The 70,646-nt window shown below is 43.6% G+C and overlaps 5 protein-coding genes and 2 long non-coding RNA genes across 17 annotated transcripts; 3 read left to right on the top strand and 4 right to left on the bottom strand.

Moving 5' to 3' along the window:
* Positions 1–12,818: 12,818 nt before the first annotated feature.
* LOC127326144 (uncharacterized) lies at positions 12,819–13,746 on the top strand. The gene is made up of 2 exons (XR_007867651.2): positions 12,819–13,316; positions 13,424–13,746. It is a non-coding gene; the product is annotated as an uncharacterized lncRNA (long non-coding RNA).
* Positions 13,747–19,556: 5,810 nt separating this feature from the next.
* Positions 19,557–23,465, top strand: LOC127326106 (uncharacterized). Of its 11 annotated transcripts, none has more exons than XM_051352966.2 (7): positions 19,570–20,380; positions 20,737–20,944; positions 21,051–21,136; positions 21,304–21,364; positions 21,471–21,720; positions 23,024–23,112; positions 23,228–23,465. In XM_051352966.2, the coding sequence occupies exons 2-7, from the start codon at positions 20,812–20,814 to the stop codon at positions 23,344–23,346; spliced, it is 738 nt and encodes a 245-aa protein (XP_051208926.1). In that variant the 5' UTR covers positions 19,570–20,380; positions 20,737–20,811; the 3' UTR covers positions 23,347–23,465. The 11 variants fall into 11 exon arrangements, 6 of the variants coding, with proteins under 6 accessions (XP_051208927.1, XP_071675194.1, XP_051208928.1 ...); XM_051352965.2 differs by having other exon boundaries at positions 19,570–20,405; XM_051352967.2 differs by having other exon boundaries at positions 19,561–20,944; positions 23,234–23,465.
* A 336-nt stretch (positions 23,466–23,801) lies between these two features.
* On the bottom strand, positions 23,802–24,734 carry LOC127326108 (uncharacterized). The gene is made up of 2 exons (XR_007867615.2): positions 24,315–24,734; positions 23,802–24,094 (listed from the first exon to the last, which is right to left on the bottom strand). It is a non-coding gene; the product is annotated as an uncharacterized lncRNA (long non-coding RNA).
* Positions 24,735–35,397: 10,663 nt separating this feature from the next.
* Positions 35,398–38,536, bottom strand: LOC127326101 (protein FATTY ACID EXPORT 5). Its single transcript, XM_051352959.1, has 3 exons — positions 38,198–38,536; positions 35,843–35,930; positions 35,398–35,678 (listed from the first exon to the last, which is right to left on the bottom strand). Exons 1-3 carry the CDS (start codon positions 38,394–38,396, stop codon positions 35,606–35,608), a joined length of 360 nt encoding a protein of 119 aa, XP_051208919.1. The 5' UTR covers positions 38,397–38,536; the 3' UTR covers positions 35,398–35,605.
* A 5,318-nt stretch (positions 38,537–43,854) lies between these two features.
* LOC127326118 (uncharacterized) lies at positions 43,855–45,560 on the top strand. Its single transcript, XM_051352981.2, has one exon. The coding sequence runs from the start codon at positions 43,908–43,910 to the stop codon at positions 45,312–45,314; it is 1,407 nt and encodes a 468-aa protein (XP_051208941.1). The 5' UTR covers positions 43,855–43,907; the 3' UTR covers positions 45,315–45,560.
* A 629-nt stretch (positions 45,561–46,189) lies between these two features.
* On the bottom strand, positions 46,190–49,386 carry LOC127326165 (purple acid phosphatase 18). Its single transcript, XM_051353029.2, has 5 exons — positions 49,060–49,386; positions 47,474–48,142; positions 46,977–47,165; positions 46,771–46,859; positions 46,190–46,681 (listed from the first exon to the last, which is right to left on the bottom strand). The coding sequence occupies exons 1-5, from the start codon at positions 49,318–49,320 to the stop codon at positions 46,462–46,464; spliced, it is 1,428 nt and encodes a 475-aa protein (XP_051208989.1). The 5' UTR covers positions 49,321–49,386; the 3' UTR covers positions 46,190–46,461.
* A 2,821-nt stretch (positions 49,387–52,207) lies between these two features.
* Positions 52,208–60,197, bottom strand: LOC127326105 (uncharacterized). Its single transcript, XM_051352962.2, has 6 exons — positions 60,016–60,197; positions 59,400–59,448; positions 56,270–56,555; positions 52,729–55,669; positions 52,557–52,639; positions 52,208–52,469 (listed from the first exon to the last, which is right to left on the bottom strand). The coding sequence occupies exons 3-5, from the start codon at positions 56,428–56,430 to the stop codon at positions 52,577–52,579; spliced, it is 3,165 nt and encodes a 1,054-aa protein (XP_051208922.1). The 5' UTR covers positions 56,431–56,555; positions 59,400–59,448; positions 60,016–60,197; the 3' UTR covers positions 52,208–52,469; positions 52,557–52,576.
* Positions 60,198–70,646: the final 10,449 nt, after the last annotated feature.

Here is a 70,646-nt window from a genome sequence, read left to right as displayed (position 1 = left end):
ATTATGAGTATCATCTTGTGTTGCAGAACTAGGGGGTTATGTCGGGAGCGTTAGGAGAGGAGACCGAAGCGCAGCGCATGGAGCGCGAAGCAAAACAAAAGGAAGAGGCTGAGGGAGCAGCCAGAGATCAGTTTCCACCACCACCACCACCACCCATGACGCAGCAGAATTTCATACAGTACATGCAGCTGGTGGAGGAAAGACAACGTGTTACGTTGGAGCAGCAGAACAAATTCTTTCAAGAGCTGCTGCAACAGAACCGGGTGGAGAGACCCGAGAATCCGGGAGTCACCTTAGCAGACTTCCAGAACACCAAGCCTATATCTTTCGCATACGCGCCCGAGCCAATGGACGCGGAAGATTGGCTTATGGATACTGAGCGAAAGCTCAATACCGTTGGATGTAACGACCAAGAGAAGGTTCGTTATGCTACTCATCTGCTGTGTGGACCTGCCGCATCATGGTGGGACAATATCGTAGCCGTGTATCCGGCTGGAAAGGTATTTACCTGGGAGGAGTTCACGAGGAAGTTCAGGGAATCCAATGTCCCTGAAAGTATTGTGGAGCTGAAGCGTCGAGAATTTGAAAGTCTCGAGCAGAAGGACAAGGCAATCCTGACTTACGTTAGGGAATTCTCCAAGCTGTCCCGGTACGCCGTTGAGGAAGTCAACACCGAGGACAAGAAAAAGAAGAGGTTTCTGAGGGGGTTAAGTCCCCAGTTCAAGGTACAGCTCCGTATGATGAGAGCAACGGAGTTTCAAGAGTTGGTGGATGCTGCCATCACTCTGGAAGATGATTTCAAACAATTGCAGGAGGAGAAAAGGAAAAAGGCCAAGTTTGAGCCTAAGAGGTTTGTTAGTAACAAGCCTAATACCAGCTTGAGTTTCAAGCCCAGATACAACAACAACAACAACAACAACAACAACAACAACAACAGCAACTACTACGGTAGTAGGAAGAACCAAGCATTCCAAACTGCAAATCAAATAGTTTGCAGAAGCTGTGGAGGTACGGGGCATTTCTCCAAGGACTGTAAGAAGCCCAGGATCATTTGCTTCGGGTGCCGTGAGGAAGGACACATGCTTAGGGATTGCCCTAAGAATAAGAACAAAGGAGGTCAGTCTGGAGGAGGTGGAAGCCGAGGAGAAAACACCGGAGGGAACTGGAAGAATAAGAAGCCCTTCGGCAAGCTGAACTGCACCAGTCTGGAGGAGGTGGTCAACTCCGATCAGGCGGTGATAGGTACGCTCCAGATACTCACTCATCCTGGCAAAGTACTTTTTGATACTGGTGCAACTACATCATTCATTTCTCAACAATTCATCATCAAACATGGGATTAGTTGCACTAAGTTAGACACACCCATAACCATACTTTCCGCGGGGGGAACGATAGTAGTAACCCATACCAAACAAAAACAAGTCATCATGATCAATAAGTGCGCGTTTGACGCGGACCTGTTCATTCTACCGATGAAGGACATTGATGTCATTCTTGGTATGAACTGGTTAGAAGCTAATGGAGCATTGATCGACTGTGTGAATAAGACAGTATCTTTGAAAAGCCCCGATGGAAGTAGAATGATTTATCAAGGCGACAAACATACACCGATTGAAGTGGAGCTACAGCTGAACAGCATGAAGGAGGTGAAATTAGAGGATATACCTGTAGTGAATGAATTCCAGGATGTATTTCCTGCGGAATTACCTGGAATGCCACCAGATAGGGAGATAGAATTCACTATCGACCTAATTCCAGGAACAGCTCCGATTGCTAAGGCACCATATAAGATGGGGCCCAAGGAGTTGAAAGAACTTAAGGAGCAACTGGATGACTTGGAACAAAAAGGATTTATTCAAGAAAGTGTTTCACCATGGGGATCACCTGTGATCTTCGTGGATAAAAGAGATGGAGGAAGAAGGATGTGCGGAGACTACAGGAATTTGAACAACGTGACCATCAAGAACAAGTATCCACTTCCAAGAATACAAGATCTATTTGATCAAGTTAGAGGCGCGGGAGTCTTTTCCAAGATTGATCTAAGATCCGGTCATCACCAGATAAAGATCAAGAAGGAAGACGTTAGAAAAGCGCCTTTGTCTCAAGGTATGGACATCATGAATACCTTGTAGTGCCTTTTGGATTAACCAATGCCCCAGCAATATTCATGAATCTCATGAATAAGATCTTCATGCCATATCTAGACAAGTTTGTCATCGTATTCATCGATGATATCTTGATATATTCCAAGAACAAGGCCGAACATGCTGAACATTTGAGGTTAGTGTTGCAAACACTAAGGGAACATCAACTCTATGCCAAATTTAGCAAGTGTGAATTTTGGCTAGATCAAGTGGAATTCCTTGGTCATGTTATTAGTAAAGATGGAATAGCTGTTAACCCGAGTAAGGTAGCAGCAGTTCTAGAATGGGAAGCACCCAAGACTGTCAAGGAAATCCGAGGATTCCTAGGAATGGCAGGATATTATCGGAGATTTATTGAAGGATTCTCTAAGATAGCAGGACCAATGACAAAGCTGTTAAGGAAGAACACACCATTCATGTGGTCAGAGGAGTGTGAGAAGAGTTTTCAAACTCTAAAGGAGAAACTCACCACGGCACCGGTGTTAGCAGTTCCGGAAGTTGGCAAGGATTACACCGTGTACTGTGACGCATCCAAACATGGATTGGGTTGCGTACTCATGCAAGATCGGAAAGTGATATCTTATGGATCGAGGCAACTCAGACCTCATGAAGTGAATTATCCAACACATGACTTGGAATTAGCAGCAGTCGTATTCGCACTCAAAACTTGGTGACGTTTTCTTTATGGAGCCAAGTGTGAGCTCTATACCGATCATAAGAGTCTCAAATATTTCTTCACCCAGAAGGAACTCAACATGAGGCAGAAAAGATGGCTTGAACTAATCAAGGATTATGATCTGACAATCAATTACACTCCAGGGAAGGCCAATGTTGTAGCAGATGCCTTGAGCAGGAAGAGTACCGGCGGAGTGGAACAAGAAATCTCACCGGAGTTGAGGAAGGAAATAAGTCAAGCCCAAATACAACTTTGGGAAAAGGAAGCTCATGAAGGATTATCGGCATTGCAAGTAGCCGATGAGTTAAATGTCAACCTGAAGAATGAGATAATGATGGGTCAGCTGGACGATCCATTTATCGTTGAGGAGATGAGAAGAATAGATGAAGGAAGACCATCAGAATTTCACCGCGGAGAATCTGGATCATTATGGTTCCAGAAGAGAATTTGCGTTCCGGATATTGCTGAAATTAAGGAAGTAATACTCCGGGAAGCTCATCAAACACCATACTCCATTCATCCGGGAAGTACAAAAATGTACATGGATCTAAAGGAACTATTCTGGTGGAATAACATGAAGAGAGAGATAGCACAATATGTGGCGGAATGCCATACCTGCCAGAGAGTGAAGGCTGAACACCAGAGTCCGGCAGGAAAGTTACAACCTTTACCTATTCCAGAGTGGAAATGGGAGGAAATAGGGATGGATTTCATCACCGGACTACCCATGACTAATAAAAAGAAGGACATGATATGGGTAATCGTGGACCGGTTGATGAAAAGTGCACACTTCTTAGCGGTAAACCAGCAGGATAAAGGAGAGAAACTCATCGATCTTTACATCAAAGAGATCGTGAGTAAACATGGAGTGCCCAAGAAGATCGTGTCGGATCGAGGGTCCGTGTTCACATCAGCATTCTGGAGGCAACTACACGAAGCTTTAGGATCCAAGTTGGACTATAGTACCGCTTACCATCCCCAGACAGGTGGACAAACCGAGAGAACCAACCAGATCTTAGAGGATATGCTTAGGGCTTGTGCCCTAGACTTCGGAGGATCATGGGAGGAGCACTTACCACTAGCAGAGTTTTCATATAACAATAGTTACCAAAGCAGCATCAAGATGGCACCATTTGAAGCTCTGTATGGAAGGAAGTGTAGATCACCGATATGTTGGTATGAAGCTGGAGCAAGCAAGGAGTTTAATCCTGATTATGTCAAGGAAAAACAACAAATCATTGACATTATCAGGGATAGGCTCAAGATAGCCCAAAGTCGGCAAAAGAGTTATGCCGATCAGAAGAGGAGAACATGGGAGCCACGAGTTGGAGACATGGTATATCTTAAGGTAAGCCCGATGAAAGGACTCCAGAGGTTTGGAGTAAAAGGAAAGCTCAGTCCTAGATACATAGGACCTTTCAAGATTTTGAGTCAAAACCGAGGATTAGCCTTTGAATTGGAATTACCGGGAAGGTTATCTCTGGTTCACAATGTATTCCATGTGTCGCAACTCCGAAAGTGTCTGAAAACCCCTGATGAACCAGTATCACATGAAGAGCTCGAGTTACAACCAGACTTGACTTACATCGAGAAGCCAGCCAAGATTCTCGAGGAGAGCTGGAAACAACTCAGAAATAAAGCTATCAAGTACTGCAAGATACAATAGAAGCATCACCCCGAGAGGGAAGCCACCTGGGAAAAAGAAGAAGACCTGAGGAAAACATACCCCGAGCTGTTCAGGTATTACAACCACAACTTCGGGACGAAGTTTTCTTTAAGGGGGAAAGGCTGTAATGTCCCAGGTTTAGAGATGATCGAGGGGTAGATTTTAGAAAGGGATGTGCATTGCATGGTAAATTCTGGGGAAATTTCGCGCTTTTAAACAAAAACTGCATCAGAGGGGGACAAGTTTCTCTCTCGACACCTTACAGGGTTAGGGTTTCGAGAGTGCGACAAACTTGTTTCTCATCTAACTAAACTAGGGTTTTGAGAAGAGAGGGGAGAGTTTGCATCACAACTTAAGTTGCATGATTGAATTCAAACCTAAGTTGAATTTGAATTTCAAATTCAAACATCAAATAAATATCTCATAAATTCAATTGTGAGGAAATTCATTAAGTAAATTATAAATAATAAACAATATGAACAATTAAAATAAAGTAAAGCTCATTAGAGAAAACTTTGAGCTTTATTGATCATCACACAATTTACATTGTCATTACAATATTCATAAAGAAAATAAATGAATAATACAACACATTACAAGAATTGCTTAAATAGAAAAAGAAAAAGAAGATTACAATCAATGACCTATCCTAAACTACAAGTCTAGTTTCATAAGATGCTTGAGCCTGATGATCTTCATCTTCACTTGATTATCCTCTTGATTCCCTGCACACAACAAAGCAAAGCAACAATTATGCCAAGTGGCATTGCCACTTGGCAGGTTAGAAAGAAAATGGCAACAGAGAGGATATGCTCACAGCTCTGCCGAGCTGATCTACTCACAGTCAAGTACCAAGCCAGGTACCAAGCACTTGGTACTCACACACACAAATCGCTCACTGTGCGGTGTGCATGCTCAATAGCACACACGGGCCGTTGAGTCACCACAAGCCGAGGCCTTGTTGTCGACCAGAGAGGAAGGAGAAGGCCACATAAAAGCCTCCACAATAAACCCTAAGCCATATCCATCGATAGGCTACACTGGGTAAGTCCACCAGAAACCAAGAACTCAAGAACAGGAAGAACAGCACTGCTGTTCAACCTGCTCACACCATCACAACATCAATTCAAGCACCACAGGCTTGCAAGGAGGAGCAGGGCAAGCATAAGCTCAACACTGAAGAAATCCTCTACACCAACAAACAATCTAGGAGCTGGAGTGAGGTATAAACCAAATCAACACGAGCAAAACCAAGTTTTGCTCATAAATAAGCATACAATGCATCACAGAGCACGAAGGGTAGAATACCCTGTTTGTGTCATCATTTGGCTGCAAAGCCATTTGGTGCAAGCAAATATGGGTAAAGACCATTAGGCAATCATCCTATGGGAACAGCAGTTATGCAAATCAATGCATAACTGAAGAAATCCAGCAAAAGATGAAGTCACAGCTAGCCTAGCCCACACACTTAGCACCTACAACTATTTATGCCATCAGACTATAGACAATTACTTGTCTATATACTTTGTCAACATCAAAAGGTCACTGGAAGTCCAATATTGGATCAAGCCAGTGAACAGCTATTCCATTCCAGCCAGCAATCACAAACCATGGCAAATCACAGAGAGGGGAGCAACCAGGACAGCATCACAAGTCTTGCCAGTGGCCACCTCAACCCCGAGCCAAAGACAAGAACCTACACATCATTATCCATTTGGATTCAGTAGAGGGCTAGGGTACACAACTGAGTGTTGGCATCCATCCAGCCCTGTCACATTTAATAGGATGATCACAACTGCAAAGCAGCTCACATCACTTATCCACTTCAGTAAAATTCAGGCAATACAGATAAGTGAACAAAACAAATAAATCAAAGCACCAGGGCTTTGCTGATGATCCAATGGATCATTGCAAGCAACAGCTACTGCTTTAGTAAGCACCAACACACACCAGGACCAGCCTGTGTGATACACATACATCATAGATTGAACAGAATTGAAGCACTGAAGAAACACAATAGCTTTTACAAGCAACTGATGATCTTATGATCATCAGAAGCTTGCTAGAGCATGCCAGGGCATGCTAGGGCATCACTGGCATCAACACATGAATCATATAAGTTAAACAGCCACAGCTAAGCAATAATTGAATCACAGATAATGATATAAACCATTTTTATGATTGTATCCAGAAGCATATCATCAAGGAATTGATGTATATGGACCACAATTAAGCAAGGCTGAGCCTACCATGAGCTTACAATCATTGGTCATCACCCAAGCAGCACTGGTACTTGCTAAAACAGCAAGAATCACTCACAGTAGTGAGCCAGGGAAGCATAATAACATGAACAAAAGCACAGAGCAAGAATCTAGCAAGAATGGCAAGCACTGGCATGGCCAGGGCAACAATGGCCAAGGCCAGTAGAGCCAAGAATCGAACAAAGACAAAGAACAGATGCACATCAGTAGGGCTAGCACAACAGCTAGCACAAGAAAGACAAGTAGCATAGCAAGAAGACAACAAAGATAGCAAAGACTAAATAGAACAAGAAGAAAGATCACCAAGATGGCCGCACCTCTACGAGGAAGGGCAAGCCAGTGATCAAGCTAGACGGAGACAAGGAGGAGAATGAGTAGAACAGGCACAGGAGAGAGAGAGCAAGAGGAGGCGCACATACCGGGGCAAGCAGACGAGCAGATGCGGCCATGGCGGCCACGGCGGCGCGCGCCGAGTGCTCGGTAGCACCGGCCGAGCCAGGCCATGCGCCGACAAGCGCCGTAGCGCCCCACACCACCGTGGCGAGGCCCACGGCGGCGCCACCGCGCCCGGAGCCCGGTGAGCGGCGGGATCACCACGATCCCGTAACCCTAGCCGCCGCGAGGGAGGTCGAAGACGAGCTGGAGCAGCACCCGCTCCAGATCGACGCGGATGAAGATGACCGCCGTCGTGAGGCGCGTCGATTGCGCATCATGGCGGGGGCCAGTTCCGGCGGAGCTCGCCGGAATCGAGCGGCGATGGCGGAGGCGACGCGAATCGCCAGAGAGGGATTAGGGTTAGGGTTCGGTCGCACGTGAGAGGAAGAGAGGGGAATGGGGCTGGTCGAGCCGGACTGTGCAGTCGGTTCGACCTAACCCACTGGGTTGCACCGACAGGTGGGCCCAGGGGCATTTTTGCCATTTCACAATTCAATTAAAATGCATAAACTTTGGAAAGGCACAATAAATACTTAATAGCTCTAAAAAAATAATTAAAAATATGAAAATAGATCAGCATAAAATTCTCTATCATAATAAAATACAAAGGGGAATTTTTGAAGACAATTAAGAATAAGTCTTCATTTGATGATTTAAATAATCATTTAAATCACACATATAATTTTCAATAATAAAAATAAGTCCATTAATGCATTTGGACTTTAAAAACACCTTGACAACATTTCAAGGTTGTATATTACTTTAAATCAAGTATTCCCAAATTATTCTTAGTAACAACCTCCTACATGAAATAATAACGACATCGGAAGGGGGGGACAAACCCTAAAACTGGAACCATGCATAATTGCTTCTTTAACCATTGCCCTTATCGGACAATGATGCTATTTTTCAGAACCAGAGGACAAAGGTCAGTCCACACCATCCAACTGCAAAACTTTGCAGTGTTCAGGCAAGTTCATCACTTGCTCATGTCATTCGAGTATTTCTATCAAATTACTTGCAAAGTATTATGGTTATCACTATTGCATAAAAATCAAAACCACTACTTTCATAACTATGAATATGAATATGTGGTGGGCAATGGAACCATGGATTGTGTTGATATGGTGGAGGTTCCATTGCAAGGGTTATATCCATCTAGGATTAAACAACAAATGTCGCCAGTGATTCTTGTGCCGTAATACCCTGTTAACCATAAGATCCGGAGTGGGACGGAGTAGTCAAAAGTGTTTCCACCTCTCGTTCATCAACGGATGCTCATTACCGGGTGCTCATGATCTTGCGAGACTTGATGCAGGGGTGGGAACCCGTAGAAGTCCCAACGGTAATGAGGTCTATGATGGGTTGCATCTACGCGTAGGAATGTATGGTAGAGCCCCGCATTGACGTCGTGGTCGGAGTCCACCCCGAAATCTATGGGAATAATGGGGCCGGCGTGGACCCGTGGTCGGAGTATGCAACAAAGGGTGGGTGTTCGAGGTAGCGGAGGAACATGATTGGCTAGACCTTATACGGGCCTCACACCGAAGGAAGTGTGGACGGGAAAGCTGCCCGGTTGGCACCAAGGTTAAGATCTCTTATGGGTAAAGCAACACACCTCTGCAGAGTGTAAAGAACTGTGACCTGTCACTCCCTGTTCTGGGATAAGGAACTGCGAACGCGGCCGGAAAGGAGCTCCATGAAGTTCTAGTAAACCGGTGAAGGCTGACGGACATAGCTCTTTCGAATAAAAGCAATCTCTTGAAGAAATGTTTATCAAAACTTGCATTGGTATTAGACTTTCTGGTCTAATATTGTAGCTAGAGCATTAAACACCTCTTATCTATAATGAACTTGTTGAGTACGCTCGTACTCATACCACTCTTAAATCCCATGCTTAGATTGTCTGAATCGTCTGGAGGAGGACTACGACAACAATGAAGGGGCCGAGATCATCGGCTATGAAGAACCAGACCTCTCTGGAGGTATAGAAGGCGTAGACTACCTCATCGTCTACGGATCCGGGGAGGCTTCCGGAGGAGATCAAGCCTAGAGACATCCAGTAGTAGTAGTAACCGAGCAGCCCGAACTCTTAGTATTTAGCTGCTCGAGGAAATAAATGTATAACTTAATGCGACTCTTATATTGTAAGCTAAGTTGGGTTCGCCTCAAACCCAGGAGTATTCCTCTTAGGACCCAAGAGGAGCTCCGAGACGACATGTGTATGATATTTGTAATAATAAATGAATAAGTTATGGACCTGCTATGTTCTGTTGTACTACTCTGAGGGATGTAATATTTGCGGAATGGTACTTCGTGAATGTTATATCAACGACTGGCATACTACAACATGCAGTGGTATGCAGGGTCACCACAACAGCCACAGGAGGAAGGCTAATCCGGCCAAATACGCAGGGAAGGTGACGCCGGTCGGCAGCACTGCTGCTTCTGCCGGCTTACACTCGCCACTTCCCCGATCCCATCCTCTTCTCCACCTCGATACTCCTCCAGCTAGGTATGATTTCAGCATCAGATGTGTGAATCAGTTGCAGATCATGTGTACGTCCTCTTCGATTTAATAGCAGACGTTCTCTGATATTCTTAGCAGTTTATGTACCATGTGTGCATTTAGTATTATTGTTTTCTGAATTTTCGTGTGTTCAGATCAGTGCAGAAACACCAGATTATATACTTATGTGGAATACTAAAGTCCCTCTCCTCCTATCTTTGTTTCTATATTCATTCTAAACTGTACAAGGGCAGGGAACTTCTTTGTATCCAAACACCAATTTAGAAATGTAAGGTAAAACTGTTGTCTATAGTCGTTTTATTGGTGCTTTAACATACAAGAGTATTTGATTAACAGGGAGAATTTTACAATGCTCCCAAACATACCTTAATACGGCACCCATACACTCAATCACACCGTCCTCTGCTGTAGCTTTCTCTGATGCACAACATTGTGCATAATGTGGATTGTTAAGAATATGCTGTCAAATTTCGGATGCCATTTTTCGGTGAGGACAGTGTCAAAATGAAGGATACATATTTATCGATTCTCTGCAATATGCTCTGCCAACCAGGGTATATCCATTATTTTTATCTGTTCTTGATGAATTGCTATATTTGATCGATATATACATGAGTACGAGTATCAGTTCTTGATCAATTGTTTGGTTCAGTGCTCAGTCAGTTGTTTGGTCAAAGTTTGGGTGTAAACTTATTTTCGGTTGGATTATTTGTATTTGAGAGGCCTACCACATGTGCCGGTGGCTTCAGCGGTCTAAGCACCGGCCAGGCCATGATCAGCAGTGGCTGCTCAACTGAATCAGTTTCGGTGTGGCGTAAGGATTATCTTCATCGTCACACTTGTACCAATAGGATTTTCTTAGGATTATCTAATTATCTTGCTCTTTCTTCTTAGCACAATTCTGTTAGAGCCATAAGAAAAAGAGGATCAGCAAGTGGGCTTTATCCCATGCTCACGAGTTATCGAGTGAATGTGAAAGCAGACTGAAGGCGAAAATATATGTGCTTCAGTGATTCAGTCAAAACATTCAATCGAGCAGTTCAGAATTTGCAGTGCTGCAATTGAAGGGCATCTCACAAGTAAGCTAAATCTTATGCTCCTTTTCCTTCACGTGAGATGCATATTGTTCATATTTTATCTAGCCTTAATCTCTTACTATGAATTTGTTTTATCAAAAGTACCCGGAAAATGTGATTACTGTAGCATATGTTTTTCATGTTCCCATGCACCGTGAAAACTTCCTCTGAAGAAATACAAATAACATTCAAGCAGTTCACTCAAATATGTAATTACCTAGGGACATTGAACGAACTCGAATATCTGAAGTGGTGTGTTAACACCATACTGATTAGTGAAACAATAATTTCATTTGTTTCATGATCATAAAATTATGTATTGCTTTGCGTCCTGATTCTAACAAAAAAAAATTGTGTTTACTATTTCTGGGGCCTTCAAGGAATAAATATGAGTGCTTATTTCTTCTTCCATTCAACCATATATTTCATCAGCATCTACTCCATTGAACATCACTGTATTTAGTGCCCTTGGTGAGTTTATTATTTCCCGTACTGAGTAAATTTGAGTTCTTAATTCCTTCCACTTGATCATATATTTTCATTTGGGTAATAATGCTTTGTGCGATTGACCGGGCTGAGGAAGCCCACCGTTGCCTAGAACATATAATTGGATGTCCACCAACTGGGGTGAAAATTTCCCTCACGAAGCTAAGTTTCTTAATCGTACACTTTTTCTGCAACTAATTTTGTTACTTAGATAGACAGTCAAATGGGAGAGGCGAGATAATATTACAAGCTCTGAACTCTGAGCATGTGCTAATATGTATTTATTCCCAATGTTTTCATGTGTGTGTTCGGTTCAAAGTACTCAAAATGACCAGGAGTAACAAGTTAATAATCTGCTTGGACAAAATAATTTATTGATCAGTTTCTGCAGATATATTAGCCCAGGCAATACATCTGTATACATTGTAAAACATATGTACTACCTCCCAGAAAGGGCTAACTCTTTTGCCGGAGGTAAATGTCTGTAAAATTTCCTATATTAGGTCAACACTTGTTGAATTATAGGCTGGTACTAATGACCACTGATGTTGGAAATAAATATATATGATGTGTTCCATACTTGGAATTTTATACAATATTTGTTATACATTTCCATGAGCAGATTTTTTGTAATTAAATGTCTCTATTTATAGATAGACACATCACTTTTTTGTTTGGAAGAACTACCTAGCCACATATTTTGTATGTTCATTTATAGTACACCAGCAAGTCGACTAGGTTGACTTTACGACTGTGGGTTAGCGACCATATTCAGAAACCGGCCTGGTTTTAGTGATGATTATTTTATCCATGACAGGGTTGTGTGGTTGCAGTTTGAACTTAGAAGATGTCTTAAAAGTCACAGCTTTATACTCTACAGCATAACACTCTAATTTGTAGCTACTGTGTTGTAAATATATAGTTTGCAACTTAGTTATAATGTAGTTGTTTCTTTGGTAGATTTATGCTTCTAGGTGGCCATATGATGTGATAGAAATTGGGCTTGAGTAATGGTTTGCTGAACATGACAATGAGGAGGGAATGCAAGTGTGGGAGTTAGGGTGGCATCGATCAGGATGAGAGGGAAGAGAGTTGGAAGATGACAAACATGATGAGGAACATGTACATAGTGGCTGGTGTAATAGTCTTTTTTGTACTAATGAATAACAAGTGTGGTCAGATGTTAATATATCCGGGATGCCAAACTGAGTATATGAATAACTACTATACTAAACGTGAACAACTTCAATTTTTCTCCTAATTTTGAATTTTCTTTCAGGTTAACATCCTGGTGACAAGTTACTCCTTTTACTGGTTTGCTTTCCATCGGCATTTTTATGTGTGTAACTTTGGTGTTCTTTGCTATTTTCCAGAGGGTGGGAATTGGTGGGCTGGCTGACACCTTTCAATTGTTTTTCTTTCCTGAGGCTTCCCTGGTGTTTGTGGGCTGTGTGGCTGTACTTAATTATGGTGGGCCCATGTACTACCGCTTTGACCACCGTTCTGGTCCTCTAGAAAAATCTTGGCCCCGCTGGAGCCTCCTCCACTCTTTCTTCCTGATGTGCAGAACGCATAGCACCACGTCCCCGTCCTCCGCCCATGGCTTGCAGCAGGTGGTTGTAGTCGTCGAGGGTGCGCGCCGGAGAGGAGGCGGGCCTAGCTGGAGAGGGGGTGGGCGGCGGCGAGAGGCTGCTGCCTGAGCCGTTTGTCGATTTCGACCCGTCTGATCTCATCTTCATGGCCGTGGCGAGGCTGGAGGTTGCGCCATTCCCTCTCGCCACCTCCCTCGCCCGTGGCTCGCCGGCGCGGCTAGCCTTCGGCCCGTCCTGCGCATGGCGTCCGACGACAGGGCCAACGCCGCGGAGGTGGACAAGACAGACGAGCCGACGGTGGCGGCACGGATGACTACGACGGTGGGCAAGGCGAGGAAGGAGTCCGAGCGGCGGACGTACCTGGTGGTCGTGGTGATGTCCAGCCTCGGGATCACCTCCATGGCCACCGCCCCCGTCTACTACTCATTTGCCTGGTAGTGGCAAATGGAGGTATGCCTGTCTCTCTCCATCCCGGTAATTCCCCAGGTTGTTTTTCCTTGAAAATTTCAGTTCATCTAATTTTTGTCGATTTGTTCCTATTGCTTTGCCTTTGCCAGGGAGGTAAGATTCCGGCGATGGAAATCCCACGGTGAGCACACCTGAGACACGCACCAGCCGAATCGATGTGCATTTTTGGTTAATATTTGCTAATTTGTGGGGATGGCTCGCACAGGCTAGGATGGAGTAAATAAATGTGCGGGAGGCTGAAGCTCCGCCCCTGTTAAGATTGGATATGTTTTTAGGTTATTAGGAATGACTTGGCCAAAAACATGTAGATTTTTGTACCTTTGCCCTCTTTATTCTTGCTGTATTTGGACTGTTCATAGTCTAGATAGATTTTGCAGAGTCGCAGTACTAGCTGGCTCTGCTCGGTGTGTAAGTCGTGCTTGGTTCCTGGCCTGCTCCTTCTACTTCCCTTTGAGCCCCTGGGGCGTCACTGCTGATGCTGAAGATGACTCAGTGGTATAGCCATGGTTGATCTCCTTCTTTATTTTCATCTTTCTGTTCAGCACTTGTTTCTACGCTTTGCTGCTGCAGAAAAATGCTTTTTAGGCTTCAGGTATTTCAGTAACAAGGGATTGATAATATTAATCTTGAGATTCTGGGATGCTCCTAATGGAGTTTCTTTTTTTGCGGGGAATGGAGTTCAAAGTTTAGTTGATGTGATTATTAGAAAATTTAGTCAATTCGTTGTTTGATCTATGTTTGATCATCTGGTCTACAAGCCTTACCTGTACATATTGTTTTGATTGCTAAACTCAAAGTGCTTCTTTGTACTTACCTAGAAGACCCTTTTGGCAGCAAATGAAAATCCAAATATGCAAGATTCCATGGATACATTTAACTGCATATGTGTTATCCTTTTCAACTAAGATACACTTCAGAGTTTCTCCATGTAGTGGGATGCCAGAGTAGTTCATCAAGTGATCTTTCCATGTCAAGACATGTGTTACTCTAGAGATAATGCATATATATGCTGAAGATAAACTTTTTGACAGTTAAGGATGCACGAGATTGTACTTGCACTAAAATTCAGTTTATAAGATTCTCTAGACAGTTAATGAAGCATGCTTAATTTGCATGTGGTGTCAGAAACTAATGCGTGCTGAAACTAATGTGGGATGGTAATGTATCTTCCATAGTTTTTCCTGTTAAGGTCGTGAAAACAGGTGTGAGAGCATCTGCAGGTGACAAATCATCTCTTTGCATCATTCATTTCTGTTATACATGCAATAGGATATTGTCCTGGGTAATGAAGTTTTGCCCCCATCTTAGGACATATGATTTTTAAGTAGTGTAGCTTGAAAGTATGTATTATCGCTACTAAATTTAACATGTATAAATCAATTTTGGTTTGCTAAATGCCTTCATATTGTCATTACTAAATTTAACATATATAAATCAATTTTGATTTCCTAAATACCTTCACAGATAATCATTCAGAGCAATCTCAGCGTTAGACCTATATTTATTTGCCGGTTACAAAGGATTTGGTTGGATCAGTTTTAGCTCTGCCACGATCAGTTCAAATAAATCATGAAAGATCCTTGGTTTTTCCTTTTTCATGCATGTTTATTAGGATTATATATTAGGTTAGCTGTACGCATGTTAGGTTCTTGGTTTTAGTTGTCCCCTGCTGCACTGGTATGTTTACGCTTCATATTATTGTAGCTTTCTACAGATCATGGATACGTGCTGTCAAAACATTGCTCTGCTCCTAACTGCATTGCTCAGTATCTTATTTCTTATTTTTGGCTTTGAGATCAGATGTAATTGTCGCCTGTTATATTGATGCACTACAGTGATCTTAGCAAACGATTTATTAGGCGTTTTTTTGTTAAACTGGAATTGATCTAGGGTGAAAAGAGATATTTAAAACAATGATTATGCACATCCTTTTGACCTGTGATGCCCATTATCTACATGGAAGAGCAGAACTGGAGCTACAATCATGCTAGAATTATATTTCTGCACGACACCTGACAGAACTCTACATTATCCATGATGTGCTCTTTACAATCAATTTCTTGGATCGGTTATTTGCTATGCTTCCATTGGATTCTGATTTGATGCGCACATCAAAATTACGTGGGTAAGTTGGCATAAAATACATAGCCTCTCCAAAAATACTTCTATTTCTAGGTGCGGCATATCATTACAGCTTCAAATTAAGAAGTCATTTGAATAAAGAGATGTATCTCTAACATATTGCCCTGTTGGTGGGTCTCAAAAAATACGTGGGGTACACTCGATGTTCTTTCATTTATATATGGTTTTTGTTCTACATTTTTTGGGTGAAATTCTTAGTGTACACACTTCGTCATTGCCTTATCGTCTTACATTTTTCTACTGTGCCTATTTCTGTATAAACAAAAATCTAGGTTGCATTGTAAGCGGATGAAGTGTTTTTTTTTTGATACACCGAATCTGGGACTTGCGGCTTACCATGACAAGTGTAACAACCTTTTCTCATTTCTTTTCTATATCTCCAAATATTTTCATCTCTACATGATAGTTGTTTCTTCATGGAATGCCTCCTAAACTAGCAGACTATCCTTATGAGTTCAATGGAATACCATATGAACAACCAGTAGAAGCATGTTTCTATGAAGTACATTTAATTTTGTGAGTTTTCCTTCTTTTTCCTATTTAAGTGTTATGCAAAAGTTTTGGCCAACATATTGCTAAGACCTTAGTTATATAGGACATGTGGTTCTAATTTTCCTTCACCTGACTTAGCTTAGTGCTTGGATGTTAATGTCATTTTGTAATAACAGATTGGAAAAGCAATGTGTGATTCATAAACATATGGAACCCAACTATACTTGAATCTACTCTGATGTTGATGAATGGAAATATATTTTGGGCAGTAACTATTCTTCCATAAAATATTATAAGTATCAGTTCGGAAATACTGACCCATCTGCACTTTGGTACATGAAGTTTCTTCATGTCACATTCTAAAAAGCGCCGCCATATATGTCCATTCTACAAATTTCTATTTTCTGATTTACTATTTTTTTATCCAAGATGAACTCAACCATTCGGATCTCAGCTTACAGGTTGCTCTGTTTCAAGGAATCCATGTTTTCAAATGAATTCAAATTATTCACAACTGAACCTACTACAAGGTTGCTCTGGTCAAAGGAATGTGTGCATATAGAGGACATGGGCATACATTGTCGACTAAGATGATGGATCCTAAACTTTTGACTACTTGATCATTTTTTTTTGCTGGTCTAAGTTGTGCTCTGAAGCAAGAAGTAAGGTTTGAAACGGTAATTAGTCTCTTGAACCAACATATAAGTAATAAGCAGGAGTAACATCACAAGGGAGTAACCTAATTTTCCTATTAGTGAAGAATATAAATGTGATCATGTATACACTTTATGAAACACAGTGTTAAAGAATAGATAGTTCAACTCAGTGGGCCTTCAATAGACATCTCTAGGCACGGTGTCATGTATGGGCTAAATTATCATTTTCGGAAAACTAACCGAACTGCAGTAGTAGCAACCGTTAGAACATTTTGATACTGCTATTTTTCTTGGGTTTCATTTTGGAGAACATGGTAACATGCAAGATGAGTATTGTGATGCCCATTTATGTTTTGATAGGTAGCTGAAAAATTCACCGAAGCGGAGAATGGAAAGGGTAATTGTTGAGGGTATTACTATTTGGCCATGATAGTACTACTGTGGAGAATTGGGGAGAAGAGGGTAATTGAAGATCCACTTTGTGATCTTACTGGTACAAAATGATGCTGATCGCGTGTTATTTGTGTTGTTCACGTCAAATGTTTGAGTGGCTGTTCCCAGTATTAAAAAGCATTCTCTTCTATTATCGATGTTTCAAGTTCTGTATAGAAGGGTTCTTATATGAGGATGATAGATTTTTTTTTTTTTTTTTTTGAACAAAGAAAGGCCCCGAAGGACCAGAGCTGCATTAATACTGAGCGGTGGCATTACAGATTACACAAGGACACTCTAAAAAAGAAGAAATACAATCATCTCCTTGCATCTTACAGAAAGGACCCTGGACAGGATATGAAAAAAGCGATCGAGTCCACCACCACCGCCTGGAATCGCCGACGAGAAGCTTCCGGACGCAGCCAGTAGCACCGCCACCGGGGACAGGACCACTTGGGACGGCGCTACCACAAGACGCTGCGCTGAAGCTGGAACTGCCTCCCTTTCGGCAAGGTTGCCGGGAGGAATAACTGAGCCGACACCGGGATATCGGAAGTTGAACAACAACTGCCGGCGCCTGAACTCCATATGGTCGCCATTCGACCAGAGAAGTCAGCAGAGCGGAGGAGCAGCACGGCTCCATCGAAGACTCAACTGATGATGCGCTCAAGAAAGACCTGGTACACCTCCAGATCTCGAGCCGGTGCAGCAGAACCGGCCACTCGACGAGCTTATTGAAAGAGCTCTGTCTGGATTCCACCTCGATGCCTTGCAAGAAACCACCAAGAGAGGGAGGAGACGACCTCGAAACGCCGCCCGCAGACGTTGGAGAAGAGCTCGATGAAGCAACATCCGGCCAACCTGCGATGCCTTCCACCTCTTCCCTTCCACCTCCATGGCGGCGGGGGGAAAAGGGAACGGCAACCGAGCTGACCCGATCTGTTCCAGCAGCAAGCTTATTTGAGGAGACTCCTCCAGATCCCGCCTCCATCTTCGTCGGCCACCATGGACGAACACGTAGAGGAGGAGCTGGACACCATGATACGCAGCTTGCAAGTGCCATGGCAAAGCTCCAAACTGGCATAAAGCCAAAATCCACAAGGGTAAACAGCCTAATACTACATGTATATACAAAAGGGGACCGGCCTCCTCTCCCCCATCCACTCCGGCCGGCGAGGCCGCCGGAGGAGAGGGGGAGAAGAGCCGGGGCGACACGGGAGACTCTCAACTGACGGGAGGAGAGAGAAAGGAAAAAAGCAAATGAGAGCCCCCCATATGAGGATGATAGATTGTTCTCTTTTAAGGAGTTAGCCCATAGATCTTTTCACCACATATTCTGTCTAAGATTAAAGTTTAAGGCTGCTTATGTAAATGTCAAATTTTAGATAGATTATAAGTTTTTAGATTAGTTATGTTTCCCCAATACTGTCTCTGGTTGATCTGAATGCCACTCTTCTTTTACCATCAATAGTAGTACCACTATTCAAAGAAAATGCGGCCACATTTTTTTTGTAGTTGAAAGCAGATATTTGTTATAATCCTCTAAGTATTGTGAATATATTCTTCGCATTTGTTTGCAACAGTCAATTTGTTATCACTTAGTCTGTCGTAGACACTTATTTGCAGTTGCCGTTACCATCCATGAAATTTGAGTTTAACCATTCTTGACTCTGGTGTGCCAATTGTGCGGCGTTCTGGTTACAGCGGTGGTGGTGTGCTGCATGGCGGGCTATTCAAAGGGTTTGCTGGCCGGAGCCGCCCAACCGCCCCGCGCTCTGTCGCTTGCAGTGATGGTTGCCTTTACTGTTATGTAGTACCATGAATCTGTCAATTTAGTTATCGCTGAATCTGCCGTAGATACTTATTTGCATTGTGGTTATCATCCACCAAGGGAAGTTGAGTTTTACCATTCTTGACACTCCCGCATCTGTATCGTCTGTTCACTATCGTGCCACCCCATCACCGTCAATATTGTAGTCATGATTTAACATAACTTTCATTCTATAACTCTTAGCTTGGTGCGGCGTGCCGCCGCGCCTGTCCTTGCTAGTACATTAAATGACATTTTAAAAAATATATTATGAGAAAATTTATAGTTTCTAAGTAATTTTTAGGGAATTTTATAATTATTTATTGATTGTAATATGTATTTGTTGAGACGTGCGTGCACGTGCATACTTACTAGTATAGACACCATGCTTCGTATCTCTTTCTCTCTCTAAACACCATGCTTTTAACTTTTTTAAGGCTTATTAAAGAGGCTGCATCCTCACGCGAACCTACTTTAGACCATCCAAACCCAGCTAAACTTGTGAGGCAGTACTCCTAAAGCAGTGCGTTGGCCAGAGAATGTTTTGGGGAAAAAATGCACTTCTCCAATAGCCTCTCTAATACTGGTTCCCATGAGAAACTAATATGCTTATCTTCATCTCCCGATTGTGCAATACACTATAAATTAATATGATATTATCACACGAAAATTCCAACATTATAACCTATATAAAGTTCAAACATATTCACGCATCCATATTGACTCGGGCACTGTTCATGGGTCATTTTTCTCCTACAGTGGGGTGACACGTATCTGTTTATTGCATATGATTATTTTTTCTTTGCGTTTGGCAGTAACTTTCCACCAGTTTTTCCTGAGAGTTCGGTAACCGGCTACCGGCAAACAGATTTGTAGCGCGTTTGTTCACCAGTCTCCTCCCGGTTTCCTTTCCTTGATGTGTTTAATTTGGTCAAAGCGGTGCTGGACCCACCACCGAGCAATTTTGCGGTTTTGGATTGGGACGTGGGATCTACACGTGCGTCCCTAATCTTCTCTCTGGACGTTTCTCCACTATCTCCACCTCCATCCGCCTCCCATCAGGTCTTCTCTCTGAATTGGGTGAGATGACCGAGCTCTTTCTTCCCTAATCGCCGCCGTTCCCTAATACTAGCATTCCCTCCGGCCCTGGCCGTTTTCCACGCTCGCCCAAACTGCTCGCTCGCGCCGCGCTCCACCGGCTGGCACGGGCTGCCGCGCGATGGCCAGCCGCCGCCCCTGCGTGTGCCTCGCGCCGCCTGCGCCGCGGGGCCGACAACGGTGGCGGGAGGCATGAAGAAGGCCGCCACGGGGCTGCCAGCAGGGTCAGCGGCCTCCTCTACGGTGAAGACGGCAGGGCATGCTGCTGCGGCGTCATCTCTTATCTCCGGCAAAGGCGGTGACAATGGAGGCGACCGGAAGGCTGCTGCTGCTTTACCCATAGCAGTCGCTTCGGGGGATCCCGCCGCGGTGAATGCGTGGTGGATGGGCAAGCTGTTTCCGTTGGTTCATCGAAGGTAGGCGCGCTGCGATCCCGCACAGGTGAGGGGTGCGGCCGGGCGGAAGTCTTTTTTTCTCACCTTCCTGATCTATTTCCTTATCATTACCCTCTAAATTGTTCTCAGATATGTCCTTTTTTGCGGGTAATTTTCCTCAGATATGCCCGTTTTGATTATTACCTTTACCTCTCTGTGTGATATTGTTCGTCTGATTATTTTGTTTCAACGATGGTATACATCATCATTTCCAGGCTATTAGATGTGATGCCTGAGAGAAGAGGCTCTTAGGAATAGCAAAGCTGGAGATGGTTAATTCGTTTTTGTGTTTTAGATAATCCTATTTGACATAAATTTACCATAATTTTGACTCAAAGGATGAGAAGAGGAGGAAGGTAGCAGTGTGAGTACCGGCAGAGGAGGTGGCAGGAAAGAGTGCCGCTGATGATGGCATGCTGAGGGGCGACGAGATGGCGGCAGCCTTCGGCATGGCAGCACATCAAGATGCGACGCCCAGTCATATCCGTTTGTTGTTCTGTCCGCTGAGATGCTCACATGCGGGAGATCTGTCCTGCAAAGAACCCGGTAGGGCTAGGCTGCTCTGATGGTACTGGTCTCCTCTTTACCCTTTGCATTGCCTGCTGTTACTGATTCAGCTATCCTACTTTCATTTATCTCTGTGACAAATCAGGCTGGAAATTGTGTGGGTGGGCATTCAGTAACTTCCCCAGCTATTCAGAACTAAATTCTTGGATGTTAACCCATGGTTTTTCTCTGGTATGTTTACCACCTACATGGCAATTTATACCACCTATACAAACATAATCAAATTTAGTAAGAATATGGTGCCCACAAACCGATGGTTATACTGTGGGTTTGCAGGTTATTTACGCCCATGATAGAATCAGTACCAGCCAGCCTTACATCTATATCCTTTTTTTCAGCCAGAGCCCCTTGCCCTGTCTTTCCACTGGAGCATTATCAAATCCACATTTACAGCTAATGGTAATCATTTCAACTGGAAAATGACCACATTATTCTTATTGTAAAAAATCTGTGTGTTTTTATGTATAAGTGATCACATTATTCTTACTGTATGAAACCTGTGCAGGTAAGGTTCTACATACCGAAGTAACTATACCATCTACTGGATCAAGCTGGATCAAGCCAAGACAGAATTCATTAGAGATAATGTTATGGTTAAGAATCCGATCATCTTTCTTCCCAAGGTTCTCCACTACTATGCAAAGGCAAAACGATGTTGAACTACAGTTGCCTCATCTGATTGACATGGTATGCAAGAGCATGCCTGATGCCCAACAAAAAGAAATGAGGAAACATCTCTGGAGGACGATAGATAGGTGTGTTGAATGGTTGCCATAAAACTTTTCGTTCATCCTTCTCCTTATCTCTTCACAGATCTTTCGTCTAGAAGTGAATATAAACAACACCGGAGGCTTCTCATATGAATCTTTTATAGAGTTCATAGATGGCTGAAGCTTTTTATATCTATTCAATCATGTCTCTATATGTTTTTCGGTCTTCACCACAGATCTTTCGTCTAGAAGTGAATATAAACAACACCGGAGGCTTCTCATATGAATCTTTTATAGAGTTCATAGATGGCTGAAGCTTTTTATATCTATTCAATCATGTCTCTATATGTTTTTCGGTCTTCACTACGAATTGTTTCCCTGTATGGGAAGTATCATTTTTTCTAGGTATGTATGTCGTCTTCTACCCTTTATCTGGAGATTTTGTGTGACATGCATGTGAACAACTCCTATCTAGATATGCCCCTTGCAGTAATTTACTTGGCCAAGACAACTGACTTTAGATGATCCAGGACTTTACTCAAGGGCTATTTCATAATCATTTTTTTTCTGTAATTGCACATGTTGCATTAGCACATAGATGGGAATAACATCCACAAAGATAAATACCGACAATTTAGAGGCACCTCTTAAATTAAAAGGGCATAAAGGGATTAGTGACCAAGATTCAGAGCCTAAATTCTTCTAATTGCCCTGCCGACTCTATTTTCTTGATGGTTCAAACTCAAGATATTATTTAGGCTCTGTGAGAAGAATAGGTACTGTTTATTCACAACTTTAATTGTTCATAACAACCTATTCCTATGATCCTGAATCTTTGATTGTTCCAAGTATTTTTTACCATACATAGTTAGATGAATAAAATTATTCTTAGGTTGTCTTCTATGTTTCTTTTGAGCACTCTGCGTTATTGCCAACAGGGTGTGTATGGATAAATCTACTCGCGTCCTTTAGCTATCTCCACTTATTGATGTAATTTTGTAGGAAGATGGTACACTATTGTAAAGAATGCAATTTGCACTTAGTTGTGTGTCATCTGCTCTTTGTTAGCTTGACTTGAGAAGTGCATATCTCAGATGAGCAAGGCAAAACTATTAAATTTGTAGTGATTTAGATAAGGTCCGAAGCTATAGTTCCTACAGAAGCTCATGTATATCGTAGTTGTTTTCATAAATTGTATTCTTCTTTCACTACACATATGACATAGCTATCTTGAGATCTTATTTTTGCCTGATAAATATACTAAACTGTACAATTAATAACATACATGATGTGTCTATTTGCCAAAACCTACCTTTTCTCATGGGCAGCTTTATGGTGTCATCTCAAGGATAATTTCTAGGAGAGGGATGAATACCCTTGCGCACGATGAAAATGGAGAACCAACTTTACAGACAAGAAACATGAGTGTACAAAGAGGTGCTCGATTATCTCTGGACAATATATGTCAATATATGTACATCTTCATTGCTTAGTTTGGAAAATTCCACTACTATGTACAGAGCATAAGCTAACTACTCAGTATTAATTGTAGAATCAGAACTATGTTCAAGGGCTCGACCCGAAGCTGGTGCAACTGATGGTTACAGATTTTCGGTGCTCAAACGACCAATGAGAAATAGATCCCTTGCAAATATAATGGACTTAGGCTAGACAGAGGTACCATATACACAGTGTTCTCTTTTCTGTACTTTTTTAGCTACTCTCTGTATTCTGTGTTGTTGTACATGGCTGTAAAAAACAAGTATATCAGGAGTCTCCCTTTTTATTTTTTTCTCTTATGTTGCTTATTATTGTTCCAGAAAAGTTGCTTTATAGTGATCTGATGTGTCTTAAGATTTGCTCTGTTTACAACTCTTCGGTTTTGTTTACCAAGCAGGCTAACAAAGGAAAACTTGAGTTGAACGAACAGTCCTAGATTATATTCCAGAGTTAGAGTATGATTCAGAATGGCATGGCTGCTCTTTTCCTACTTTTGCTCCTTGATTTACAGTATGATTCAGAGTGGCATGGCTATTCTTTTCCTACTTTTACTCCTTGATTTACTTAGTGCGACAAATTTAGTTAAAATCTACCTAGGACGGCCCAGCTTCTACCACAACAAAATAGAAACACAATGCATATGGTATCATATACCTACAAGTGAAAATTCAAACATATAATAACATACCAGTTTCTATTATTTTAATCTGCGCTTGCTCAAGTTGTTCAATCGGTCGCTAGGGCACGCATCCAGGCTCCAAAATCTCATTCCCTCCCTTCATCCGCCATTCATATAGCGAGTGAGCCCTCTTCCACACCATAATCATGCTACTGAAGCAGAAGGAACAACACCACCACGGGAGAAGCAGAAAGGGTTCGAAAATCTCAACACCTCCCTTCATCTGCCTACTGAGCGGAGCTACAAAAAAAAACCTTGGGTGAGCCAACCTAAAGAAAGCACGAAGAAAACTCCGAACCATATACAGTACTTTGCTTTCCCATGGTGTCTAAATTGCAATCTGTAAACAACAATGGATTAAATTGTTGGTGATACCAAATTATTAACAGCCAATTTTATTTGCTATATAGCCAATAGAGAAATTGATACTGACACTAAGCGATTTGGGATAATGAATTACCTCATTTGTGCGTTTGTACCGTAGAGAAGAGATGTGGACTGTGACAGCAGATGGCCACCGCTACTAGCTCCTAACTCGCCTTCGCTTACTTGGGAGTTGGGAGTGGGGATGGACTGGGGCCGGTGGCCGCTGAGCGCTGCTGGACGAGGTCGCCGCTCGCCAAATCGGGTGTCTCCAGCTGCTATCTCCGTCCGTCCGCCGCTCAGTCACCGGCGGCAGGTCGGCAGCTGCCCCACTTGCCACTGCCCTAAGCTAGCTGTGTAGCACCATTGATACGCCCAGAACGAGCCGCGGAGCACAGGAGCAGGGGCAACAAAGCGACAGCGACGACCGACCCCAATTCCTTTCTCCGCCTATTGAGGGACCGAACGTCTGCGCCAGGCCTGGCCCATTACTCCTCGCACAACAGCTAGGCCTGGCCCAATAATCCACTCCTAACATCCATACCTGAAGACCTGACTAGATCGAACTGAAAATCTGCTAAAAAACAAGATCAAACTGAAAAAAAATCCAAGGACTCGGTCAGCTAGCTTGACAATACACGTGAGGCTGTCTTGGCACCTCGCGCCTCCTGAGAACTAAGTAAGCATTCACCTCTGATCTGAACCAACACGAAGCAAAGGAAATTACTTAGCAACACAAGGCGATATGAATAACCAATGCATATATTTCAGGCAAGCGACTAACTGCATACATAAACTCTCTCTCGAAAAGATTCTCCTGCAAGATGGCAAGAAGGACGAGACTATTTATTACGCCCTCCATCCCAATTTATATATTTTTATATGCCTCCCACAAGCAATGTATCATCAATCCAAATTAGCCGCCGCTTATGTCTAAGCCTAAAACAACACTCTGTATACCATCCCATGCAATAATAATACTTATGTACTACCCTATGAAACAACCAACTGGTGATCAATATGAAATACTCCTGTAGTCGGCACAACTTCATGCACACACAATTCCAACATATACATTACGTGATTTTATTCTACTCGCTATTAATTGAGGCCCACTCACTCTTACTACGTCACACACCACATTAATTCGAAACTACTCGATTTTTCTACAAGCAAGATGCTACGGGCGCGGCGTGCGCCGCGCCAATGCCTGCTAGTTAATGATCATCACTAGCTAAATACATGTAAATTGCTAGGGAAGATATTCCTTTCTGTCATATTTTCAAACCTGCTTGCTAATTGATTCTTTCTTTTGCTAATCAGAAGGCAAATCGCAATTTTTTCCTTGCAATTTAATACAATTTGTTCTTCCATTTTCCCTTACCTTCCTCTCTGTTGGGAGATGGGACGAGGGGGAGGCGGATGAATGATGGCCCTTTTATGGTAAAAATAACACAACATAATTCTTTGACATTTCAAATTCATAATACTTGAAATCCGTATTCTAATTAGAACATAGAACCGAAAGCATAATTCAAGCAAAATAGTGCAAACAGAAACACGAGATCACAATTTTCATACAATCACAAGAAAATACCAAGCAAGCATTGTCCTCTGTAACGGCCCAGGGTAGTACCCCTATAGATTTTGTTTGTGTTTTTCTTTTATGCATCATCATGGCATCATGCATCATATCATCCATGATTTTATTAAATAAAATTATTTTTATAAACCCCCCCCTTGTCTCTTCCTTTAAATAAAACCTTGATCTCTCTCTCTCATAATTCTTATTTTATAATTAAGTCTTTTCAATAAATTAATTTTGAATACAAAGTTGTTTTGTTTTGGTTACAAATAAATTAAATATTTTGAAAAATAGTTTTGAAACTCACTCTCTCTTTTCTGGTCCAAATTCAAAACAGAATTGAATTCACTTTTCAAAATGGGTTGTAAAATGAAAACAGGAAAAACAAAACGGAGCAAACCCTAACAGCTAACCCTCTCTGGCCCTTTTCTCTTCTTTTCCCCCTCAGCCCGAACCGGCCAGGCCCAGCACAAGGTCCAGCCGGTGGCCTCCTCCTAGCTGAGCAGCAGCCAGCAGCCTAGCACCTCCGGCCACCTTGGCCTGGCCCAGCCCGGCCCAAGTCGAAGCGGTACGACGCCACCGTCGTTGTCGTCTTCTTCCACGCGAGCACGCAGATGGCGTGAGGAGGATGCCGTGGTCCTCCCCACCACCGCGCCACCTGCTCCCTCTCCCTTTTAACCCCTCTCCTGCCCTCCTCCAAACCCTAGACGCTCGTCTCCCTCCTCGCGTCGCCACCCTCTGCTTTTCCCTTTCTTTCTCTGTAAACCACCACCGAGCCCGTGAGTTCTTCGCCATGGCGCCGTCTCTCCCGACCACCCCGCACCCCACCGCTGAGCTCTGGAGAACCGCCTCGTCTCTCTGGTCCTCCTGGCTCAAGGAATCGAACTAAGGAGCCCTGTACCGTTGGCAAATTCGCCGATTCCTCGCTCGGGCCACCGCAGTTTTTCGTCAATTGCGGCCGGCGTAGCCCTTCTCCGGCGACCCCGACCACTCCTTAGAGTTCCTGGTACCTCCCTCTACCTTCTGGACATCCTCTCCTTCTTCTTTGCTCCCTGGTTCTTTCTCCCTTGTTGATGCCGACGCTTCCACCTCAGGTTCCCGCCGACGGTGATGCTCCGGCGTCCTCCTGCAAGCGGCGCCGCCTCCAACTGGTTCGCGCCGACGAGAGGCCTCGAACACGCCCACGCTCGCCTCCTGGGGTGCTCCCGTTCGCCCGCGCCGCGCAACGCCGACGCGGTGACCACCGTCTGCCGCGCGCAAACCCCGTCGAACACCTTCTGGGCGTGCAGGCAAGCTTCGCCAGCTCAGCGTCCCAGTCATCGCCGTGACCCCACCCGTCAGCGGCACGGGCTAGAAACCCTCTCGGTGAGAAAATTCCCCAGATCCAGATCTGAAGCTTTTGCACTTTGACCCCTGCATATTCCTGCTTCCTAACCCGCGGTCCCCTGCCTCGTCAGCAGCCCCCGCCCAGTCAGCAGCGCCCGGACCCGCGCGTCAGCCACTGTGGCTAGCACTGCCTGGGTATAACCCATTTTCCCCTTTTCTCTGTTTTTCTGAAATTCCCGAAAATGTGTATATCTCGTATAAATCATATCTTTCAAACCGTAATTCGGAACGCAAAGTGTTATATATGAAAATTGATCAGAAAAATGTGCTGAACATGAATATGCCATCCATATGCCTGTTTGCATCTCGCATCATGTTGCTCGTTGATAGTTCGTGTATGTTCACCTCACATATATGCGGAGTATTTCGGATTTCCAACTAGGGATTTCCCCGCTCCGTTTAATATTGAAGTAGCGCACCCCTGCTATGTCTTGCCATGCTAATCAACACTTAAATTGTTGGTAGAAAATGCAACTCCAACCTAATTTGTTTGTCCGGGTTCCGATCCCGCTTAATTTGGATAATTGCATTGCACCATCTATGCCATGTCATGCATATCATCATGAACATGCTGGATCTTCTTTATCCGTAGTAGTAAGACTTGCATACGTTGTTTGTTCCAGCATTTGCTTCTTCCCGGATAGGATCGCGAAGTGGTGTGGTGAGATACGACAAGTTCTCCGGATGTTCCTCGGCAAGCTTTAACAGGCAAGCATTTCCCTTATACTCCTGTCCCTGCAGGAGTCGCTCACCTATTTTATTTTACCTTCTCCCTCATGCTATCCTTAAGTTGCGTTCTTGTCACGTGTCCTTTCCACTTGTTACCTCAAGCAGCCCATATTGCCACCATCACCTCCCACGGCTATTGTTTGGTTATCGAGTCTGCCTTGCGAGTCGTAGTGCATGCTAGTGCTGTTTTATCTCGTTACAATTCTTTGCTATCTTATCGGGTTGTATGTTGGGAAGAATCATGGTTACTTTAGTTGTTGATATATGTTTAGCGGAGGCATCGGTGGGTCAGCTGCTCGTTTTATGACGGCTCACTTGTGTTTCCTAAATATCTTAGGATCCCGAGTTCTTGTTATCTGCTCCGAGACTGAGCGCTCTAACCACACGTGGGTATGCTTACCGGGTCTCCCCTCGACCACTGCCGGAATCTACAGCTTTGTCCAGTGGCCACAACTAGTTCGAATGTTTGTTTGTTTCTCTCGGGCGTGCAAGCTTGTTTCTTTATGGTCAGATGATATGATGTTACTTTTGGGGAAGCCGTGAGTGCCTTGTAACCCCGTTGTCTCTTGCACGCTCGTAGGTGCGGCACGTATTGTTAAGAGGTCATCCTCTAGTGGGCTCTGATCCTCTTAGCCATTCTCGCAACAGCTAGGTCCGCGTCGGAGTTCCGATCGGGCTCCGAAACGGGTTAACCTAGTTAGGTGGCTTCCTGGACATTGTTGTCGTGAAGGAGAGTGCGTGTCGTGATATCCACCTGTCGTAAGTGGATTGAGCGTGCGTGTGGGCACATTTGGGCACCCCTGCAGGGTTACAATCTTATCGATAAGCCGTGTCCGCGGTTATGGACGACTTGGAGCTGTATGACTCGACCATAGACAACTTACACATGTTGTTTCAATATTATTAACTTGCATAGTAAGATAGAACAACTTAAATAATAACTGGTTAAAACTTGACAACCGTGTGAGTGCCTTTGTAAGTACTTCTTTGCGAAGGGGGAACGCATCGGTTGTGTTATGTTTGCAGAGTATAGAACTGTTAGTTACGCTCTCTCACCTTCTCTGATTAGACGAATGTTGCAGAGTGTCTCTATAGGTTTTTAGTGCTTGCGCGTTGCCGCTTAACCCCACCATATTGCCTATGACGTTCCTCTTGCGTCCTCTAAGTCTCCTGCGTGCCTCAAGTACAAAGGACGACTGGTTGACGAATGCTTATACGTCTTGAAGTCTTGTTAAGTACGAACCCGTACTTATTGCTGCTTCTACGGGACATAACCGGGCAGGTATGAAGATATGTTCGATGAAGACGACGCTAGCAAGGTTACCCTTCCGGCTTGGCCTGGGCAGGGTTATGGACGCCACTGGTTATCTTCAGGACTCTTAGTCCAATTTGTATCTTGTCCGTACTCAGACACATTTGATCTTCTGTATGATTTGGATCTTTGTTTTGTATTTTTGCATCTTGACTCATTGGAGTCGTTGTTGTAATATATGTATCTTGTGGGCTCTATTGTAAATCTGTTGTAATGTTACCGCTCGTGGTAATTCCTCTGGCATCACGTGTGTGATTCGTCGCGCACGTCGTGTCGGAGGGCGTCTCTAAATCGATATCATGCGGATTTCGGTGGGATCGCTGTAATCCTCACGATACGGGTTCGCTGGGATCCTCATGGTACCGGTTCCGGGGCGTCACAAGTTGGTATCAGAGCTCAGGTTGACGGTACCCCACTAGTCCAGCCTGTAGGATAACCTTGCCAGCGATCGTTGAGCTTAGAGTGTCGAAAACTATTTTCTGAAAATTCGTTGGATAGATCTGATTAGCTCTGAATTTTCTCCTTACCTAAATTCTTTCTCCTCTTACCTTTGCGCGTTTTGAATCTTCTCTTATCTGCTTCTCTGAGTCTTAGGTTCCGACGTGGGTTGGACGATCTATGCCTTCACCTATTAGGAACGATCTCTGAAGATTTCTGACAGAAGAACATCACCGGCGGCTACCTCTATCTGCTCCGTTGATATCATCTTTGGTTCTGCAATCTTTCCTCAACTCTTTGTGCTCTGTCCCCATCGAGTCTTCGTTGACAACGCTTACCAAGATCGTCAATCTGTATTCCTGGAGTTGGTTGCACGATTCTCTTATTCATCTACAGAGTAATACTTTGAGTGCGGGATGGAGTCATGACCATACCGACTACTCTTATTATTCGCTCTTGTTACCTGAATTGGTGGATCCGTGTGACTGTTACTTCTTCCTTTGTTTCTCCGGAGTCATCATCGTCATCGGAACAACGACTTCTTGTTAGTGGTGTCGCCGATCTACGTGGAGCAAGAATTCTTGTTAGTGGTGTCGAGAAGATCAACATTTTGCCGGAAGAAGGTTCCACCTCGAGGTCGGGTGTTTGTCAACATGGTACAAGAAGATCCGATAGTTTAACCAACTCCCCCTTAGGTTGACGTGGAACCTCGGGGCGAGGTTCCTTGTTAGTGGTGTCAATTGTAACGGCCCAGGGTAGTACCCCTATAGATTTTGTTTGTGTTTTTCTTTTATGCATCATCATGGCATCATGCATCATATCATCCATGATTTTATTAAATAAAACTATTTTTATAAACCCCCCCTTGTCTCTTCCTTTAAATAAAACCTTGATCTCTCTCTCTCATAATTCTTATTTTATAATTAAGTCTTTTCAATAAATTAATTTTGAATACAAAGTTGTTTTGTTTTGGTTACAAATAAATTAAATATTTTGAAAAATAGTTTTGAAACTCACTCTCTCTTTTCTGGTCCAAATTCAAAACAGAATTGAATTCACTTTTCAAAATGGGTTGTAAAATGAAAACAGGAAAAACAAAACGGAGCAAACCCTAACAGCTAACCCTCTCTGGCCCTTTTCTCTTCTTTTCCCCCTCAGCCCGAACCGGCCAGGCCCAGCACAAGGTCCAGCCGGCGGCCTCCTCCTAGCAGAGCAGCAGCCAGCAGCCTAGCACCTCCGGCCACCTTGGCCTGGCCCAGCCCGACCCAAGTCGAAGCGGTACGATGCCACCGTCGTTGTCGTCTTCTTCCACGCGAGCACGCAGATGGCGTGAGGAGGATGCCGTGGTCCTCCCCACCACCGCGCCACCTGCTCCCTCTCCCTTTTAACCCCTCTCCTGCCCTCCTCCAAACCCTAGACGCTCGTCTCCCTCCTCGCGCCGCCACCCTCTGCTTTTCCCTTTCTTTCTCTGTAAACCACCACCGAGCCCGTGAGTTCTTCGCCATGGCGCCGTTTCTCCCGACCACCCCGCACCCTGCCGCTGAGCTCTGGAGAACCGCCTCGTCTCTCTGGTCCCCCTGGCTCAAGGAATCGAACTAAGGAGCCCTGTACCGTCGGCAAATTCGCCGATTCCTCGCTCGGGCCACCGCAGTTTTTCGTCAATTGCGGCCGGCGTAGCCCTTCTCCGGCGACCCCGACCACTCCTTCGAGTTCCTGGTACCTCCCTCTACCTTCTGGACATCCTCTCCTTCTTCTTTGCTCCCTGGTTCTTTCTCCCTTGTTGATGCCGACGCTTCCACCTCAGGTTCCCGCCGACGGTGATGCTCCGGCGTCCTCCTGCAAGCGGCGCTGCCTCCAACTGGTTCGCGCCGACGAGAGGCGTCGAACGCGCCCACGCTCGCCTCCTGGGGTGCTCCCGTTCGCCTGCGCCGCGCGACGCCGACGCGGTGACCACCGTCTGCCGCGCGCAAACCCCGTCGAACACCTTCTGGGCGTGCAGGCAAGCTTCGCCAGCTCAGCGTCCCAGTCATCGCCGTGACCCCACCCGTCAGCGGCACGGGCTGGAAACCCTCTCGGTGAGAAAATTCCCCAGATCCAGATCTGAAGCTTTTGCACTTTGACCCCTGCATATTCCTGCTTCCTAACCCGCGGTCCCCTGCCTCGTCAGCAGCCCCCGCCCAGTCAGCAGCGCCTGGACCCGCGCGTCAGCCACTGTGGCTAGCACTACCTGGGTATAACCCATTTTCCCCTTTTCTCTGTTTTTCTGAAATTCCTGAAAATGTGCATATCTCGTATAAATCATATCTTTCAAACCGTAATTCGAAACGCAAAGTGTTATATATGAAAATTGATCAGAAAAATGTGCTGAACATGAATATGCCATCCATATGCCTGTTTGCATCTCGCATCATGTCGCTCGTTGATAGTTCGTGTATGCTCACCTCACATATATGCGGAGTATTTCGGATTTCCAACTAGGGATTTCCCCGCTCCATTTAATATTGAAGTAGCGCACCCCTGCTATGTCTTGCCATGCTAATCAACACTTAAATTATCGGTAGAAAATGCAACTCCAACCTAATTTGTTTGTCCGGGTTCCGATCCCGCTTAATTTGGATAATTGCATTGCACCATCTATGCCATGTCATGCATATCATCATGAACATGCTGGATCTTCTTTATCCGTAGTAGTAAGACTTGCATACGTTGTTTGTTCCGGCATTTGCTTCTTCCCGGATAGGATCGCGAAGTGGTGTGGTGAGATACGACAAGTTCTCCGGATGTTCCTCTGCAAGCTTTAACAGGCAAGCATTTCCCTTATACTCCTGTCCCTGCAGGAGTCGCTCACCTATTTTATTTTGCCTTCTCCCTCATGCTATCCTTAAGTTGCGTTCTTATCACGTGTCCTTTCCACTTGTTACCTCAAGCAGCCCATATCGCCACCATCACCTCCCACGGCTATTGTTTGGTTATCGAGTCTGCCTTGCGAGTCGTAGTGCATGCTAGTGCTGTTTTATCTCGTTACCGTTACTGCTATCTTATCGGGTTGTATGTTGGGAAGAATCATGGTTACTTTAGTTGTTGATATATGTTTAGCGGAGGCATCGGTGGGTCAGCTGCTCATTTTATGACGGCTCACTTGTGTTTCCTAAATATCTTAGGATCCCGAGTTCTTGTTATCTGCTCCGAGACTGAGCGCTCTAACCACACGTGGGTATGCTTACCGGGTCTCCCCTCGACCACTGCCGGAATCTACAGCTTTGTCCAGTGGCCACAACTAGTTCGAATGTTTGTTTGTTTCTCTCGGGCGTGCAAGCTTGTTTCTTTATGGTCAGATGATATGATGTTACTTTTGGGGAAGCCGTGAGTGCCTTGTAACCCTGTTGTCTCTTGCACGCTCGTAGGTGCGGCACGTATTGTTAAGAGGTCATCCTCTAGTGGGCTCTGATCCTCTTAGCCGTTCTCGCAACAGCTAGGTCCGCGTCGGAGTTCCGATCGGGCTCCGAAACGGGTTAACCTAGTTAGGTGGCTTCCTGGACATTGTTGTCGTGAAGGAGAGTGCGTGTCGTGATATCCACCTGTCGTAAGTGGATTGAGCGTGCGTGTGGGCACATTTGGGCACCCCTGCAGGGTTACAATCTTATCGATAAGCCGTGTCCGCGGTTATGGACGACTTGGAGCTGTATGACTCGACCATAGACAACTTACACCTGTTGTTTCAATATTATTAACTTGCATAGTAAGATAGAACAACTTAAATAATAACTGGTTAAAACTTGACAACCGTGTGAGTGCCTTTGTAAGTACTTCTTTGCGAAGGGGGAACGCATCGGTTGTGTTATGTTTGCAGAGTATAGAACTGTTAGTTACGCTCTCTCACCTTCTCTGATTAGACGAATATTGTAGAGTGTCTCTATAGGTTTTTAGTGCTTGCGCGTTGCCGCTTAACCCCACCATATTGCCTATGACGTTCCTCTTGCGTCCTCTAAGTTCCCTGCGTGCCTCAAGTACAAAGGACGACTGGTTGACGAATGCTTATACGTCTTGAAGTCTTGTTAAGTACGAACCCGTACTTATTGCTGCTTCTACGGGACATAACCGGGCAGGTATGAAGATATGTTCGATGAAGACGACGCTAGCAAGGTTACCCTTCCGGCTTGGCCTGGGCAGGGTTATGGACGCCACTGGTTATCTTCAGGACTCTTAGTTCAATTTGTATCTTGTCCGTACTCGGACACATTTGATCTTCTGTATGATTTGGATCTTTGTTTTGTATTTTTGCATCTTGACTCATTGGAGTCGTTGTTGTAATATATGTATCTTGTGGGCTCTATTGTAAATCTGTTGTAATGTTACCGCTCGTGGTAATTCCTCTGGCATCACGTGTGTGATTCGTCGCGCACGTCGTGTCGGAGGGCGTCTCTAAATCGATATCGTGCGGATTTCGGCGGGATCGCTGTAATCCTCAGGATACGGGTTCGCTGGGATCCTCATGGTACCGGTTCCGGGGCGTCACATCCTCCATGTCACTTGTGCTTCCATTCTCCTCGCCATTGCCACCATGGCCACATAAGCCACTAAATTAAGCCAGGCAAGTAGCTACACATGAAGCCACCATTATGTTAGATGCCAAGACCGGATCACACATAAGCTCAGAATATGCAATCCCTTCTTCTCAAGGTCGTTTGGTTTCATGGACACGAGCTTCTGCTCTTGGTTATTCTTCAGTATCCTCTCATCAATGGCAATACTGCGCTCCTCCATCATGACATGATGCTCTGCCATTGCCACCCTTCGTTTCGGAGGCAGTCCCGCGCTCAGAATAGTAGGGAATACAAAAAAAAATAGTTTTGTAGTCTAGAAATCATTTGGGACATCTGCTAGAGCCCATGTTTGCCGTTCTTAGAGAATGGTACGTAGCAGGTTTTAAGTCTTAGGCATGTACATTGGAAAGCGCTTACGCGGGCGCTTAAAAGGTCAAATCCCGGATCTGCTTAAGCGTCTGGCGCTAGGAGATGTATTTTGCACTTATCTTCTAAGCGCCTGCCTCTTATCTATTCATCGATGCTAAGAACTAGGAACTAGCTGGGAACAGGTTGGGAACCGCCAAAATATCCGGGAATTCTTTCCTAGCGCCTCTAGCTAAGCGTTCCCATTGTACTTGCCCTTAGAGAATGATAGCAGTTTTTACGTCTTCAAGATCTTCAACGGAATCGCATGTAAGCACGCCGGCTACCCACCAAAAATGTTCTATACAAAAGCCTGTTTGTCTGCATGAAACAAAGTTTGGCTAGTCTAGCCTGTTTGTGTGCCTGGCGCACTGGGCGGGTTTAGCAGAGAGACGGCCAGACACGCACAAGCACAACAAGATGGATTTGCTTCCTGCCCAGCACATCGTCCCTAACCTCCAAAACGTCTGCATTGTCGCTTTTAGCATCACTCAACATTATTCAGATAGCAGTCCGCAGCAACCATAACAGGCCTCCAAGCACTGGCGGACGCACAAAATTACCGTAGGGTGGGCATACCTTTTACTAATTTTCTTTTTCGCACTGCTTATATGTGATAAAAAATTACATAAATGACTAACTAAAAACTTTTTTTTTTAAATTGAGGGTGGGCTACGGCCCACCCAAACACCTTAGTGCTTACGCCCCTGTCTCTAAGTTGAGCCGAGGCCCTCCCCAATAAACAACTGCTTGTGCTCAACTGCTCATAGACATGATGGAGTTAAGATCACTATACACCTCAACGAAGCACATCTGAATTGTTCATTCTTTTACATGGTGAACACATTTTTAGAAGTCCACGTGCATTCGAGTAAACACGCAAGCAGAAAATGAACAACATCACTGGAGTTACAAAGAGGATGCACAACACAATATGCAGTGGTCATTGAGTTTGGTGAAGCACATCTTACAAGCAAAATACTGTGTGTCTACTCTTTCTTTGGTGAGATATGGTTGCCGCCAGTAGCAATTTTGAATAGATAGAACAGAGACATCACAGCACTGCAAGAAGCACAAAGTAGCTCAGTTAAAATACGCATACAGTGTTGTTTAAAAGGGGAGGAACACAAATGAAATGTCTGAAAATTCGTGGCATGCAGTAGTTGCAAAATGGTGTGTGATCCAGTGAGGTGCACAGTTGAAAAAGGGATAGAAGAAGAGGTTACCTGAGACCAGCAACAACACCAGCTGGCATTATCTTTGAAGTTTCAAGGTATCTTTGTCCCATAACAAAGGTCAAGGCCAGTGCACAAACTGTTTGACACCAAAAGAATTGCATAGTTAGAACAGAAACAACAAGCTCAATGACTCATGGTTCAGGAAAGGCCCCAAGAGTAGATTGATTTCTCACGTAAGCACTGGTATCCTATGGTAAGTTCCTACTAGAAAAGATAATTTACAGTTCAAATTATATGAAAGGGCGATTTGACAAAATGCTCAAAACATTCCAATACAGAAGTGTTACTCAAAAAGGAAAACTACAGCTCATTGAGTTAGAAAATTACCATCTCAAACAAACGATGCTAGGCTAAATTAAGTCAGTGCGGACAAAATCACAGAAACTTCAACTGTTTTGGTGATGCGTCCACAAGCTCGTAATGATATAGGTATCATGCTCACATCATTGCTGATTCGAGGTAGAAAAATAAATAGATGATCCTACTACCAACTGATGCATACCGTATTGCTGAAACTAATTCTCAGCAGAGCATATTCAATCCATAACTGTTCAGTTCAGAACACACATGCATGTAAAAGGATAGAAAGATAAAAGGAAACACGCTAGCATTTACGCGAGATATCACAGTTAAGTGAATGATGGTTAAGGAATGAAGGGCCTCTTTGATTCCAAGAATGTTTAAAGGATTCCAATCCTTAGGACTTTTTTTCTAAATAGGTTATTTAGTTTCATGCAATAGGGGAATACTGTAGCATTCCCATGAAAGAATTCCACAGAAATCTAGACACCCATGGCCATCTCTTTTTAAGAGGATTTTTACGGTAAGGCTATCCATTTGTATTGATCTAATGGTTTGTATGAATTCATACTAGTGCCTGAAACTAGAGTAGTGGAAATCGTACTGCTGACTACAGGGCCATAATTGGCAGAGTGTCAACAAGAAAGCCGGTAAATGGAAGGCCTCAGGAATTCCCGCAGCAAATCCCTTTAAGAATGGAGATTATCCAGATTTTTTTTCGAAAAATTGTTTCCCTTAGGTTTCTCTCCTAAAATGTCCAGATCATGCCACATATCAAAAAAGTATTAATATAGGAATTTACACAAGCAGCTGATTGAGAAGGGCAGCCTGGCTAGTTACGTTGCCATGTATTTTGCCGTCTGGAGGTCCGCCGCCATGCGCACAACGGTGAGCTCTGACGAGATAGATTATGGCCATTGTGTTTTGTAGCATGGATGAATGACACGGATGATCCATATCAAGACAAGTGAAGAGACAAAGGAGAAGAACATGGAAATCACAAATTTAGATCTAGTTAACAGGATTTTAAGCAAGATTAATGGGATAATAGTGGGGTCAGTGCTATCATAATTGATTTTCTACTTAAAAAGTCTATAATGGCCCCAAAAAAATGGCTAGATTTAAATCATACTACTCGCCTCCCAAAGGTAGTTAGAGGTACCGTACAAACTTCCCTTTTCAAATCCTACGAGGCTTTTGTTCCGGTACAACCCCCTCGCCCCAAACTCAGACAAACTGAAACATAAAAACAGCCAAGATCGCTCGATACCCCTTCGTAATTATGGGCATGACGGTCTTTTAAAAAACTAAATGGGCATATGTATACAAAACCCGGTTGTATTGACACCGTTGTCGGCTCATCGGTGGCAACTTTGCCGGGCGGTGGAGGTTGTGGCTCGAGGGCGGGAGGCACGGCAAGGCGGTACTTCCATGCCAAGCGGCACTGCGAGGCGGTGCAGACTGGGACGAGCCTCAGCGAGGCCTCGTAGGTGCGTGCCAACAGGACAGCGGCGCGGTGTGCAGCCAGACAATCTGGCGGCATTTTGGCCAGCCACGACGTGGGATCAACTTGCTTACAAACACGATCACTAGCGACGGGTAGAGATGAGATCGTGGCAGCTCTCTGTGCGGTATACAGTATACCCATACGCTGGTATACTGGGTTTGGATATGGGCTAAATACCCGAGAGCTCAAACTGAGTTTGGGGGAGGGGCTGTAGCAAGCCTCATCCTACGATCAAACTAGTTCAACTCCTGTGTTTTGAAATCCTTTGTTTGGCATGTCCATCGACACTCCATTCCTATCATATCTCTGCCTTTGCAATTCTCTGTCCTATCATATTTTCCCCTATTCGTGCGAATCAAAAAGCATTGTTCCGGATCAATTTAAGAAGTGATCCATCTCCTCATACAATCACAAATCCAGTATTTCTGAGACAAGGGAACAACAACAAAAAAATGGCAGCGTAATCTTGACAATAATGTGTGAAAGCAAAAAATGTGCAGTTGGAATTGCAGAGAGGGAGAGGATGCGTGTCGTACGGGTCTCGAGTGCGAGGGCGAGGTAGGAGTTGCGTCGTTTCTCGAAAGCCTTGAGGCTGACGAAGCCCGCGAGGAGGAGCAGGCCGCCAACGCCGGCGCCGCCAGCCAGGGAGGCGGTGCTGCCGCGGCGGAGGTAGCCGAGCAGTCCGCCGGCCAGGACCGCGAAGCCGTAGGGGATGGTGAAGCAGAAGTCGTGCATCTCGGAAGCGTCTCAGATCTCTCTCGCGGCTGAGATCTTGGGGGAGCCTTCTTCTCTCTTTTTCTTTCTTCTTCCTCTGCTCTGGCTTGGTCGTCGACTTGTGGTGGCTGACGCGGAGGGGCGATTTGGTCAATTTGGGCGGCCGGGAAAAGTGTGCCCTCCACTCGCCACGCCCCCAACACCACGCACGCTCTGCCATACCGCCATGTTCAACTTGCGAAATGCTTTTCAAATTAAATTTTCCGTGGCGATGGCGTGCACCTAACACGATAATGCTTCTATGCAAAAACATGGTTTTTTAAAGAATGGAATAACATGGTTAACCTAGAACCAGCGCGACATAATTCTGTTCATTAAGGGCTAGTAGGCAGAGGATGCGTCACTGCTCACGCCCGGGGGGGCTTGGTAAGGGGACCTCCACCATTGCCATGGATCGAAACTTCTTTGATGATGCTAGTGCTCCCACCTCCCAGCGTGAGCAATGACGATGGTAATGAAATGTGAGGAACCGTGCCGATAACCTTTGTGTTTGGTTGAGGTCATTGGCCTCCTCACCAACATCCACAAGACTAAAGTTTTTTTCGATCGTTTGTGATTTGTCATGACTTGGACTATTTAGATTGGAAAGTTTCCACGCAAATATTCAAGGTAGCATCTTCATTTTTTTTTGAAGGAATGCGTATGCTTTATTGCTCAATCAACATAATGTCAATACAAAATTACAAATTATTTCCCGAATGCAATCCAGGGGCACACCACGCCACACACGACTACCACTAGACTCACACGAACGAGCTAAAATATGAGCGGCAACATTCTGCTCGCGTCTAACATGAAAGACATTACAAACAATGAAGGAGGCGATCAGCTCTTGGATATCTTGAATCACTACACCGCACAGCGAGCGATCCATCTTCTTACTTGTGATCCGCTGAATCACTGAAAGACAATCGGTGGCCAACTGAACATTTCTTAGCCCATCGTCTTTGACAAAAGAAAGAGCCAATCTTACCGCATGGGCTTCAGCTAACTCATGTATGGTGATCTCCTCAATGTTGTTGCTGCAAGCTGCAACACACATTCCCAAATGGTCCCTAATCACAATACCTGCACCCATCTAACGAGACGACGCAAACAAGGAAGCATCGACATTAACCAAAACAGATCCTTCCGGCGGCGGAGTTCACGAGCCTGCCAAAGAGGGCTCACGCCTATGGGGGCAGATTTTTTTACTCCTCACTGATATTACGAGGTGTCATATGCACTTTTTCGATAAAGAAAATATATTAATATTAAAAAATACTATTACAGTCGGTCTCTGCAACAACGTCACACAGCCAAAAAGTGAAAAGGAAAACTATGAAACTAGGATGTCTTTCATGGGAACACCATCTACTTATTAGCATAAAACTAACACCTTCTCGCTATAGTTCCGAAAAACTACCACTTTTCAAATTGGTAGCATAAATCTGCAACTATTCAGCAATTTTTTTGCAATGTGAACTAAAACTGAAATTAATCAGGATTGACATTGAATCTGACAGACGGGCCCACTTGACAAGATGGCGTCGCGCTAGGAGATGCTCGGCCGACACGGGACCCACTAGTTAGCTAATTAAAAAAATCGAAAAGAAAATGAAGGAAAAAATCGGACGGGCGAAGGAGGTCGTCTCCTTCCTCTGCCCAGCGCCCGTGTCACGGTGTCAGACACGGTCCGCCGCGCGCCCGAGCTAGGCCGCGCTCGGCTGCCCACTCAAACCGCCGGCGATGCAGGCCACAGCGGAAACACCCACGACCCTCCACTCCGACAATGAACAGGGCGAACATGAGCTGACAGGAGAACCACCGCCGCTGGGTCTTGAGAGAGCTCCTGCTCCCATGCGCTGGTTCTTTAGAGGTAATGGCGGACCTAAGATTTTTAGGGACCGTTGGGTCCGCCGGTGTTTGGAGGGCGAGGGATGGAGGACCGCCGCGCGACCCTGCCGCTGCGTTCAGGAACAGAGTGCGCGCCTCCAGGTCGTCGGTGTTCGTCGTGGTGATGGAGCGTGCGGCTCCAGGTCGCTCCCTCGCTGGAGTTAGCCCCTAGCGAAGCTAACCGGCGCCGCCCTCGCCGGAGATCGCCCCCAGCGGAGCTAGCCCGCGCTGCCCTGGGGGTGGCCGTGCGTGGCGGAGTCGCCCGCGTCGGCCCCTGACGCCAGAGGTCGGCCGCGCCTCCCCTCGCGCTCGCCGGCCCCTGCCTCGCCGGAGTAGGAAGGGGAAGAGGCCGCCACCTCCACTCGCCCCCATAGCAGAAGCTGCGCTCGCTGGACTCCGGGACTCACCCCAGCAGGAGACCTCGCCGTGGAAGGGAAGGGCGGCGGGGAGGAGGGCCAGCTAGCGGGCCATGGTTGCTAGGATTTTTTTTCTTTTCTTTTCGTTTTTGATTTTTTTTTAAAATATCTTGACATTTTTAATTGGCTCACAAGTGGAACCTAATCTACTTCAGCAAAATTATCCCTGACGTGTGGGTTCCACAGTCAGATTCAGTGTTAATCCGGATTAATTTCAGTTTTAGTGCACATTACAAAAAAATTGATGAATAGTTGAATATTTTTGCTACCAAGTTAAAAGTGGTAGGCTTTTCAGAACTATAGCGAGAAAATGGTAGTTTTATGCTAACAACTCACTTATCACTGCTAAGATATCGTTAGATTTGTTGTTGACACCTAAGCAATAGGGTTGCGCACCACTAAGAACAACTTATCTAAATTAGGTAGATTTCTTTGTTTGAGAAAAGGGTTATATTAGAAGGTTGCTACAAATGTGGTCATTTTTAGTAGTTTTATCATATGATTTGATTTTGCCTTTTTGTGGAGAAAAAGTAAAGAACAATTGAACAAAGGTTGGATGTAATCATGTAGATCCAACCTTTTACTAGATCCACAAACAAGTATGGAGCACGTACATCACAAACAGTTTAGTGATGGTATTTATTTACCTCTATTAACTTGCAAATTTTATCCATTTTATCATGGACTGACTGATTAACTAGATGTCATGAAATTGGAGCTATCTATCCATAGTACAAGTGTGTCATGCCTACGATAATATATATGGTTGGGAGAGTGGATGTACAAACTTAGCATGTGAGTTTAAATCCTCACGGATACGAATTTAGGTTCCTACTTATACTTAGAGGTCCACGCTAGACCTGCTACTCATACAATTGTCTTGAGGACTATGCTTTAAACTTTATCAAGATTAAAAATTCTAATACTCATGGTTAACGGTTGTGTGCATCCCTAGTTATTGCAGAGGGAAGTGAAATTCTCCCCATTTGCCCCCTACCCGACATGGTTCACGCGGCCAGTACCGACTCGGGACGCGAATCTCGTTTTTGGGCCGAGCGGACTTGATCTGGGTCGCGTGGGCCTCGGATGCTGCTTGTCCACCGATCTCTGAATCTCCTTCATCGTCGTTGGGCGCCGGATGGCGGCGTGGGGGTCTGCTCATCCGCATCGAAAAATAAAGGTGGTGGTTCTAGGTTTCCTCTTCTGCGAAGATGGTGACCATCCTGAGGTCGGTCTTTCTTCATTTGGCTGGAGTGGTGAGTTCCGGAAGGCTCCGCCAGCGAATGTAACAGTGCACCTTATGACTAGAGTTTGTTGGATCGGATAGTATTCGGTAGTGCATACTCATGCTTTTATTCCGACCGTTTGGTTCTGGGGGGAGCAGCGCAAAGCTCTGTTATGTGTTTCCATCAGATGACATTTTGGTCCATGGTAAAATCAAAGGCGAAGAATGTCATGATGGCCGGATTGGAGAGTAGCAAATGGAGGTTCGAGTCTTTGTGATGTTGAGGGACTTTCTTGGTGTTCTGGGTTTCGTAGCAGTATGTAAGTGAGGGTGGTAGTACATGTGAAATTTAGAGTCTTACCTTTTAGGGGAAAATCAAAGGTCTATTCTGAGGGCGTGTTTGTTAATCCTCCAGCTCCCAGCTTCTCTAAAATCCACCGGGGAGCAGCATCGAACACTTCAACCCCGTGGAGCCAGATCTGAGAAACTAGGCCAATTTGGTGTGCAAAACTCGGAGCACCACTTTCGGGAATCCCTGGATCAGCAAACGACGGAGTAGTCGGAAATTACAACATTATGCCACCGCCGAGTGAAAACGATTGGATTCTATTCTATTTCCTGCGCTACCATCCCGTCGTCTCTGTTTGCTCGCCTGGTCATGCTCGTTCGTACACCACCGTTCCGTATTTCCCGAGATGTCGAGCTATGCCCCGCATCCCCGCCATGGATAGTGTCCCGCCTCGAGAAGTGCTCTTCTCCTCTGAGCCAGGAACCTGCATAGGGAGCCCTTCCTCGCCATAACCCCGACACCGCTTCCATCCTCTTCCCGGCCGCAGCTCTGGCGCGACCCCTGCCAATCCACGAGGGCTTGACGACAGAGGCGTAGCAGTTCTGTCGGTCGCTCCCCCGGGAGGCCGCATCGGCGAAGGGATATTTCAGTATAGTTTTTTCTGGCGGATGGCGGCAGATGGTGATGCTGTGAGGCCGTGAGGATGGTTGACGGGAAGCAATTGGGGATTTGGGAAGTGTGGAATCGTGGAGGGGCTCTGGGGTAGACGACCAGGTAGGGAAGAAAGGTTGATGTGGACCTGGTGGGCTCAATTCCTTGATATCTGAATGGGCCAGAAGCAGGCCAGCCCAACAAAAGGGTGTTGGCCGCTGAGCTGAAATGTGGAGCGACGCCGAACGTTTTTAGCTCCGGTTGAGACGCTGGAGTAGCCTAGAGAAGCTGGATCGGTGGAGTTCTCAGAAGCTATAGGATTGCCGAACACGCCCTTAATTGGTTGTGTCTGGCAATACTTTGTTAAAGACATAGTTTTGAGAGCAGAGACTATCTTCAGGGTGAAAATTTAAGATCTTTTGATAGGGCGACCACGGCGCTTGTGCACTGCTTTTTTCTTAGGAGGCGTCACTTTTTAAAGAACCTGAAATTTAGGTGTTGTCTTGGTGGTGGATCTATTGCTGCTGCTAGGGCTAGAATACCGTGGCTAGACTTTTATTTCTTTGTTTTTTACTGTGTGCATCTATACTGCCATTAGTGTATTGTGTTGTTGCAGAGGCTAGATATAATTGGTATCTCTCAATATTAATATATTCAATTTACGAAACTTTATCGAACTAAAAGTAAAGTCAAGTTGCGTCATGCATCAGGTGGATGGTTACTAATTAACCTAAGCAATGTGGTTGTAGTTTTGTCCATCAGACTTACTAGAGCTCAACAAGAAGGAATTACTTTTATCTTCTTTTTGAGAATGAAATTCTCATTTTGAGAATGATCAAAAGTGAATTTCCTACAGTAGTTTCTTTCATTTCAAGTCACCGACAAGTGGATGGAAGCTTCACAACTGTGAAGGTTAGGAACAGATCGTCTTGTCGCCTCAACCACTCATTCCTTGCAGCGAGATTTCCATATGCTTGGAGCTTCTTTTTTTTCTTTTGGTTTTCTTAGGCCAAAAAATGCCAATCGTCTGGAATTGTTTAGTTTTTTCGATCCAAACAGGGCCTCAATTTCTTGCATCAGCAGAGTTCAAATCCTCCGCCAAACCTTCCATTTTTCTGCATTCAAAACCCTTCCTCAAAAGGATCCCCTTCCAAAACCCTAGACTCCCACCAAACCGCCAGACAGCCGCCGCCATCCCCAACCCAGCGCCGTCCCCCACCTCGACGCCACCCATGGCGGCGAGCGAGGCCCCGAGCGACCCGCACCGCCGGGAGCCTGGCCAGCGCCGCCCCATGTGCGCCGTCTGCACCAAGCCCCTCCGCGCCTGCCTCTGCGGCCGCCTCCGCGGCCCGCCGCTCGACACCGCCGTCGGCGTCACCGTGCTGCAGCACACCATGGAGGTCAACCACCCGCTCAGCTCCATCCGCGTCGCGCGCCTCGGCCTCCGCAACCTCGCCGTCACCCAGGTCACCGACGTCAACTACCGGGCCAGCTTCCTCCTCAGGACCCTCCACACCGCCTCCAACCTAGGAGGCGGAGAAACCGAGGCTGTTTCTAGCCAAGCTGGTGCTGAAGGATTAGAAAATGGGAAATTGAGCAATGGAGTTTCCACTGATCTAGATCGACAAGTTGGCCGTGACTCTAATGCGGATTTTGAAAGGCCAGTCTTGGCAGTAAATCAGTTGGAAAGCTCTGCAGTGGATGGCCCAAACAGAAGCGAGTCAGGCATGACAGATAAGGTAAATGGTGATATTCCTCATCCTTCAGTACAAAATAGCTTGGCTACTAGCATATGCACTGAAAACACTGAAGTTGCTGCTGCTGCTATTGGGGAAGGCTGGACCGTGGAAAACATGGAGAAGTGCTCTGTTGCATACACAGAAAAAGAGCTCAGGATCAACATTGAGCGCGGCGTGAAGCCCAAACTCAGATGGTTGTCGAGAACTCCTCTGGGCAAAGAAGCTGCCGAGAACGGTTTTACCGTCACGAAAATACAGAAGAAGAAGTCCAAGCTTACAGGGGAAGTGACGGAGCTCGAGGACTTCTCCATCACGATACCGCCACACTCAGCTCTGCTGTTTCCATGCCAGCGCGCAGTCAGCATCGATGCTTTGGATTGTCAGGTAAAACATTTGATCGTGCTGGATGGCACCTGGGCAAAGGCTCAGCGGATGTACCATGAAAATCCATGGCTGCAGCTCCTGCCGCACGTCATGCTAGATTCAGATAGGGTTAGCCTGTATAGTGAGGTGAGGCACGAGCCCAAGGCTGGGTGCTTGTCCACCATTGAAAGCATTGTTGTCACCATGAAGAAACTTGGAGAGGATGAGGAGGGGTTGGACGATGTTCTGGGTGTTTTCGAGTCAATGATCGTTGATCAGCGGCGTTTCAAGGAGGAGAATTGGAAACCAAAATTGAACTAGTGTTGGCCCCTGTTGTGTTGTCATCTATTTTTTTATTTTTACAATTTACTGGATGCATTTTCAGTCCAGACGTTCCCCATATCATTATTTCATACTGAGCCACTAAATTGGCTAGTATGGTGTTTTTGTTTGCCACCACTTTCGGGGCTGTAAGGATGGAGGCATATATACTATCAACCTTGTACTAATTGGTAACTCATTTTTCCCCGTAACCACTGAGCGGGGTGCATATGGTTACCCTCAACAGGATGATGATGCTTGTTACTTGCAGTGGTGCATGTCCTGTTCTTGTTTCTCACCAACTATATAGCTGAAAAATGTCACTTTGACCGGTGATAAAAACTTAGCTTCAATGAAACATCGAGCAAATTCCAGTTACAAACTGTCATATCAACATAAGCATTTGCATTTATTGTGGGGAGAACCAAGCATGTAATGCCTACATCCTATTCCGTTCCTGCAAATTCTTGTGGAAACTTGTACTACCTGAATTCCATAAAACAAGGGGTATGTGATATTTTTGAAAAGCCAAACAGTGCAGTGTTTGACCACGTTTGTAGAATAAACTATAAACATCTATGATGCCAAATTAACCTTATTAGTTACATCGTGGAATATATTTTACTAAAGCTATATAACGTTATAGTTGTTGATAGTTTTTCTATAAACTTAGTCAAACTTTACACTGTTTGACTTTCAAGAAAATTTATATGCCTTATATTACAGAGCTGAGGTAGTACAACAGTGTTCACCCCCTCCCCACGTGCACTCATGCGATTTGATTTCTGTTATCTTAACATCTTTTAGTTTTACAAATCAAATGTGGCCTCTGCTAAAACTTCTTTCAGTTTTCACAAACATATTAACAGACAAACTATGGAATGTGTGCATATCATTACTTCCATTCAGGTGAGTAAGGTATCATTTTCACTCGGCTTCAACATTGTAGTTATATAGAATGGTTACACACTAATATACTGATACAAACAGCAACTCCCGGTTAACCAGTATACTACAATATAGAGCAAAACGCCTCATCAGATCGTGTTTACCAAACAGTTGTACACACATATATATGGTACATGGCAAACACTTCCCAAACTATGTTACTGAACCATATATGATTGTGTTACTTGTGTAGGTGTTCTCAAGGAGACATCAGGATTTTTCGGAACTCAGGGCTGCTGTCCTGGATGCACTGTGAACCATACAGTGAATTTATCCACACGTCATCTGTTTTTACTGGTTCTTCGTCATCATTCCTGTGCCATGTCCAGTGAGCATGTGTGGAGTTAACAATCTTTAGCTCGCCATGCCCGAAGCTTGCTTCCCGGAAGACCGACCAATATGGTTTTGGATTATGGTACCTGAAGGTACCAAAATAAATATATCAATCTAGTGACACTTAAGTGATTACAATTCAGATGCATTAGCCACGAGGATAGGAGGAAGGTACCTGTGGGCCAAGCCTTCCCGGTTACCACCATCTCCGATAGTTATATGGACGGCACCACATGGATCAAGTCCACCCTTGTAGACCCGCCCCTGTACAAACAATGAAATTAATCAAATGATCATACGGAACTTCTTGTAATTGGGCTAGATGGTTGGGGGCCCAAATTTGAAAAATTGTGCAGTTAAGAGATCTGCAAGGAGTCATACCGAACGTTCATAGGCGTGCACATGACCTGCGATCATAATATCTACATGAGCGGCATATAGCAATGGCTCCATTGCACTCATCATACTGTCACCTTCACCCTGATGAGCAAAGTTGCTATTATACCATGGCACGTGGAACAGCACAATGAGCCATGGTGTCCTCTTTCTATCTATATTAACAAGATCAGCCTGCAAAGCAGAAAATAGGGGCCTTCTATCAGCAAAAATTACTAGGAAGGGTTTAAATGTTTTAAGTTAAAAGGCATTCTCTTAGGTAAAGATGAAAGAACATGCCAGCCAGAAATTAACTAGTAGTTGCACATTCAATATAAGTTTTGAGTAGAAGCGCAACTACAGATGGTTACTTTACCTTTCTAGCAAAAGTACTATTAGAGAAATACTTCAATTCTTTAGGAGAATATGCCTTCTTATTCAAGACTGATGCTCAGAAACTAGCAACAGGTCAATATGACATGGGAGTTAAGAGTTTTATGTACCTTAAGCCAAGCATACTGATCTGAACTCTCATCATAATCTGTATAAGAACCTAGCATTATAGCATGCACCCCTGCAACCTCAAATGAGTAGTACAAATTTGACGTGGATCCACTCTCTTCATAAGGCATCTTCCATCGTGCATTATATGATTGAAATCCAGACTTAAAAAATGGTATGCTCTCCTTTTCATGGTTGCCTTGTGTCACCATCCAGGGCCGGGTGCTAGCAAGTGGTTGCACCAACGTACCAAAGGAATCCCACAAATGTTGCATAAAATCAGCATAAGAAAGATCACCAGGAAGTAAAAGCATATCATATTCACATTCCTTAATGTGGTTTAGTGTTGATGTCGTCCAACTGGTTTGCCCAAGATCTCCCACAACAGCCAATGACAACGGAAATTGAGAAGGAGGTGTCTTAAGTTGGAACTCTGAACCTTGTCCTCCGCATCGGTAGTAGTATATCGTGTTGTCTTCGAGAGGTCCAATAACAACATGGTGGATCTTTCCTGAGCTATACATTAAGTAGCTGTACGATGTGCTTTCTCCATGAGATGAGGATGTGTATGTGCTGGCTTTAGTTCCATAGTCCACAACTGAAGGGACAGAGTTATCATCTGTGACCCATGTAATTCTCATGTGCTTCTCTCCTGATAGTGAAACATGCACCTGTAGAACATATTATTACATACAGTTCAGCGATTAATTATGTAATAGAAAAAAGTGCCAACACCAACAATATGAGTGTCAACTTCATAAATACTGTAGGAGTACACACAGTATTTACTGCGTACAACCGTGAACTTCTGGGACCAGATGGATTCAAGAAACTGAACACCATTTTAGGATACCCATGTGAGAAGTCCAAGAGAAACTAAAAGACATTACAAAGTAAGATATCACCACTAGTTGACACATCTTGAAGTTGATATGCTGGAGTGTGTGGAAGGCCAACACAGAGCTAAAATGTAACTAGGTGACAATATTAAGTATAAAACAGAGATGCTGCCAATTTAACAGAACATACAGTATGCTTACTTCCATCCTTTGTACTTCTGTATGACAAATTGGTCGGGCCAATCCAAGCTACAGGAAGTAATATGTACAGCACGGATGCACGGTACTCTCAAATAATGAATAGGCACAGAAGTTCACTAAACCTCATTATATCAAAACACACTATCATCCAAGATCGGAATTAAGATAATTCAGGAGACGAAATGTAACGCTTCCATGCCAGATCTAATACAGAGCAGGCAGATGAGCTCACTCGCCAAGCAAATATAGAATGGAGCAAGTAAATGAGCATCCAGCCAAAAGTAGAACTAGATATCTGAGGACAACTAGACCTGTTTTAAGACATTGGTAGTCTATAAATATTTCTGGCAACCGATACAGAGCTAAACTAATTCAGCATAAAGCAAATCAATTCGATCCTGTTTGAATTTGACCCAAAACTAGCCAGGACGACGCCGTGATCAAGAAACGGGCATTTCTTCGACTACAGAAACGTTACCAATCCCGTTCGAATTGACGACCAAATCAGGAGCAACGGGCAAGAAAATGGGCAAGACGAGAGATGTCACCTGCTGGGGATCGGAAGCGGAAGAGGAGGTTTTTTTCTTGCTCCAGGGGAAGAGGCCGAGGAGGGCCTTGCGCTGGGCGCCGGAGTTTCGGGCCGGCGGCCGGACGTAATCCTCTCCGACCGGAGCCCCTGAAGCGGCAGCTGCGCCGCAGGAGGACAAGGCGAGAGTGAGGAGAAACAGGAGGGGGAGGATTCGAGGCGGCGCAGGCGCGGCCGCGGCCGCCGGAGGCCTCCTCCGCGCTGCAGCTAGGGGTTGTTCCATCGCACCGTTTGCTTTTTCAGTTCTTTCTGGCTGTTGAGCAGCGGACAGAGAGTGGTGTTTTGTTTGCGTGTGAGCTCATCCTACTGATTTTATCGAGCACTAGTCCATCAGATTAAATCTTATTCCACCGAGTTTTCTATAGGTTTGCTTTCCTACATGTGGTCCGTTGAAGATTATATCTCCATCTTATAAGCACCCTCGAGAGAGACTCTCCACCTTGAAGTTCTTGCATAAAACATAAACATACTAGCTATGTTTTCACATTACTTTTTTTTATTATTTCTCTAAGATACTACTAATGCTTTGTGAAAAAAATATGGGTTGGGACTAAAATGTTTGTCCCAATAGTGTGGTACAGAACCAGAGTTGCCATTTGCCCTGAAAAAATCATGTGTGTGTGCCGCGGTGCCATTTGGGGACATGCGAGCGCAATATAAAAGTTACGAGCAATATCACGATTTTAATAGAAAAGCAGAATCACGTTAACATTCTTACCACTCCACTTCACTCAAAATTTTCTCAAAATTTATGGGCTGCTCTATGTTATCTCTATGTAGATTTAGATGGACGGGTCTAAAGTTCAAACACGGTAATTTAGTGGTGTCGAAAAGTTGAAGATAAAGAAGAGACAACAATGGATAAGGTGCTAGGCAACAACGTCGATAGGGAAAGTATTGCATCCACCGCCTCTCGAACAAGTCTTTGTGGCTCCTTCATATCTCAATCTTCCTATACACTCAAGGATTTAATAGGTGTAACATCTTACAAGTCTCCATGACTTAACCATCCAACGAAGATGCTTGCAAGACGGGACCTCTAGCACGCATTCGTGGTGTGTTGTGCAACTAGGCCAAGGATGCAACAATGTGTAGTGAACTGTCGGTCGCCTTCTTGAAACGGTTAGGTTGGAGGCACAACTGCGGCAAGAGCAGGAATGAGGGGCGACAGGGCCTTGAGAGTTTGCTTCTAGTAGCGGTACCTAGTGTTTATTAAGGGGTGTCGCGTTGTAACTTCTGGTGTCGTACTTTCTATATATTTTTTTGAGGGCCATACAACATCATTAAACGGAAATTCCAATGTCAACATGGGGTGAAAGGTCCACGCCACTCCAAAACCCCACTCTCCTACTTGCCACCACAATGTCACCAGCTACGGAAAGCCAAATTCTCCCGAACGGAACAACATGGCTAAGGATTTGCAGTCCCTGCCTTACCGCTTGGCCATGCCGCCAAAAAATCTGAGCGAAAATCGAGAAAATAGGAAGTATTCATCCATGTTTTCTTTAGAAAATCCCTTTTATTTTGAATATAATTCTACTTACTTTTTCCAATCTTAAAAAAGATACTGCTTTTTTTATCAAGTTTCTGTTATTCCCTTCAATAGATTCTATCTTAAAACATACATTGTTAATACAATAAAACTTTATGTTTCTTTCTATTGAGATTAAAAAGGAGAAAAGGTGGATTTATAGTCACATGCCGAAAAATTCAGAAAAAAATGGAACCATTAACTAGTATTCTACCTTTTTTTATTGCAGTAGTGAAAGACTCTTAAATAGGTATTATCCCTTCCTTTTAATGGCATAATAAAACCACCGCTCCTTGATCATGGTCTTCACTACGCCAACCGACGTGTTTGCCCAGTTGAACACCACGTCATTCACGTGCGGTACTTTCTCTGACTTATTGTAACTCTCTTCTTTTGTAATACGTCGACACAAAAGGAATTTCATTTCACCAAAAAGAATTTGGCCATTTAGCAACGGACGTGTTGATTCAAGGGTGGCACGAGTCTATGATAATAAACTCGAAGAAAGGTTATTATGTGGATGTGAAAAAGCAAAGACACCTAAGCTGGTAATGGAGGAAGTGGTAGGCAACAATGACAACAACATTTTTTAAGGAGTGCACTGCACCTGAAAAAGAAGCATTAGTCGAGGACTTGTAATGTTTACATTTTAGATGCAGGATTAGACAACTAACAGACCATTGGACTGCATCGTGATTCATGCTAGCTATAAGTTTACAACCGAGTTTTTCGGTTACACATGGGTTGCTACTGATGAAAAATGCTCCCGGTTGCTTAATGGATTCATGTTGTTGGGAAAAAGAGCATGTGACGGACTACATCATGATTCATGCTAGTTATAAGTTGCAATTCTTGATTCATGATTCATTCTAGTTATGAGTTCTTGATTCATGATTCATTCTAGTTATGAGTTCAAACTAAGAAAAATATATCAGACCGCTTACTTGAACTAAACTGAGAAAAAATATATCAGACCGCTTACTTAACCTTCTCGTGCGTATTACGGACCTTTGGACCTTTGTCATCAAATGAACTAAACTGAGAAAAATATATCAGACCGCTTACTTGAACCTTCTCGTGCGTGTTACGGACCTTTGTCGTCAAATTAAGATGCTCCATGGCGGTGCGACTCAAATCTCTCTTAGATACCGGATCCACAAAGGGAAACTACAATTTGCAATGAACGAAAGGTGTGTGTACATCTTTTCCATCTAACCCGCCGTCCACTCGTGCCATCAACAGATACTCAAATCAGCCAGGTGTGAAGCACGTCGCACTCAAGAGATACCCTTCAGCAGATGCACGCTGCACTTCAGGTGCATGAAATTCTAGACCTGCATGATTTCTCCATGAAACCTGCCCGGCACGCCAGCACTAACAGTGATCAAGAAAATAAAGCCGGTGCCATGAGCGCACAGGTCACGGTTCACACTAACTTTACCTTATAATAATAAAGATATCATTTCACACATTACAGGAAAGACACGCATATAACGGGTAATCCTAAGCATTTGCTGAAACGAGAAGCATGCATTACAGACCCAAACGCAGCTTTCGCTACAGATCAGAGACCTATGTATTGGATATACCTATGCATTGGATAAATGAACATTAAACACCAAAATTGAGCTGCAATCGTAATTTTCATAACATTTGCGTTACATTAGATTACAGACCTAGATACTGGTATGTTTGCACAAGTCAAAGCGGCTAATCATGAGCACAAAGGAAACACCGTTAACTCCAAGAGATCTTCGCATCTACAGCGTCTTCTGTTGATGTTGATGCTGATGCTGAGTAAATGCAAAGGTGGATCCCTACTTCTAATTATCGTGAACTACCTGTGGACATCAAAGAGTTTCTTGTTAGCTAGTAGAATCTATAACACGGGAATCAATACCGACAAATGGGGTCAGAAATATTTATACATGGGGCTTCCAGAGAATGGTCAGATACTACCAGGCATAGTTCTCTTAAGAACTTGCCTTCCCAGGTATACATCTAGGTAGCCCTGCAAGAGAATACATCGTAATTTTCTTTTAGCCAATAAGAACAGAAGTAGAATCCATTCTTTAAATAGGAAGAGAATATGTAAACCACCTGAACGAGTCCTTGTACGCTTTCAGATTCATCTTCTGTTAAAAATCTACGGATGGCTGCTTCTGTCCGCGGTACCTTTTGGCCCAACGTGAGGGTCACTTTATCTACGGCTTTCTTCACTATAATTCTGTGGATTTCCCGGGATAAGAGCCCTTGTTCCCACAGAGGCTTCAAGATATTCTTTATGAATTCACCAAGGGCACATCTGAAGGCATGAACTGATATGCTACTATCGTGAACACAACTTGCTTGTGGTGGCCCACTACGTGACTCGGAGATCTGAGCCTCATTTGCATTCTCCCTTCCACGCACTCCTCCAGCAAATTCGTTCTTTTCAGGTTGCTTAAACTCTTCTTCCTGCACAGCAGTTCCACTACAGGCTGAAAGGCCTTGGCTAACATCATGTGGTATGGAAACATGCCCTCCAGTAAATTCATTCTTCTCGGGTTGCTTAGACTGTTCTTCCTCCACAGCAGTGCCACTACAGGCTGAGAAGCTCTGACTAGTATCGTGTCCTATCGAAACATGCCCTCCAGTAAATTCATTCTTCTCGGGTTGCTTAGACTGTTCTTCCTCCACAGCAGTGCCACTACAGACTGAAAAGCTCTGACTAGTATCATGTGGTATCGAAACATGCCCAGTTACCTGATTAATCACTTCCTCAGGTGCCACATCTTCATCTGCGGTCATACTAGGCAAACAATTCAAGTCTGGTATCGCAAAACGTGGAGTGCTATCAGCTGGTTTTGCAACGCCATAATTTGTTATGTCAGCATCAGATTGGAGGGATATCTCTTCATTTAAAGGTACTTCAAGAACTTCAGGTAACTGATAATCATCATCTGTTTCTTCCTGATAAATGTTAATTTCAGAATCTGCCAGTTCGGGAGACCTTTGTTTGTTTCTTTTGCAATTCATGGTATCCAGCTGCACGTCTCTGCAATCACTTCCCTTGGAGCAATATTTTATGTCTCTACAAACACTTCTACAAGAGCAACCAATAGGTTTGTTTCGGTAGTTGTTTGTGGCCCCCTTATCCAAAATCGACAAGCTGAATGGAGTAGCTTCACCACACTCATTGGAACACCCATGGACCTTCACACTGCCATCATGCGGCAAGCAAACTGCAACAGTTTCTTGATCCAGCAGTGTTGGACCAGTTGTCATGCTGGCTGTTTGCTCACACAAATTGGCATCATAGTTTTTTACTTTCCTTTTAATTTCACAGCTGACACCCATTTTATATTTTCTCCTAGCATCCAAATGGTCGTTAATTGCTTTGTGCTGAGAAACATTTTGACGCACGCTACTATCAGGATGTGAAGCAACTGCTTGATCCAACTTGTTAGTATCTGAAGCCCTGTTCTGCCTAGGCTGGATTTGGCTAGTATCAAAACAGCTGTTCTGATTGGTTTGTACCATGGCATTTGGTTGAGCAGTTGAGATCATGCAGCATGAAATTTTAGTCTCTTCATTTTGCTGCGTGATTTCACCCGGTTTTGGTTCTGGCGGAACCTCCAGATTGCACTTTAGCCCTTGCTTGGCCAAGCTTTTGTTGCAATTGCTGTCACTAAGGCATCTGAAGGGCTGCTGTGGGTCTGTCTTAGCTATTTCTTCACCACGCTTTTGTAATGCATCAGGTGGCGTAGCACTTCTACATTTTCCAGAGTTGTCAAATGCTGTTTCATTTTGAGCCGTGCTTTCTGAGCTCCCTGAAGGACTCACAGGTTCATTGATATTTTCATCATCACTTTCTGAGCTACCAGAATGAGCAGATCTTTGATTGGTCTGTACTAGTTTTTCAGCTTCAGGACCACTGTCCTTCCTCAATCTTCGTGTACTTCTCCAAAGATCCAAGCATTCACGAAGTAATTCAGATGGAGTACTATCTGGTTGTTTTGCATGGACACCCTTCTCAGTGTGAGTGGCGGGAAGATGCTGCAGGTTAGGTGTGGAAACCTCTCCAGCTGCGTTCTCTGTGCAACCAACAACAATGCGCTGCTGGTCAGATTCTAGTTTCATGTTGCTACTTCCTTCACTCTGTTTTGGGTCATTTGATGAAGCTATGGTTTTGACGCTGTACTTTGGGCTTAACACATCTGAGTTCTCATTCGACTTTGTTGAGCCACAACATGTAGCAGCTGTCAATATATTCTCCGTTAGATGGCAGGTCCCTTTTGCTCCACTATGACCTACTTCATCGGTTGCTTCAGCTTTTCCTTCTCGGTCATCATTTCGTATCACATCAGAACCACCACAATGTACCTCATGATGCAGATATGGTTGCTCGTCCTGCTCTCGGATTAAACTGAATTCTTTAGGGTGCTCCTTACAACTCATACGCTTCTTAGCTCTCTCTCCAGCCAGCTGATCACCATACCTCTTCTGGCGACTCTTCTTAGCTTTCGGTTCAGACAGCTGATGCTTATACCTTGCCTGTCGACGGTCTCTCCCATGTGTACTAATGCAAGACCCATATGAATTGTTTTTATGGGAAGTCCATTTTTCCTTTGTTCTTTGTAACATCTTGGTACAATATTTACTCCTGCAATTTCGACTCATGTCCAAGCGGTCATGAAAATCTTCACCTGTAGAAAGCTCAAGTTGCGCAGGATGGATAGTGTGCAATTTATCAGATGGATTCTTCGTGTGAGCCCTGCTTACTTCATCTCTACGATGCGACCGACCAGCTGAGGTGTGATCAGGTTTACTCTTAGTGGACAAACTCTCCATGTAGGCGCGATGCCCTTCTTGATCTATCTCAGAAAAATGACTAACCAGGGAGTAAGTTGGCATATATCTTTCCTCTAGATAAGATTCATTCGGGGTGCTACTCCCCTGGTCAAACCCAAAAATCTTGCCAAGGCTTACTGTTGCATGTCCATCAGATCCTTCTGCATGATCACAACCAGGGTCAACAGACAAGCTAGTCCTCTCAGTCCTGCATTAGGAAACAAACAGTTTAAGGAATCTTTGGGTCGCAGGAACTAGAAAACATAGGAGTAGGAAAAACACAGGAATGAGGTGTCACATACTATGGACTCCTAAAGGGTCTCGAAACATAGGAATTTTTTAAAGATGACTTTGGGTGGTTTATTCATAGGAAATGAAGAAATGAATTTTCGAGGAATGAGATGACAGCTAAGAGAGATATAGAGAGGGTGCATTGAACTTCTCGAAAGAAAAATGAAATGGCGTCTGAGGTCAAGTTGGTTTTTGTATGAAATTGATGTCATAGCAAAGAATTACATCGGAATTTGAGAACCTCAATTCTATGATAGGAAAAAATTCTTAAGTATTGGAATCCTCCAAAATTGCAATTGATAACCTGCTACACAAGGAAGCCCTTGACCAGCAGAAATAATAGTACAAAAGTGCATCCCTCGATGAAATTACTATAGCAGCTACCCAATATTCTACCCTGTCTCTGAATCATGAAATTCCATCAAGAAATCTACATTTGAACAAGTAAAGCTAAACAACATAATGAGCATGACATGAAATCTATGACTTAAATTCATATGCTAATCCAAATAATAACCTGCTGACTGTATGCACAGGGTTGTTGACGTTTGCACCACGATGGGGTCGCTCCCATGCTGTGCGTTCTTTCTGACGAAGGGTTAACTGCTGCCACTCATATTGCTCACTGCAGCTATATCCTCCAGAAATGAGTCCAAAGGGTAGCCTGTTTGAACCCATTAATTCTGCAACTACTGAAACAAGACGACACTGACAATGCACAACCCTATATCATATATGAGATGGAGAAGTCAACTAACAATTCCCAGAAAATCATTTGATGGCTTCTTGCAATGTTTCTTCACCTGCAAGAGCATATAGCAGATCAAAACACAGATCCCTTTCAAGGATTACTTTCTGGACCCTACTTTTGTCGCTTTGTTCCACTCAATCCTAAACTATCAGGCATCAGCATAAAAAGCCAGTTAGGAATACAATTGAATAATGAAGTATCTGGCCAAATGGAGATTTTCCATGGTACTATAGCTAGATAACTATGATATAAGAGAAAACAAAATATACACATTGCATAACGAGTGTTTAAGTTGTATTCCAACTTGCTAATAACGCATTGCAAATAACATCACAAGTGTAAAGTCCAAATCATGGCATCATGCTTACTTCTTTATTCATTTAGTGGTCGATATTAAGGGCACATATAGCGCAAACCTACACATGCTATTGCGCTTGCCTTTTGGCTACGGCATTGTGCAACCAAAATCTAAAAAATATACAAATGGCTCACACGCTCGTCAAGCAATTTATGCAAACAAAAAAAATCAACAGTGCTGCTAGGAATAAAAAAGTGACTGAAGTCATAAGTTCAAAGTAAGAGATCAGAAGCTAACGTACTACTCAGTCCTCCCATAAGATTCATGACCCTTGTGGTTCATTCCTGTTGTGCAGAGTTTGAACGTTGAGTTTTGTTCCATATGGTGATATGTGACTTAAAACAAACCCCGACATATGTGCTAGGATCCTTTTAGCTAATTCAATGACCTAACTAAAGGACTACATCATAGGACCTAAGAAAACAGTTCGCAAAAGATGCAACCCTAGATATGTTCGGTAAAATGTCTGAACAGTAAGCTGGTATAAACCATAAACTGGTTCAACTAAAAGTAACACCTGTTTTTTGTGTGCGATAGATTTCGTACAGCCTATCTGGCATCACAGAATTTCCAAAGACATGAGTTATACTGCAACCATTTTTGGACTACCAATTCTGTCATAAGTTACAAAGCTAGATTCAATCATCTCTCAGACTGCTATTTAAACCATCTTCACAACCAGTTTTCATCAGTAGTATTATAATGATGTCCAGCTGATGAATCATCACTGCCTCGTTCATTGCACAAACAGCATAATGAGTTTGCAGTTAATATTCTGCAATGTTACTCTTAATTTGCTACTCCATCCGATCCATAATAAGTGTTGGGGATCTAGTAAAAACTTGTACTAACTTTGTACTAAATCTCCGACAGTCATTATGGATCGGAGGGAGTAATAATTTTTTCGTTGCTAGTTTAGCACATTTAAATTACTTCCAATAAAATGCAATGATTATACTGCATCATTTATGTAACCAAGAATGATCAAATTCAGAACATATACAGCCAATTCGGTTCAAATGTTACTCTCTTCAAAAAAATATAGTTAACAACACGGATCTAAATCACCGCCAATTTACAAATACAGGAATAAACATAATTTGTAACTATTCCCCTCCAAAACTAGAGAAATTATGCCAATTTATCAATGCTCAAGTGAATCACGACCAAAAACGGATTGTATTTGTCAGAGGGAAGGGGGCGCAATGAAATAATTAATTGTTATACGACCAACTAATTAGCATTTAATGTATTATTTACTGTGCATCATACTAATATGTCCATTTAATTTAAAATTAATTAAGTATAACTTACATCATGATGATGTTCAACAATGCTTTATAAATATTACATATAGCGATGAATTCAATTTAACATAGAGAATAGAAGGTTTTACAATTAAATAAGGCGGCCAATTAATATGAAAATAATCAGTTAAAGCGTCGGAGACCAACATAGTCTGTACAAATAGGCTGTTTTTTCAGCAAACTATCGACAACCAAAGCATATCTATATATATAGACCCTCGTTATTTATTCATTGCACAGTAAAAGCAACGTTTAGATTGAATTGGAGTACGTGGGTGCACAACCAGTTGTCAAGGTACAACCGGGGCACTACATTGATAAACCCTACAAAACTGATCTGATAGTATCACGTTAGGTTCCTCAGTTGGGCTGGTGGCCACAGTCCGTCTAGTAGGCCTAGGTTGTCTAGGCGGTGCCTAAGAGACATAACTCTTATTTCTATTAATGCATCGAGACATAAAGCTTTTGTGTTTTCTAGAGAAAAACAGGTGGGGGTCACTAGGCGAAGAAGAAACTGTAGAGGAAAAAGGCAACATTGTAAGGATGGAGGGCTGCTGCGTGCTGACATGGCTTATCCAAACCATCCCATCTCTTCAATGCACTAACTAAACTGGTTGGCCATCTTCTGCCACACTACTAGCAAATTAGCAACCAGCAGCATAAGTACCAAGTGTTGTGTTGGTGATAGCTTCTCCATACACTCTTCTCATTTCCGGCCTACTCCTCTACTAAACGCACTAAAATCCGACAGGAAGAATGGTGCGGCGCGTGGATCCATGGATGTGGCAGCGGCGCACCTCAACTCGAGCCATGGCGGCGTGATCCGGTGTTCGGGCTATGTGTATGCACACCTCGTCTGGCCTAATCAAGACGGTGACCACCATGGAGCACGTAGGTTGTGTCTAGGAGGTGAATGCATCCAAAACATAAACTAGTGCTACACATGCAAGACCATGCACACGGTGCCTCCCAGGTAGTAGAAGAGAAGCGCCAAGCAATGGAAGCACCGCCAGGCCCCAAAACAAAGTTAGTTGAGCGACAGAGAAAGGGTGTGCTCTTTGTGGCCACACAACAATGGAGGCACAGAGAAAGCATTCCTCAAGATGTGTAATGAATTACCTACTACTACTAGCGCAATTATTAGTTGGGAAAAGAAACGAGTAATTGCCATGGAGGCCGCCAAAGAGGCGTGAAGTCCCTTTCTCATGGGCACATCAGAGAGTGATTTTACCTTGGCCGAACCGAAGATGTTTGCGTCTGGAATTTTGTGACAGATCAACCTGAAAGCAAGTAGTCAGATCAGAACTCGGAGAGAGTACAAAGGCTATTCGAGTGAAGACAATAAAAAGTTGGATTCGTCGAGTGGGGAGTGGACCTACAGCCCGACCAGCTGCTTGACTTGAGTTTATAGGCTTATTTATATTATTATTTTGTCGAGCATAAACCTCGCCGTCCTGGTCCAAGAATTTGGGCTCCTATTCATTAATTTGTTGGGGCACCTTGTCGATTTTCCTTTTGAAAGAACTACTAATACAAGAAACCCTCGGTACGAAGATGCAACGAAAAGGAAGCAGATTTTCCAAGAAAGAAAGAAAGAAAGAAAGAAAGAAAGCAGCCAGCAGAAGGCAACAATAAACCGATCTTCCATGGGGGGAAAGAGCGCAAAGAAGCCAAAATCTGGAGACGGGGAGAGGGGGGAGAGGAGAATGCAAAGAACTGGAGGCGATCGGCGGCGGCATCGTTGCGCCGGCAAGCAAACCCTAACCACCACCAAGATCGCGCAAAACGGAACAGAAAAAGAATCGTAACTAAAGCTACTAAAAAGAGGCCGTGATGATCGGGCTTACCAGGACAATGTGACGTGCTGGGTCTTTTTCGGGTAAGAGCAGGGCTTGGAGAGCGCCGCCGCCGCCGCCGAGGCGGAGGAGAGGTGGGGGACGGCGGAGAGCAGAGGAGCGAGGGAGCGGCGAAGATTGTGTATATCCCAGTTGGTTTTTTTGTTGCTAGTAAAACCCGGGGAAGAGGGGTAGGGAGTAGAGAGGAGGCGTGCGCGAGGAGGGATGGCGGCCGTGTCAGTGTGTGTTGACTGTTGAGTCGCGTGGAGATTCGGGCCCATGTATCGTCACGTCGCTACTCGGGGCTCCACCGCAATTCACGGTCAAAAGCGCCTTCTCTCTCTCCCTCCCTCGCCTCGCTCATCAATGTTTGCTTGCTCCTGTGGTTTTGCTCTGCACGCTGGCCACAGACCCGCAGTGAATACCGCCAATGCTCGTTACACCCTGTATTATTGTCTTTATTAGTATAATACCATAACTGCAATGACATGTATTTGTCCAAAATAAATCACAGGCATAGGTCTCCATCCGACTTCCCCATCCACATACGGTAATGTCTGTCAAAATCTTTAATTTATTTGGTAGTTTATGAAGGATTTTCTGATGCGAATACTTAAGTCATACTACCTCTGGTCTTCTTTAATTGACGCCGGGATAGGCTAAGTTTGGCTCTCCTCCGTGTCAATTTAATCCGACCGGAGGGAGTAGTTTGTTTAGTAGTTGCATAAAGCTTAGCTTTACCCTTACCATTTGTTTACATGGTGACATTACCTCTCATCATTCACTTGCCACACAGTTGAATCAACGCGCATTTTTTCATGTATATCTTGAATCATGGTTGTGTTTGATTAGAAAGGTGTAGGTGAATCATAGGGAGACTGAACCAACTCACTTGCCCCACGTGCAAGGTTGCATCGCTAGACCTGCTTTGAGGTCATGTTTTGGGTGGCTCCCTGCAAACAGCCAATTCGATGCTTTAAGAACCGCGTTGGACACAAGGTAGTGGAAGCTCAGCCAATCAATCAGCCCGTTTCAGTCTCCCAGAGCCTGGCTGGAGGATGTGCGACCTACCAAACGTGTCATTGGTGCAGACAGTAATAAACTTCATGTTTATTTTTAAGTTTATCATTTATTTTGTAGGTGCTGCGTTCCTCAATATGAGATTCCAAGAAAAGCTCAGAAGCACGTGTTGAGACATAAAAATAAATAAAGAATAATTTCTAGTCTTGCCTCTAAATATGACTAGCTCATTAATTTGTTGTTAGATGATCAAGCTTTTCTGATCATGTGCATTGTTATTGTACTAAACAATAGCACCAAACAAACCCAAGTCGGTGATATACTATGAGACATATTCATCATTTTTAATTGCAATATCTTTAAGTGCTATCGTATGTAAAAGTCCTTAGACCATGAGCATATTATAGAAACCTCATGTTGGAAGGAAAATGCGTTGATCTTATAAAGCCTCGCTAATTAAACCTACGTGTAGGGAAAGTTAAAATTCTAGTATACCCGTATGTATGGGAACTTAATGATTCAAGAGTGGGATTTGTTCCTCTTGACGAAGGAGGGATATGATTTGTGCCCTCTCGGTATTGTGATGTCAAAGTAATATATCTACGCAGACAACATGTGATATTGATCACAAGACATCATGAGTATACACCAAACGAGAAACGGAGTATTGATACCAGTTAACAAGTATTGTGATCACGAAGTTGATTCTCGAGAATACTTGAAGTCTCACCTTAGGTTATCAATATATCGTGAGGCAAAGGGATTAACATATGTATCAACACGTAAGGTTTGTTTCGCTATATCTTCGAGTATGCAAAGGAGCCATCATGGACGTCTAGGTCCCAACATAGGTTATTGATCCGTAGGTGTTCGGTATGATGATTGTGCATTAGCGAGCCTTTCGGTCACACGCTTAAGGTTGTATGGTATGTGGTGAGAGTTCTATATATGGTATGTGGTTGCGAGAAGATATTCGAAATAGTTCCGACATTTTATAAATAATAAAGAAACTATCAGAATCACTTCGAGGTTGTCGAAAGTGATTGGAGGTGACATTGTAAGTGTTCGGGGGTTTTCATATATATGGAATTATTGCTGAAGTCATTTTGATGATATTCCATATAGGAGGAAACCCAATTACTATGAAGTCCAGAGTGTGCGGAGGTCATGAGAATAAGAGAGTGAAGTGTTCTGGTGGGAGAGACAGGATGGTGCCTAGCTGAGCTGCTAGGACCCTCAAGGGACCATGGTTGAAAGGATCGTATGGCGCACATGTAGAGGGGGTGAATAGGTGCTACCTAATTTTTAGTTCTTTTTCAATTAAGGCTTCACGCAAAGGTAAATTCTCTAGATATGCAACTATGTAAATTTACCTAGATGACAAGATAAACAACTAAGCAAGATATAGTGATGCAATAAAAGAGAGATCTAACTGAGAGTGGAGACACAAGGGATGATTCCCGTAGCATTCCTTTTGAGGGTAAGTACGTCTATGTTGGAGGGGTGTGGTCGCCTCAAAGACCTAAGCATCGCCACAAATGCCTCACCCTATTCTCCGGTGAGCAATGCCACAAAGGCCTAGCTCACTTGTCCACTAAGGGATTTCCTCGAGGCGGAAACTGGGCCTTTACAAGGTTCTTGGGGCACACATCCACAACTAAATTGGAGGCTCCTAATAGTTGTAACAACACAACAACAAGATCAAATCAAGTAATAAGAACTAGGGTTTCCAAAATAAACACTAGCAAAGGGGCCCTCAAGCAAATGAGGGAGAAATGCAAATCGCTTCGGTGAAGATGTAGATCGGGGTCTTCTCCTTTGATTCTCCAAAGATCAAGAGCTTTGGGTGGTTGAGGGAGGAGATCTGACGATTTTTGTGGCTCAGATTAATGGTGTGTTCTTGGGGAGAAGGAGCAACTTTCCAAGGTAGAAGAAGGGTCCCTTAAATACCCCTCAGTCAAATCTACCCGCTGGAGATGTTTCAGCAGCAGTGCCAACCTCCAAACCCCAATAGTGTTGCCCCGTAGAAACTAGGGTATTTGGTCGAAAGTGTCCAGGCGGCAGTGTCGGCCTGATGCAGGCGGCAGTGCTGGGCTGCTTCCACTGGCAGTGCCGGCCTGGAACAGCCGACTGTGTCGGGCTGCATCCACCGGCAGTGCCGGCCTCTTGACAATGGCAGTGCCGGCCTGGGGCAGATTCAGCACATTTCTTTTCTTCCTTTATGGGGGATCAATTTCAATGGAGGTGACCACTTACTTCATCTGCACACTTAGCATCCCGTTAAATTATCACGGGCGTTGTTGTCAAACACACAAAACCCTAGAGATCATGAAATGTTCTTTCAATGGTGCCCTTCCTCCGGAAGGGGGGAGTAGGGTTTGGGAGGTGGGCCGTCTCACCCAGGCCGAACCGATCATGGTAAGGTGGCGGTGGCCAACCTCCTTCCCAAGTTGGTAGCCCATATCCACCTATAAATATAAGTGCACCCACCTCAAACTATGTGAAATTTAATTTCCAACTACTTCTCTCACGGCCCTTTGCTTGGCCTTTCTCTCTCCCTCTGCACATATGCACGTTGTAAGACGGTGTGTCGTCAGGGCGTCGGGGGTCCTTCGTGGTAACCCGCATCGCTCCAACGGTGACTATCTTCCCCTCAAGGAAGTGAACATCGGGATACATCATAGTCTCCACGTGCTTCAGTTATTTCTATCCCATTTATTATTCTATGATGGGAATCTTGCTTGAAGTTGATTATTGCTTCATGTAGGTTTTTCATCTAGTTTGCATTAGGCCACATAATTTTATCCACACAAGCCTAAAATTGTAAATAAAATTAATAAAAGTTTGTAGAACCTATTCACTCCCCTCTAGGTTACCCTCTCTATCCTTTGAGGCCTCTCTTGATTTTAGCATCTTTCAATTAGATTGTGAATGGCAATAGTTATATTTGGAGTGCTTCAGTATTCTCCATGTGGATAATATTTATGATAATCTTATAATTCAGCTACCCCTTTGTTTATCCGGCCACAGTTAAGGATCTTTGGATTCCCAACCAGAAAAGTTGGAATGTGGATTTAATAAAATCTTTGTTCACACCTAAAACTGATATTGATATTCTTGAGACTCCTATTGTTAATACTGATGGAAAAGATACTCTTGTTTTAAAACTAACCCCTTCAGGTGTTTGTTCATCGAAAAGCGCTTATAAGCACTGTTTTAATATCTTGGTTTGCCTACTAACCACATACCAAAATTTGTACGTCCACAGATTGTTAATTTTCTCAATGAGGTATGGCAAGAGAAACAAATGGCGCCAAGAGTCCATACTTGTGGTGACCCTGCATACCATTGCATGTTGTAGTATGCTAGTCGTGGATATAACAGTTGCGAAGTACCAATCCACAAATATTACATCCCTCAGAGTGGTATAACAGAAACATAGCTTGTCCTGTATTACTCACTTAATATTACAAGCCACAAATACACATCACAACAGAGCTCCTCCTTGGTCCATAGAGAACAACTCGGTAGTTCTAGTTGAACTCTACTAAACCTATAAGCTAGTGGTAGAAGTAGGCTAAGTACCATGACTACTCAAGCAGCTTTATTCTATAGTGTTCGGTGTTGCTCGACTACTACTAAGATAACGAATCTGCTCTTTATGCCTCCTCGTCAGCTTCCTTCGTTCTGTAGTCAATCTGTAGGGATTCGTAGCATAGAAAACAAAAATTTCCTACCGCGAGAACGAAATCCAAGCCAAGATGCAATCTAGAAGACGGTAGCAACGAGGGGATAACGAGACTAACCCTTGAAGATTTCCAAAGCCTACGAGATTAGATCTCGTTGTTGCAGAAGATGATCACTTGCCGCTTTCAAAAGTGCGTAGAAGATCTTGATGGTGCCACAATCGGGCAGCACCTCCGTACTCGGTCACACATGTAATATCCCAGGTAATGGGGTTACAAAATTAGAGGAAACAGATGTGTGCATTGCATTCATGCATAGAAAATCTGGGGAATTTTCGCGCTTTAAAGTAAAACAGTCACAGTAACTGAAGTTTCACTTGACCTTGGTGGAATTGAAGTAGCTCATCAAGTCAAGCGCTATAAACCTCAATGTGACTTTGTTAAAACTTTGTTTTGGGTAGAGATGATTTGATCTAAGGGGTTATATCAAATGGAACTAATAATCAACACAACAACACCTTACTCAATGATCAATTGCTTAATCTTATAAAAGATTATAATATGGTAATCCTTGCTACAACATATGAACATCCATTTAATTGGAAATCAAGTAACAAAAATTGGAGAAACTATTCTTCACTTATCTTCTCCATGTCTTAAACTAATCCTTGAACCTACCATGAACCTCATGGTATTCATTCTATTTCAATCTTGGAAACAAGACAAGGAGATTAACTCTAGAAATATATATCCTTCTCCATTCCAAATAGTTAAGAATCAAACCCAGAGAGGTGAGAGTTCTATTATAATTATTAGAGAAGCATTAACAAACCTTGAGTTAAACCTTGGATATGCATCCAAGTATTCTAATCATCATCTTCAAGAGAAACCCTAGTGTATTATTCAAGTACTTCCCCAAATGAGAGAGAGACCACTCATACTAATCTTAGTTTTACCTATTCAAGAATAAAGGACAACCTTTGAACTAAAGTATTAAGAGATTAACCATTTCATCTTGAAGTAGTGAGATAACCAAATACCAAATGGAATGAGACTATATCCATGAATTAGTGAAATAAGGATAGGACTAATCCAATTAAGTTAGACAATTGAATCTTTAGCTCAGCAACCTAAATAAATATTAGGAGTACACCATAAACCCTAGAATCACCATCCCTATATGAGAGAGAGCTCAAGCTTTTGTACTACACTCAAGTTAGTTGAGACAATACTTGAGTTTGAAGGAAAGAACTATCCATATACCCAGATGATAATATCAACATTGTCTAAGTAGAACCCTAGCATAATATCTCAGGTATTCTCCTGGGATATAAACTAATGAGACAACCATAGAAGTTCCATTCTAGAAAGTGAACTAGAAGTACTATACCCTAGTTGATCAAGACAATGCTTGATCATAGAAGTGAGAAACTCATTTCATAAGAGATACTTTAGGAAGCCAAACCTTGATCATTATCAATTGGTGAATGATCATAAACCCTAAGAACTTGAGGTATGTGAGGATAAGTTAAACCCTACTAGTATAAGTAGATCCCATTTACACATGAAATTATAGGGAGATCACCAGTAAGAAACTCTAGACTTATATCCCAACCTTAACTTGTGAACCACTTGGTGATCACAATTAGAATCCTACCATATCTATATTTCATAAATTAATGAACCTAAGAAAACCTTAGAGTTAAACTCTATATTTTATATGGTGAGAAACCAATCACCCATAAAACCAAAGTTAACTATAAAAAGAACCATAACCACTTAAGTTACTTCAACAATAGATTAAGGATAATAATAATAGAAGTCTATTAGCAAAAGATAACACCAATTCTCAGATCCTTAGTAACTAGAGGAGCACATGGAATACTAAGCAAGTAACCATCTTATCATGGTTAGGGGAGATTAACCCTAGCACATGCAATATGGTGTCATTTTATCTCTATAACCTAGAATTATAACTCAACCCTAGTTTGAGTATCACTTGGGTGATCACAAATAAAACCAGACCATAATTAAGATTCACACCAAGTGCCATTAAGTAACTATAATTAGAACTCCAGAATTGCACTTTAATTAAATCCTATGCTTAATTATGGAGCATAAGATGAACCTAGTCTAAACCCTACAACTTAAACCTATATGGTGGTGATTAACCACCTATCATTATATTTAAGACCAAACCATGATGAGAGTAGAATTACCCTAGGTATTTCAAGGTGTTATTGAAAATAACTCTAGTGCTACCTTTGAAATAGGGTTATACTAAAACTTACAAGACCTTAACAAATAGATGCTCACATAAAATGTTATGCAAGTAATCAAGTTATCAAATATGAAGTCAAGTCCTTAGAAATATTTAGCAGATGAAATCATGACATTAAATCACTTCTTATTAGGAATCCATAAGCAAATATTACTTTCAAATTATTTCTTACAAAGAAATACTAAACAAAACTCTACCTATCACTAAGTAACAAAACTATCATTTTAGAAAACAAATTGAATGTTTCCAATGATAATACTCAGCTTCATGTCCATATGGAAGTTTAATCCAAATATCAATACTAATTAATAAACCAATGTTATAGTATTTTATTAAAGTTGTTAATACATCACGAAATACTTTGTAGAACCCTGGACTGATATTTGTATGAATTATAGTGAGCAAGATCTGCAAAATAGAACAGAATTCAAATTTAAATTCTAAACAGAATTATAAAACAGAAAAAGGAAAATAGATAAAAGAAAGAGAGGGGAAAGAGCTTACCTGGCCGGAGAAGCCCAGCAGCAACCCACCTCGGCAGCCCAACACACAGCCCAGGTCCAGCCCAACTCCCACACAAATCAGTCCACATACCGTTTCACTTTGGATAAACACGAGGAGGAGATCATCGTCTTCGTTTCCTCCTCTGCTCGAGCCTCTGCTCGACAGCACGACGAAGAAGCCACGTCCCGGCCGCCATCTCTGACTCCTGTGACCGTCGACGACCCTCCTCAACCGTATAAATACCCCGCCACAATCTCCATCGCTCGCGTTCTTCTATTTCTTCCAATTTCTGAAACCCTAACCGCTCGGACACCGACCATCGCCGTCGTTTGGGGATGCCCTAGACCTCGCCGTTACCACCGCTGAAACCGCCGTCCTCGACATGCTCTTCCTGCAAGAGGAATCGACCCCGATTGGACCGTAGCGCCGCCGTCGAGCTCGTCTTCTCTGACGATGGGAGCGGGCGATTCCGGCGAAATAGGCCCCGGCAAGCCACGCCGTCAAGCGCGTCGTGCTCACGGTGAGCTACCGAGTCCCCAGAGCCTCCTAGCCCTCTCCCTAGCATCCTGCAACGCCCCAGCACCGTGCACCCGCAAGTTTTTCCGCTCGGCCTCGTCGCCGGCGAAGCTCCGGTGACGATTAGCCGGCGGCGCCACCACTATTAGGTTCGCCTAGATGTCCTCTCGCGATTGAGCACACGCACGGGTCCGCGGGAGGCCTCCAACGCCGGCGACCCTCGCCACTGGCCGCCGGTGAAGGCCCTGGTTGCCACCTCACCGCCACGGGGGCAGCCAGCGTGGACACGGCCCACCAGTCATGGACTGTGTGGGTGTGCTGTGCGGGTAGATTTAGGATTTTCGTTTAATTTTAAATACAGAAAATTGCTGAAACTTTGCAAATGCTTAGAAAATTCATAAAAACTCAGAAAAATACATATAAGATATCAAAATTCTTATAAAAGTAAACTCTATCCAATAAAAATATAAAATGAAATTTTTATTTTTAATAAAAATTCAATTATTTAATACTTGTTATTTAAGTCTTTAATTTTAATTCTAAATACAATTAAAATTCAATAATTAGTAAAAAGTTCATAAAATAAATAAAAACCAGTAAGTAAATAAGGAAAACATTAAAATTAATTTTCCTTTACTATTAACTTATTAAATCCTTATTAGGAGGATTTAAAACCCTAAATAATAATTACCTTAATTATTAATTCTTTAAAAGTAATAAAAAGACAAATCCAATATTATTTTAATTTCAAAGTTATTAATAACTTCAACTTTATTAATGAAGTTATTAATCCAAGAATTATAGGGTAATTAGGAAACCCTAGTTCCATTGAAACATAGTGATAACCTCATCATTTCATGTGTAATCCTAAAACCCTAATGCCATTTAGAACCTAGATCCATTACTTCTTATGAACCCTAAATTGTTACTAAACTTAAAACCTAAGTAACATGTGATCATGTTATTTCACCTATAAACATAGATTCATATTTAGCAACTAAATACTAGTTCAAATCCATATAAAATATGGGAACTCTATCACTACTACTTAGCATCCCATGTGTTCATCTTCACCAGACCTAGATAATCAAGTAAGGTTAACCAAGTATAAACCCTAGATCCTATTACCAAAAACAATCCTCCTTAATTATCCATGCTTAACATCACACCATGGTGATGAATCCTAATAGTAACCATACCTATTATTTTACACTACATATCCTAGTTCCACTAAACCCTACTAGTGTTGGATACTTTTAAACCATCCTATTTAGAAACCAACTATTTTACTTAGGGAATTAAAAAAAAAACCTAAACAATCTCAACATAATTGATATACTTCTTATTATTTAAGAAGTATGTTCTTCAAAAGTTATTCTTTTGAAGTAAACCGAGAACCATCATCAACCCTGCTTATAAGGACCTATAAACCCTAGCCAGCTATCACTAGCAAAATAAACCAATCTTGATAGCACCCATGTGGAATTAATTGCTTAAAATGCCTAGGCTTAATTCAACAATACAAGCCCTAGTAGCTGATGAATCCAACTAGGTTGTAATCCATCTAAACCTTACTCCAGAAATTAGTTGAAACCATAGTAAACCATAGAACTCCACAACCCTAATTATCATACTTGTTCTTTATTAAAGAACATGTTCTTCAAAAGTTATTCTTTTGAAGTATATGATAATTAATCATTAACCATGCCATGTAGTGCTAAAAACAACCACCATTCATTACATGTTAGGATTATACCAAATGTTATAGTTATGTGCTATTAATATTATTGTTATGATATATTGCGATTACTGTTTATGATACCATGTAACCACACCTGAATAAGAACCTTGTATGAGAATCATTCTAAAAGTGCAACACACCCTGAACTAATCAATACCACTCACTAATCCTAAATCATCGGGGTTAGGTCATGCTTAGAGCGATTGCATCTCATACTTATGTATTATTGCATTCTTGCCAATCTTTTGAACATCGTCCTTACCGGACGATGATGTTATTTCAGAATTTGGAGTTACTACGTATCGAAGACCTTGACTGCATAATCTTGCAGTCAAGAAAGGCAAGTTCATCACTTGCTCATGTCATTTGAGTATTTTTATCAAATTACTTGCAAAAGTATTATGGTTATCACTATTGCACAAAAATCAAAACCACTACTTTCATAACTATGAATATGACTATGTGGTGGGCAATGGAACCATGGATTGTGTTGATATGGTGGAGGTTCCATTGCACGGGTTTATATCCATCTAGGATTAAACAACAAATGTCGCCAGTGATTCTTGTGCCGTAATACCCGTGTTAACCATAAGATCCGGAGTGGGACGGAGTAGTCAAAAGTGTTTCCACCTCTCGTTCATCAACGGATGCACTTACCATAGCAGTTGTGTCTGGCGGAACAACCGGAGGGTGGGGATCCCATTCTAATTCCCCACGGTAAAGCATTGCTTGCCGTAGCAGTTGTGTCTTGCGGAACAACCGGAGGGTGGGGATCCCATTCTAATTCCCCACGGTAATGCGGTCTATGATGGGTTGCAGCCACCGGCGTAGGAGTGTATGGTAGAGCCCAGCACTGTTGTCGTGGTCGGGGTCCACCCTGAAATTACGGGAATAA

This window comes from Lolium perenne, chromosome 4 (genome assembly GCF_019359855.2).
Source record: "Lolium perenne isolate Kyuss_39 chromosome 4, Kyuss_2.0, whole genome shotgun sequence".
In the NCBI taxonomy this organism is placed as follows: domain Eukaryota; kingdom Viridiplantae; phylum Streptophyta; class Magnoliopsida; order Poales; family Poaceae; genus Lolium; species Lolium perenne.
This window is presented reverse-complemented; position numbering and strand designations above follow the sequence as displayed.

Coding starts and splice junctions, on each gene's coding strand:
- LOC127326165 (XM_051353029.2), bottom strand. CDS start 49,320: ATGGAACAACCCCTAGCTGCAGCGCGGAGGAGGCCTCCGGCGGCCGCG. Junction 48,143..49,059: donor CCGCTTCCGATCCCCAGCAG/GTGACATCTCTC, acceptor TATGTTCTACAG/GTGCATGTTTCACTATCAGG. Junction 47,166..47,473: donor ATCAGTATGCTTGGCTTAAG/GTACATAAAACT, acceptor TCTGCTTTGCAG/GCTGATCTTGTTAATATAGA.
- LOC127326106 (XM_051352966.2), top strand. CDS start 20,812: ATGCTGAGGGGCGACGAGATGGCGGCAGCCTTCGGCATGGCAGCACAT. Junction 21,137..21,303: donor TAACCCATGGTTTTTCTCTG/GTATGTTTACCA, acceptor CCTTTTTTTCAG/CCAGAGCCCCTTGCCCTGTC. Junction 21,721..23,023: donor CTCTGGAGGACGATAGATAG/GTGTGTTGAATG, acceptor TGTCATCTCAAG/GATAATTTCTAGGAGAGGGA.
- LOC127326118 (XM_051352981.2), top strand. CDS start 43,908: ATGCCAATCGTCTGGAATTGTTTAGTTTTTTCGATCCAAACAGGGCCT.
- LOC127326105 (XM_051352962.2), bottom strand. CDS start 56,430: ATGGGTTCAAACAGGCTACCCTTTGGACTCATTTCTGGAGGATATAGC. Junction 55,670..56,269: donor CCTGTGCATACAGTCAGCAG/GTTATTATTTGG, acceptor TTCCTAATGCAG/GACTGAGAGGACTAGCTTGT. Junction 52,640..52,728: donor GCGTACAAGGACTCGTTCAG/GTGGTTTACATA, acceptor ATTCTCTTGCAG/GGCTACCTAGATGTATACCT.
- LOC127326101 (XM_051352959.1), bottom strand. CDS start 38,396: ATGCACGACTTCTGCTTCACCATCCCCTACGGCTTCGCGGTCCTGGCC. Junction 35,931..38,197: donor CGCCCTCGCACTCGAGACCC/GTACGACACGCA, acceptor GGTGTCAAACAG/TTTGTGCACTGGCCTTGACC. Junction 35,679..35,842: donor GGTGTTGTTGCTGGTCTCAG/GTAACCTCTTCT, acceptor TGCTTCTTGCAG/TGCTGTGATGTCTCTGTTCT.